At 40.3% G+C, this 60948-nt stretch overlaps 5 protein-coding genes across 6 annotated transcripts; 3 read left to right on the top strand and 2 right to left on the bottom strand.

Moving 5' to 3' along the window:
• Window positions 1-283: 283 nt before the first annotated feature.
• On the top strand, window positions 284-21181 carry LOC111223844 (protein-glutamine gamma-glutamyltransferase K-like). The gene is made up of 14 exons (XM_022748129.1): window positions 284-430; window positions 4842-5134; window positions 5234-5425; window positions 8739-8990; window positions 12171-12289; window positions 13234-13341; window positions 14189-14366; window positions 14979-15117; window positions 15739-15931; window positions 16301-16454; window positions 16712-16996; window positions 19304-19464; window positions 19588-19724; window positions 19849-21181. Exons 2-14 carry the CDS (start codon window positions 4843-4845, stop codon window positions 19991-19993), a joined length of 2355 nt encoding a protein of 784 aa, XP_022603850.1. The 5' UTR covers window positions 284-430; window position 4842; the 3' UTR covers window positions 19994-21181.
• A 1536-nt stretch (window positions 21182-22717) lies between these two features.
• abhd4 (abhydrolase domain containing 4) lies at window positions 22718-28590 on the bottom strand. Its single transcript, XM_022748108.1, has 8 exons — window positions 28392-28590; window positions 26812-26897; window positions 26472-26570; window positions 26066-26354; window positions 24019-24206; window positions 23823-23934; window positions 23529-23715; window positions 22718-23336 (listed from the first exon to the last, which is right to left on the bottom strand). Exons 1-8 carry the CDS (start codon window positions 28439-28441, stop codon window positions 23247-23249), a joined length of 1101 nt encoding a protein of 366 aa, XP_022603829.1. The 5' UTR covers window positions 28442-28590; the 3' UTR covers window positions 22718-23246.
• Window positions 28591-29102: 512 nt separating this feature from the next.
• On the top strand, window positions 29103-31413 carry dad1 (defender against cell death 1). Its single transcript, XM_022748113.1, has 3 exons — window positions 29103-29424; window positions 30439-30610; window positions 31184-31413. Exons 1-2 carry the CDS (start codon window positions 29214-29216, stop codon window positions 30567-30569), a joined length of 342 nt encoding a protein of 113 aa, XP_022603834.1. The 5' UTR covers window positions 29103-29213; the 3' UTR covers window positions 30570-30610; window positions 31184-31413.
• Window positions 31414-35601: 4188 nt separating this feature from the next.
• LOC111223833 (polymeric immunoglobulin receptor-like) lies at window positions 35602-41511 on the top strand. 2 transcript variants are annotated; one of them, XM_022748117.1, is made up of 8 exons: window positions 35602-35726; window positions 36355-36699; window positions 36832-36913; window positions 37128-37354; window positions 38567-38663; window positions 39013-39101; window positions 39271-39320; window positions 39432-41511. In XM_022748117.1, the coding sequence occupies exons 1-8, from the start codon at window positions 35678-35680 to the stop codon at window positions 39537-39539; spliced, it is 1047 nt and encodes a 348-aa protein (XP_022603838.1). In that variant the 5' UTR covers window positions 35602-35677; the 3' UTR covers window positions 39540-41511. The 2 variants fall into 2 exon arrangements, with proteins under 2 accessions (XP_022603838.1, XP_022603839.1); XM_022748118.1 differs by having other exon boundaries at window positions 35603-35726; window positions 38570-38663.
• A 14694-nt stretch (window positions 41512-56205) lies between these two features.
• Window positions 56206-59764, bottom strand: LOC111223842 (leucine-rich repeat-containing protein 24-like). The gene is made up of 4 exons (XM_022748127.1): window positions 59603-59764; window positions 58360-58638; window positions 57854-58022; window positions 56206-57459 (listed from the first exon to the last, which is right to left on the bottom strand). Exons 1-4 carry the CDS (start codon window positions 59762-59764, stop codon window positions 56213-56215), a joined length of 1857 nt encoding a protein of 618 aa, XP_022603848.1. The 3' UTR covers window positions 56206-56212.
• Window positions 59765-60948: the final 1184 nt, after the last annotated feature.

Below are 60948 nucleotides of genomic sequence, written 5' to 3'. Positions count from 1 at the left end.
CCCTCCTCTATGTGTCTGCTTCCACTCCCTCTCTGCGTTGGAAAAGTTGAAGCTGAACATTGCGTAACAAACTTTCTCCCCCCCAGCTCGTAGTCTATGTGTATGTGCTCCTCGTCGTGTCTTACGTGCGCTCTTTTTACGCAGCGCGCTCATTGGAACGGGACATCCTGGTGGGAGTGTGGAACTTGAGCCGTGCAGCGCGGGGTGGGGCAGGGTGGGCTGGGCTGCGGGGAAGAGGGGTGTGTGTCATCTTAAAGTACCGTGAAATACAATCCGGGACGTGCGTATAAGTATTCTGATCCAAGAGCGGAGCGAGTGAAGAAAAAAAAAAAAAGTTTCCAAAAGTTTCCAAACGCTGATTGAGAGTTACTCAGGACGAAGCAGAGGTTTACCGCCGATCCAAAGAAGAACCCACACAGATACAGAGCAAGTAAGTCACTTCTACTCCACGTTGATTATTTCTTTTCTCACGTCTCGTAAAGCCAAGTGTAAACATGAAGCGGTGCGCGCAGGATCTAACGGTCTCTTCTTTTACACAAGAGAAAGTCTCTGGTACAACCGAGGTGTTGCAGTGGCCTCCACAGAGAGGGAGGCTCACAGAGAGACGCACATTAGAACACGTTGGCGAAAGGACAGAACATATCAAAACATCACAATGTAAAGTTTGCCTCACTCCACTCACCAGCTATTGTCTTTATTGAACTTGAGCATCCGTCCTTCATGTCAGAGTCTGGCAGCTCTGAATGAAGTTTAGCCGTGAACCAGCTGAACTTTGTTTTGTTATCAAATGCAACAAAAATCCAATTAATCACTGATCACCTGATTTGTCTCCAGCTGTTAAAAAAGAGGGGGCCTCTTCATCCTCAAACTTCAAAATGTTGCTTTTCTGTTACACTTGCATTTTAAAACATTTTTTCCATGTTCAGTCAAAAAAAAAAAAAAAAAACACACAGTCAATTAGTGAAGGTATTTTCAAGCCTTCAGCCTTGTTGGTCGGTGGCCAACCAGCTGCAGCTGATCCTTTTTCTTTTCTCAGAGACCTTGAAAGATGTGCAGTGCAGAGGATTTAAACCTTTTCAAGTTTCTCTTCTGCATATAAGGACATTCTGGGTATTCAATATGATATTTAATCAATTAATTAATTTAAACATGGGTCCAAAATCACCAAACAAACGAGGCCTGCCACTTTAAAGCTGATATTGTTTGGAAACTGACACGAATTTAAAAGCGCTTATCTCAGGGGCCAGTGGGCATACCAACCATGCCAACACAAAGTGACTGAAGAGAAGTGCAGAGCTGCAGAGGGAGAGGGCACCATGCAGCATTTTGGAAGAAGTGACACATGGGGTAGTGATAGGCAAAGCGAGAAAAAGATGAAGAAGTAACACTTCATTTCAAGCTTGGCTGATGGCTGTATTATAAATCCATTTAGGTCTGTGCAGTAAAGTGTGAGGGAAGAGCAATGCTGCCAAAAAATTAGGCTTGTGGAATGGCTTTTCATGGTTTTAGGGGGTTGAGTGGATGACTAATTGGCCAATTTTAGGCCACCTAAGGTGCAGTAGTGAGATAACTTGGCTTTTTTAAAGCCTGTGAAGACACACACTACCAACAAAACAGCCAGAAAAGCGTTTTGTTCAGTTGTTGTATTTGAAAAGAAGTCATATTTGCTGTATTTTTTGGCCCATTATACTTGTATTTGTGATCTTATCACCTCAAACATTAGTCCAATTATGGTCTGGGAGTGAGTAGAAACAGGCAGAGAAACTTTTTTTTTTTTTTTTTTCTAATAATGAAGTTAAATTAATTTCTCTGTGACCAAAATGTAGGTTCCTTTTTCTAAATCTAGAGGAGCAGTGCGCCGGACAGCGTGACTTTTGGGTGGTGTGTCAGAGAGTGTTATTCTTGGGTGGTGATCAATAGCCAGTACATACAACTGACATTGCTCCATTGTGTTTGTCACCATGGTGATTAATGTTTTTGTAAAAAAATTCAAGGATCTGAGAACACTCATCTGACTGCTAGATGAACTCAGGAAGTCACAGAGCTGAAAAATCAAACGTGAATATGATGTCACACACACACACATGACGCATGCATACAAACCTAACCTAACCTAAAATGTGTGAGGTCCGGCCATAATGTCCTCAGTCTTTAAGGTCTATAACTCAAACTGGTCCTCACAAAGATAGAAGTACCAAGTACACACACACACACACACACACACACACACACACACACACTATACTACACAGGCTCTGATAATGAAAGGCGCCCCACCCTACCACCTCTTTCCTCAGTTATTGCCTTCTTGCTGCTTTTTTACTAAAAGTCAGTGTCCTGTTTGAGACGCTTGCTCCATGCAGATATTTAACCATTAAATCAACAGTAAAGCTGCAGCTCAATCACAGACTCTCACTGCTGCTTGTCCTTATGAAATATGCATTAACACTCCTCAGAAAGAACCTCACGTCACCCGTGCAGCCTTAACTTTTAGTTTTACTTTGGCACAGCAGAAACATAGTGAGACGCACTGAGATATGCAGAGGGCGAAGCAGATGTGCACAGACACTACTGAACATCTGCTGGACTCATATCAATAGCTCAGAATAGCTCTGCCACCAGTATGATTCAGGAAAAAAATAATCAAAAATGCAAACTCTATGCTGGCAGTAATCTGAAGAAGATGTATTTCTACCTTAATATAAATCCTTAGTGAGATCTCATCTTAAACCAGGTCTGACAGAAAGGTCAGATGAGGAGAGGGTTAAGAAAATTACAGTTAGCTTCTTTAGTACAGGAGACACAGACATGAATGACGTGACTGAGCTCCATTAGCTTGTTCACAGAATACGTGAGATCAGAGCTGAGCCTGTCTTTCATGTTGACAGGTATGATTTAAGAGGGAACTCCTTAAAATTATTCCTACTAAAGAGGGAAAAAAAAGTCTTCACACTCATGCTATAAAAACAGGGAGGGAACCTCCAGAGGATGCAAAGGATGTTTTTTTATTATCATAACACTGACTTTAATATTTGTGAAATTATTATTTAAACAAGTTTATTGCGGTATTATTTTGTTGTAGTTGGACAGCCTGGTGTAGAGGTTGTATTCCCTGTACCAGATAATTTTCAATAAATTTCAATAAATAACTGGGAATGGCTGTTTGTGTTAATCTCCTCCAAGGTGAGCTGCAAACATTAGCTTGCCTGGTGCATATGAACTACAAAAATAACTTTAGCACCACTGTCACAGCTAAGGAGCAATTTCATTAGCTAATTATTTGGGGAGTTAGCATTAATAAACTGGCTCGCTACAGCTGATAAATCTATTAGCAACAACAACAGTTGTTATTTAAAGCCAAAAAACTCAATGTTCGTTGGTTAGGAAGGTGAAATTGAAGACCCATTCTTTACACATTTTGAGACTCAAATCTTCCACCCTTATCAAACCATAATGGAAAGTCTGACAAGAGTATAAACAGCAACTGAGGGGGGTGGGGCTTAGCGAAGGATGTTTGTAAAAGGGAGAATAACAGCCCCATAAACCAAACATCTCCTATATGCATTTACTTTACAATGCTGCCTTTTCTCCTGACTGCGTGCATTGCTGCAGCTCATTACAGCTCACGGGTGTTTTACAAGTGCCAACAAAACTCCAATGGCTCTCTAATGTTTGGGGAAAACAGATTTATTTTGCAGTGTTTTATGCAGAGATGGAGACGTAGCAGATGGTGAGAAAAAGGAGGGATGGGACTGCGAGAGGGAAAGGCCTCCTCCCTCTGACACTTGGCGCAGGACGTGTGACCCCCAGTTTAGAAGCTGATGGACAGGAAACACGGGCTTAGGTTTAGTGTTGCACAGGATCTAATTCTGCTGTGATTATTGTTGTACTGTATGACAGTGTGATAAATGTTCGTATGATTTACAGCTCTGTGCTGCACCTACAACCACGCGCACAAAGACATGCACAGAAACTATACTATACCCCTGCAGCTGGGGTGAGGCAGATGGGATCCAGCTGTTTGTACGGAGGCATGTTAGATTGTTGAGGGAGACTAGCTGACAAGGACGAAAGGCTAAATACCCCTGAATGCTTTGGGAAAGCGTAACGACCGAGGAGAGTGCTCGTCTGGAATGCAGTAATTGTGGGGAAAAAAATAAAAGAGAAAGTGTAATGGTGTTTCATGACAGAGAGATGAAAGAACTGGAGAGATGTTTTCTTTGCAGTTATGGATACAAAGTCTCTACAACGACCTCTACGATGTTTTGCCACCATTTGCATCTCTGTCTGACTGCTTACATATAATGAGCTGCTGGGCTTCTCTCACCTAACGTCCAGTTGTTGCAGATGGGTTTGTTTTTATTTGTCCGTCTGAGATTTCTGCTTTCAAACCAATACAGTGGAGATTAATGGAATTTAGTTTGTAGTTTTCCCCCTATAAAAAAAAAAAAATTGTTCAACTGCAACATCCAGCAAGAATCATTGGATATTTCACAGAGCAAGTACTCAGGAATTCTCCAAAGGCCTATGTCTTTGGTATAATGTATGAAAACTGTTCACACCGAGGGCTGGGGATTTATTCAGAGATGAATGTCTTAAATCCTGATCAGATGAAACCCAAACTACCTCAATGGGTAGATACTGCTAAGGCTAGTATTCATTACACTGCTTGCTTATTAATGTTTTGGTTAGCCCTTTGAATTGATAATTTGCAACATATTCTTTTTTGGAATAGCAGGATGATTCAAGTCTTATCTGGGTAATTAAACCAATTTTGATTGGTGTCTACAGTTTTATTCCTGAAACTGAAATAACAATTTTTTTTTCAATATCCCCCTCAGAATGCCAAGTGAGCGGATGACAGTAAGAGGCACGTCGGAGATTGGGCGTTTCCCCGGAGCAGCCCCGCCCACCAGGGTAGAGCTGACCGTTTACAAAGAGGGGGAGAAAAAACATGAAGAGGGAGGCTGTCGCCGATGGCTCAGGAGGATGTGTCCGTGCTGCTGTAAGCGCCAGAACAGCTCCTCCTATGATGTTACAGACAAGGTTGAGATGGTCAAACCCCCCACCCCTAACCTGACCCCGGAGCCTGCCAAGCCAAAGCCCGAGAATGGAGAAGCAAAGGAAATGGAAGGTAAACTTTGCTATGAAGGTTTAATTCAACTCTCAGGACACATCGTGATAATCCTCACAGACAGATGCTTACATTTGTTTGTGAAACTTCCTCTCTCAGAAATGAAGCTGTCTGTGCGTTCGGTCGACCTGCTGAGCTCCAAGACGAGTCAGAACAGACGGGAGCATCACACCAACCTGTACCATGGCGATGAGCTGATCATCCGCAGAGGACAGACCTTCCAGATGGAGCTGGAGCTCAACAGGCCCTTCAGTGCTGAAACCGACAAGCTGCATCTGGACCTGAAAACAGGTATGAGACAAACAGATTGATGGTGTGAGTCATCACGTTTTCCTGCTCGTACTGAGGGTTTAGTGCACTATTTAGGAGAGTAGCTGTTGAAGTAGAGGGCAAAAGATTAATAAAACATACCATAGAATATCATAGTGGATTACATCTAACTGCCTTATGCACAAAAATGCACTTGGGTTGCCCATAAATTCAGAGACAAAGGCAGCATGAAGTGATAAACCGGTGGAGTGTTCGAGTGTAAGAGAAGCACAACAATAAGGCTAAAGTAATATCAAAAAGAAAATATATTGATAAAGTTCAAGTGGGTAAACATCACACTTTCATAAATATGGAGGATTCATAACAGAATAAAGAGACAGAATAAAAAAAGAATAAATAAAACTGAAGCAGCAGAAGCCAAGATATTCCAACTCTTAGTTCCTAGTATGGGTAAAGCTTTATAAACACTGGATCCAGCAGCCCTCATGCAACTCTAGACATCCCTTCTTAGAGAAACTAATTTCAGCCACTATTGCAAACAGTGCAGCAAGTGAAAATGTCATTATCGTTACTGCATTAGGCAGGGCTTGACTTTACTGTACTCCGGTATGACTCTGCCACAAAAAAAGTGATGGTCCACTTAGCACAAGGAGAGTGTAATCATGATGCTCTGTCTCCCTCTCTCTCTTCAAAAAGAGATATTGAGATATTGTATATCCTTTTTTGGGGCGACAGGGAACTACTATCAATATGACTCATAGAAATTCTGGGGGAGGTGGGATATCTGTAACTCATTAGTGTTTAGCCAGAACCACCCTGACCTGGAACTGCCCATTTCTTATCTAACTTAATCCCCATGTTTGCAACACAAATCTTCTGTCAGAAATTTAAAGGCCCAATTCAAGATACTATCATTACTCAGACTTGAGAAATCTCCTCTGGACCAGTGGTTCCTAACCAGGAGTACTTGTACACCACTGAAGGTTTTTCAGCAGTTACCAGGGAGTATGTGGAAAGATTGTAACTCAACTAATCTCTAAAACTAGAAATTAGGTTTAAACAGTTACCATAAAGAAGTAAATAGATGGTAGGAAGAAATAAAATGAATGGACAAATTGTCAATATAGATAGATAAAAGTATTACATAGTTAATGGATAAACAGTTGAAATAGTAAGTAACACAAATAGTAGAAACAGCTAAATGTATTTTACAATACATGAAAAAGTAAAGTAATGAAACAGTTAACTGGATAGAAAGATTGTTAAATCAACATAGGATTGTTTTCATAAAGATTGTTATATGGTTGAAGTCAAAAATTCAACTTTTAAATCAACATTATTTTGTCATAGTCACAGTTTACAACACTAAAATAACATCTAGTCAATATTGTTTAAATAACAATCTATTCAAATGGACACATTGGGAACATGGTGGGTGGTGTCAATGAAGTTCATCTGACAGTGTTTTTTTTTTTTACTGATTAAATAGTCCATGATGCATAAACAGATCTCAATGTGTAAAATTAATGGAGGTGCCCTTTAAACAGTATCAACCACAAACCCATGTGAAACACCAGAGGGGCAAACCACTGACTCAAAACAGAGCCTGGGAAATGTGGTCAGAATACTATGCATAGCTCGCACATTGAAATCTCCCAGCAGTACAGTCATAGCTACACCACAAGTTTCGGATTCCACCTACGAGCCCAGTGTTAACGGTTTCCAGACCTCCGGACACCAGACACCTCCCCTTTGGTATTTACAGGCCTCACACTGCAACGATCCACTGCACACTCGGGAATAAATGGCTATTACATCACCACAGAGAAGTGATTTTCTGTCACCTGCTGCTTAGATAGTGACATGCTAGGAGGGGGGGATGAATCAACACACACAGAGCTACCCACGGTCGACATGCTCTCATTACCGTTGCTTTCACTGTCGCATTTGCAGTGAAAAGGGTTTTTTTTTTTTTTAAAGGGTTGCACTAAAAGCAGGGCTTTGCATCGTTTTCTAAGCGTCTCTTTTGTTCCGCTAAAGGCCAAACAAAGATTCCAGGTCTATTTTCAATAAAGGTGACGCTGGTCAGGAAGAAAAGAGGCAGCGTTTTCTATTGATTTCCGTTGGGACAGGCACCCAGAGGTGAGAGAGGAAGGATGGAGAGCCCGGGCTGCGGTCAGATGGAGAACAATGGTTTCTTGGTGAACTTCATACTCGCTTCAGCAAATGGCAACTAAAGACCAGCAGGATATCACAAAGCAAATAGCTCATAGGAAAGCATCAAATAAGTCTTAATCCAGTTAGTGGGAAAGAATGAACTTCAACACGACCATTTTTTCTTGAGGAGAAAGTTTATACAAAGTTGTTTTTGCTTCTTTGGAAGTTTGTGAGCCCTTAATAAACAAAAGGAACATCTAAGCTAAGATAAATCAGTCACAAATGTGCTCGACTCTCTGCAGGGATGTGTGTATTGTGGAGGTTTTGCACGTCCGGAATTTTGTTTACTCAGAGAAACCATGCACAGCAGGGTGAGAGACTGCAGTGCCCATTTTGGTTTGCACATTGAGAGGATTGTGTCTTCCACTGTGAGAACAGACAAACAAATACTGTGACGCGAATAACAAAGTATACAGTTTACTCTGTGCCCAAATACGTGTTGATCCCTCTTCTTCCATTGCTGCTGTCTAACTTTATTTAATCCATATTTTCAACATCAGCAGGGAATAAGAAATAAGACAGGACTGAATTTTCACTCACACATGTAAAGTGTAATTCAAAGCTTTATTTATTAATGAATCATTTTTCATATAAAATGTTTTAATTGCTATTTTGTTAACTTTACTAGTCCATAGCACATCAGTTGCATGTGAGCTTTAATCTCTTGGGAAATTCACTTAAAGACTGGAAGCCGGGGGGGGGGGTGAAACAGCTAGCCTTACTGTGTCCTTGGATTAAGCGAGCGTTGGCGTTTTAGACATGAGATCAGGCTGTTTCCCCCTGTTTATAGTCATTATGCGAAGCTAACCAAGAGTCTTCTGGCTGTTATTTCATATTCAACTCACAGATATGAGAGTGATATCAACCTTCCCATCTAACTCTCTGTACGAAAGTGAATAAGTGCATTTCCCAAAATGTTGAAATTCATTTAATTAGATAGAAATCTGAATCTGAGACAACATTACCACCTAAAACACACACACACACACACACAAAATGCCGTGCAATACATAAGGCTTTCGTTCATGAAAAACGTTGCTATAGTGATATCCTTTAATTTCTTCTGTATCAATGCACACTGGTACAACATGACTCATATGTAACCTGTCTGCTGCAGGTCCCCTGCCCATGGTGTCCAAAGGCACGCACGTCATCATTCCCCTGGTGAAACACCTGGAGGACGAACGCTGGGAGGCAAAGATCGTAGAGCAGAGCGCCAACAAGATCAAGCTGTCTGTCAACTCGCCAGCCACCGCTGTGATCGGCCTGTACGGGCTCAGCGTGACAACGAACTCTCTAAAGGGCGAGGCCGCAAACACTCACGACTCCAGCAAGAACATCGTCATGCTTTTCAACCCTTGGTGTGAAGGTAAGAGGGTTCACATGAACTGAGGGCAGGAATGTGGAAAGGAGGAAGAAAAAAAATAGTACGCAATACTATGAGTAATAGGTGATAAGAGGAGAAAAATTAAGGAAGAAAAGACAACATTACATAACATATCTGGGATGAATTACATGCTACCTGGGTTAATATTCGGTTTGAAGCAAAATATCTTCAAGTCGATATTTCTCTAGCAGAAAAGCTGTCTGGTACAGCCCAACTGCCAGGAAAACTGTTGGTGCTTTATAACAGCAGCATCATTCTGATAGCAAATACTGGCACAAAATACTTCTGTCTGTTCAGCCTCCTAATCTAGGAGAGGAGCCCTGATATAATGTTACACATGGGTGAGAAAAGCCAGCTCAATCCGTGTTGCTGTCCATCAAACAGCTACAGCGTGTCTATGGGAGTTGTATAAGTCCACTGGCTATGATTTACGAGCAGCTGGCACACTTGGTTATGCTACTTAGGCACATCGTTGAACTGTGTTTGAGACCGAAAAACACTTTGTGTGGAAGATGAAACAGATCTCCAGTGGCCTCATTTATGAAATATTTGTACATACAGATATGATTTTTGAACCTTTACTTATGTGTAAATAAAACACTTTTTGGGGTTTATTAATATTTAATTATTTTCAAAAGGTTCATAGATAAAAGAGCCTACTTAGATTGCTGTAGTTAAAACTGCATTGTCTGATTTTTTGGCCACTTTAGGGCAGCAGAAACAAGCTGTAAACACAACACTGACATATTATCACCCTTTAAGTTGTTATGGGTAATGAATGCGAGTCCAATATTCACTCTCCTTTTAGCTCCTGGACTTCACAAAGATGGACTTACTATGGCTTAGGTCTGATTTAATAACAATAGAACAAACTTCCAGTAGCATAAAATCTCAATGTAATACAGAGCGGCAGAGCCGAAGCGGTGTGGCCTCTTACCGTGGCTCAGGACGTACCTGAACTCAGAAGTCAGACTGAGGGTGATTTCCTTGGGCCAACAAAAACAATTGACAATGCCCTCTTTGCTGCGCTGCCTAAAAACTCATACCCTCCTCTCTGATTGTTCTAAAACATTGTGAGCAAACCGCACAAATTATGAGCCATGTTTTTCTCTTTTTTGTCATTTGGTGGCACTGGTCAGTCTGTTCTTATGGAAAACGTGACTTTTATGCAGCATTCACATCACATCGGAATTACCTTAATTACCTGTTTCCCTCTTGTAAATACTGTTCACCTCAACATCATAATTATCTGGGAAAGTCTGGGAGCTGAGACCTGAATTTTTGGCACTAAAAACTACATGTTGAAATTTAATATAGTGCTAGATTGAACAAGCATGGTATTTTCTAAGCGTCACGTGTCAAACTCTGCAGTTAATAATGCACAGTGGGTTTTTCGAGCTTTTCCACAAAGAAAAAATAGCTACTTACTATGTCTAAAAATAATGCTAATAACAGTTGGAAGACCAAAAACACTAAAGTTGTGGGTCATAAAGCCAAAACAATGAGCTGAAATATATATATATAGAAATATATATAGTAATTTGATCCTATTGTTAATAGAAAAATATGGATTATAGCAGCTTTAAACATTAGGTTTATACGTTTGTAAACAAAACATTGTAGCTCCTTGTCTAAAACTAAACAGACTCTCATTGGGCCTCATTCACAAAGTGTTTTTACACATAGATATAATTTTTTAACTTATGTTAACATGTTAACTTAAAAACTTTAGTATTTTCTTATTTCCAAAATTATTAGTTTGCATGTAAGAAGTAAATAGAGGCCATACATTGTTTTTTTGTGGGTTTTTTTTTTTTTTTTTTTTTTTAAATATGTGTAGTTATTATTCTACTATTTACTTAGAAAAGCATTAGGAAATGAGACCCATTGTGTATTCTCTTGAGTTTCTTTAAGTTTGCTGAGCACTGCAAACTATCCGCACAGGATATTTGACAAAAGAAGCGTTTTTGCAACACAGCAAAATAATAATAAAAAAAAAAAATCTGGACCTGGATTTGATTAAAAGACGGTCTTTCATTATGGGGTTGCTGCTTTTGGCAGCACGCCCAATCTCCTTTTCCCTCGTTCAATCTCTTACTCCCGAGACCAATCTTTCCCTCACGCTCATAAAAGTCAAAATCCTACAATTACTGTATAAAACGCCATGGGGCGAGCTCACAGTAATCCTGCAGCTGGTGACAACCTGTCCTCTCCCTTGCGTTTACTGCTTCCATGTGTATTTCCTGCCTTTATATGCCTCTCCCACCCAGTCTTGCTCCCTCCTTGCTATCTGCTGACCCGACACTCCCTTCATCGCTCCACTGCTCTGTTCCCTTGCCTCCTCCTTCATCCTGTGTTTTGCCATACATTCCAGAAATATTCAGTAAGAAGTGAAAAACACAATTATCACAGCTGCCAGACACTGTTAGCCTCACCTCTTTCTACTTTCTCCTGTGATATCTGATGGCACTCTTGTTACACTCCACATTCTCCCTCCCACCTCTTTTCCCTCCCAAGCATAACTTCCCCTCTTTCTCTCAATCATCCCTCAAGACTAAACCGACCGTCTTCCTGTCAGTTGCTTTTTCTCATGTCCATCATGAGTTCTCTGCTACTTTCACTGCTCTCCCTTTCTTATTCTTGGTCACGTTCCTTTTCCACACCTACCGGTAACCACAGAGGAAACAGCAAGAGATAAAGAGTTGAAGAAAGAAAGTCTCATATTTATGAAGCTCATGTCAGGGGTGAACGCCCAAATCTGTGGCTCTGATGTCACTCAAAACAGACTATTTCCTATAAATGAGTGTGGGCCCCACTGCGAGTTCCATGGAGTCATTGTGTTTCTTAACCATTTCCTGGCCTTGGAGACTCTTTTACATCATTTGTGAAAAGAAATCACATTCCTTTAGGGTTTAGTCATTTAAGAGGAAAACAAAGCATGGAATTTGGGGTCACTTTCACAGACAGGAAGTAAGCTAAAAATTTGAGTTGATTCCTACAGTTCCAGAGAAAAAAAAAAAGTGTGCCCATGTATTTATTTCTTGTGGTTGGTTTAATAGGATCTTACGGATATCTGTATCTGTATCTAAAAGTAAAGAAAACGTCAGTGCATGTATGACGCAGCATGAAAAACTTAGATGTAATTGTGTCACGTCTTTGCAGAGGACACAGTGTTCCTGGATGACGACGAGGAGAGGGACGAGTACGTGCTGAATGACATCGGGAGGATTTACTACGGCACAGAGAAACAAATCGGTGCACGCACATGGAACTTCGGGCAGGTACGGACAATCAAGACACTGCACAGCCATTCGTTCCTGCTGAGGATGTAAAAGGTTCCCAAATATATATAGTTTTTTTAAATGCTTGGTAGTTTTCTAAAACAGCTGGGCAGAATTGAGCTCTACTGTACGGCTCACAGGATAAAATATATTTAGCAACACAGGGAATGTTTGTTGGTAGGAACGAGTCATTGCTGGTTTTGGCCAATCACAGCAGACAATAAACCTCTATTTCACTTCAGTGGTACTGTACGGTCTAGCTGTTTTCAAAATGAAGATCTTTGCAAACAATGCTAAAGCTGTAAACAAGATTTTGTTCCAGAAAAAGCTTCTTGAATTAATCATCAGTGGCACATGCTTTAAGTTATGTTTCAGCAGCCTTGTCATTCTTCCAACATCTACCAATGTCAACTTTACCTCCAGAAGAACAGCACCACCTTCCTGTTTTGTGCCGTAAAGCAATCCACAAATACTACTACTACTACGACTACTGTAAAGCATGAAGGCTGGTTCAAGCTGCAGATCTTATTAGTGATACTTTTGTTTGAGAAATATATATTTTTAAAAGTACAGTAAACAATTGATGTAGTTATTTGTCTATTTTTACATATATTTTTTTTTGGGGGGGGGGGGCATTTTTGCAATTATCTTTTATATTACAGTGAGAGATAGACAGGAAAGTCAGGGAGAGATACTTGAGGGATGACTTGAAGCAAAGGGCTGAGGGTCAGAATCGAAGCCCTGGCCGCTGCGGTTAGGTAGGTTAAGTCCATGTGGTACGCGCTCTACCAGTTGAGCCACCGAGGCTTCCCATGTGATGTAGTTATTGCCTTTAAAATGTTTAACTGTATGTAATGTATTCAATTTCCCCAAAATATGACCAATCCCCATTTTAATGAATTATTTTCTTTATTAATACTTTGTGTTTTTTTTTCCCACTATAGTTTCATGAAGGAATCCTGGATGCATGTCTGTTCGTCCTGGAGAAGAGTGACATGCCTCCATCTGGTCGAGGGGATGCTGTCAACGTGGTCAGAGTCCTATCTGCCATGGTGAGACAATTATGTGAATATACAAATGTTTTAAGCCAAACTATATAAATTAATAAAATTTTGAAATGCTACTATTATTATCTGGGCTATAGTCAAATTTTTAGAAATACTGAGGTCAATAGTCCCTGTAGCACTCATATTATATAATATATACAGTATGAAATTATTGTAAAGCATTGTCAACATCACCAGGAATAAAATTCTGATGAGAATTTACTGAGTTTCTTCAAATTCAAAAGGGAAACGCCACCAATTTTCTCATCAAAGCCTGTTTATAGATCTCAGGAAGTACAAGTGCATGTATGAAAGTCGAACAGGACCGAAAACTGTAAATCTGAAAATAAAGAAAATCTGGGAGTGTGGAGTTAGAAAAACAAGTGAGCTCTCCAGACCTCTGTAGACTGCTCCTGTTCTCTGCTGGAGGCTAGCGGCCCGAGGCTACATTAGCTGTTTCTAGCATAACACAGCCAAATCTCAGAGCAAATAGTCAGTGACTGTGTTGCATTGTTGGTAACGTGGCTCCTAGTCTTGACAATGAAAAAGAATGTGTAGAATAAAAAAGACGATATCTCTGGTTCTGCTGCACCGAGTTTGATATATTTTTTTATTGTTCATTGTGAGTCCTACGATGAATTAATTTGGAACATATTAAATCTAGAACTACTGGAAAAATATCCATCATGTGTTAGTCGTATGAATTGCAGAATGTACCGTACCTCCACCCAGATTACTAAGACCTCCACATTTCCATCAAAAATGCCAAGAATATCTCCTCACGTCTTTAAAAGTAGCTAAAGCCTCGATCATCTGTCAGTTGTGATTGACTGTATCACCATCCTCTTTTCAGATAAACGCTCAGGATGACTTTGGGGTTCTGGTTGGGAACTGGTCTGGAGATTACGCCGATGGAGTCTCTCCTTCTGCGTGGAGCAGCAGTGTGGAGATCCTGAGGAAATACCACTCCTCCGATGGCACGCCCGTGTCATACGGACAGTGCTGGGTCTTTTCTGGGGTCACTACAACAGGTGAGAGAGCATGTGATGGTGTGTTTATGGAGCTTAGTGGGCGGTGGAAAGCTATAAGCATGTGAAGAGACTGTGTGTGTGTGTGTGTGTACATGTATTAGTGTGTGTAGCGTTATGTTTGTATTTGTGTGTGTGTGTGTGTGTGTAGCGCCACAAAAGAGTTTCCCAGTGTTCACATGAATTTGATTAACAGTCTGCTAGTGATCATGATCCAGACTTCCCGTCTATCAGGCCCTTTTCATTAGCTCTCACTGCTCTGAGACAGAACATTTCATTCATTGTGCGCATGTAGGGTCCCTCACATGTTAGCTAACTAACCTTAGCACATAGCTTTGCTCCTGATAGCAAGACATAGCTCACTCTCACCCTAAATACCTTACACTGACATTCCTGCCATACCTCCTACTTTTGTCACACATAGAGCCACATGTGTTGCTTTCATTCATCCAGGTTAATGAAGTTCCATGCAACCATGCACATGCCAGCACGATGGCTGCACATAGAGCAATGTGAAGTCTGCGTGCTCATGTCTTAGCATCTAGCAACATCTATTAAATGACCTTGTAAATTCAGTTTTAATTAATTAATCTATCTGTCTCTCTTTGTTTCCAGTGCTGCGGTGTCTTGGGATACCCGCCCGCAGTGTCACCAACTTCCAGTCTGCTCATGATACTGATGTGTCCCTCACCACAGACGTGTATTTTGATGCCAACATGGAGCCGATTGACTACCTCAATAGTGACTCTGTCTGGTAAGATGCGACAGGACTCCCTGCTAGGAAAATTGCTCGGTGCTAAATCTATACCGTAGGAATGCACCATATATTTAGATCTGCTCGGAAAGCAGTCCCCTCCAACTTGAAACCCTGCAGACATCACGCTCTTTCAATTATCTGCAACTCCTCTCAGACTGCAGAGGCTAATTTGGTATCTATCTGCTCACTGGTATGTCCTTAGAATGTCCTTGGAATGATGGGTGCCATTTCTTGTTCCTTCTTGCTCGGTCTTACACCTCTCCTCGATAACTACGTAGCAAAAGTAAACAGCGCACTTGTTGCTATGTAGCTAAATGAAGCTGATTTAATCTTATCGTCATATGATATAATTGAAGATTATGTAATCTTTAGGGAACAGTTCTAAATTTTGGGAAATATTCTACTTTAATAGACATTTCTTGCCAAGAGTTAAATGAGAAAATTACTAACACTCTTATATTTGTCTGTTAAATATGAAACTAATTATGAGACTGCTAGTTTAGCTAAGTGTAAGAGATTGGAAACAGTCTCTTACACTTAGCTAATGTCAAAAAAATGTCAAGCCGTTCCTCTGCAGGTAAACTCAAATTAAAACGTCTCAATCCCATCTGCCTCAAGGAACTTCCATGTATGGAACGACTGCTGGATGGCCAGACCAGACTTGCCTCCTGGTCATGGAGGCTGGCAGGCTGTTGACTCCACTCCCCAGGAAACAAGCCAGGGCACCTTCCGCTGCGGCCCCGCGTCTGTCAACGCCATCCGCTCCGGCCAAGTCTACCTCAAACATGACACGCCTTTTGTCTTCGCAGAGGTGAGTGCTGAAATTGGTAAAGTGAACGGGGGTCTTTGTTATTTAGTTCCCCTCTAGGTTCATTTTGATGCATTACCAAAATGAGAGGAAGATGGTCAAACTAAATTGATGGAATTAAGGAACTGAAAATGTCTTTGGAGCTGGAATAACTATAACAGGAGTAAATTGTGAATCTTTTAGATTTAATAGATATGATTTATTGCTTCTCAGCAGACACCTTCACTGTTTTCAAATAGGGACTTCTCTCTCAGGTCCCCGATTCTTACCAGACCAAAAAAAAGACAAATAATAAATGACAGTGAGGGATACTTTGGTTCAACTTCATCATCACTATGACTATGAGCTTATAATGTTTTTTTTTCCTGTCAGGTCAACAGTGATAAGATCTACTGGCAGAGGAACCTGGATGGTACTTTCAGCCAGATCTATAGTGAGAAAAAAGCTGTCGGCCACAACATTAGCACCAAGGCAGTGGGCTCTGACGAGCGGGCAGACATCACAAACATGTACAAACACCAGGAAGGTACCAGCAGCCGTATTTTACTTTTCTAACTGCAGCTCTACCTTAGATATATTTTTCAGAACCAGACAGAATTATTTCAACACTTCTTGGAACTGTTACAATATAAGGATTAACCTGCTTTTCACAATATCAAAATACATGTCTCCGTTTGTTTAGTTTGGAAGAACCGCATGCCATATCTCTTATATCTGTCAATAAATCCTGAAACCTCAGACAGAATGAGGCGCACTCACTTTCTCCTCCCACTTCTCTACCAGGTTCAGAAGAGGAACGCATCGCTGTGGAGACTGCTAGTCGCTATGGCAGCAAGCCAGACGTCTACTCCGAACCCATGGCAGAGGACGTTAGCGTGGAGGTGAAGATGGATGGCGAGGGGCCCAGGATGGGTGCTGACGCCAAGCTGAGCATCTTGGTGAAGAACCTGAGTTCACAGCCTCGTCGGACAACGCTGCACAGCCAGGTGGCCGTCATGTACTACACCGGTGTGCTGAAGGGAACCATCAAGAAGGAGGAGATGCCTGTGGAGCTCTTGCCCAATGAAGGTTGGCTTCCAACTAAGTTTAAATGCTGCTATAGTCAATATTTTTATGCTAACAATGGATGAAGTGATTAGTTGCTTAATGCTAATATTGCTTGGTATATGTTTGATGTGTTACCATAGCAACTGTACGAACAATGTGCCCACAAGTGACAATAATGACCTGATGATAAATGCTAAAACTTAGCGTAACAGTAGCGTCATGAGTGTCGAAAAGTCATGAAGTCAGTGAACTGAGTTTGTCACACAGCAATATCTAGATATAGTCAGCTAACACTAGACGCCATAAGCTACTGGTCATACCAGATCAAGTAAGGCTGCAGCAGCAAACCCTGAATTTACTGAATTGAGCAAGGGTGTAGGTGTTTTCATGGACCTAACTGTTTATTTGTAAGAGGAAGATTACGTTATCTTTTCTGGCATACAGTAATCTGGCTTTAATGCAATTTATTGCACTGGAACAGCTGGGGAAACTTTGCTAAGCCAATGAAGGCTAAGCTATAATTTTAGTGTTATGCTCAAATTAAATCTTTCTCTCATGGTCGCATTTGTAAGAGTCCAGGATTTAAAAAATCTGTTAAACAGCGTCATAGACAAGAAGATTGATACCACTCTTTTTCCAGTAAGGTTAAATATGAAACTACACCCAGAAGCGGGTTAGCATAGCCAGGCTAGCTAACAAAAACTGAAACAAGTCCACGTTTCTGCTCAGATTAAACAAACAAGATGTAACATGTTAGTTACTGAGCTGTGGAGGTGCTGAAAGGTGCATTTTGTTACCTTTGGACAAACGCAGGCAGGGCCATGGGAAGATGTTGTAAGCTGGGGGGTGCTGTAGTGGGAGGAGCATTTTGCCCCAACCGCATACAATACAACCCATAAAAATACAACATAGGCCTACAACAACACTACTACAACACAGGCCAAAAAAGCAGCAACAGCACCAACAACAGCAGCCAGGTCTATAAAAAAAAGGCTCAGTGAAATGCTATTGCACAATATAAGCTCACAATAATGCCATAACGTTGCATTACACATGTCCAAAAGCCCATTGCACACAAGAACATATCCAAATATGCAGATTTTTTCTAAAGGTATATCAGGGTGATGTTAAAAGTAATTGACAACTGAATATTAAACTGCTCGTGGGCAGCTTAAACCAAATAACTTACCTTGAGCAGCAGGCGCGGTGCTCCAGTAGTTACAATAATCCAAATGTGGCCTTGCGCTCAGGTGTTGTGGAAATGAAGTCTTTCATAAGGGCACGAATGTCCAGTGAGTTCAAAATGTCAGTGTGGACATGCACCAGGGAGAGGTGAGTCAGTCTCTCCTGGGTCATGGTGTTGTGCAGCCATGTTTTCACGTGATACAAGGTGGAGAACGTCCGCTCGGATGAGGCCACAGAGATGGGCAGGCACAGATTATGAGTTTTTCAGCTTCTGTAAACAGAGCTCTTGACTCGGGAAGGTGAAGGGGCACCAAATCAACCGGTTTCTCTCTGCTGCCTCTTGCACACAAGCAAAACAGACAACGCTGACCGCACTCCGCCACGTAATGGAGCCACTTACATTTAGTAAACCAAGCAGGTGCAGCTAAATACACGGCTGAAAGTTTCTTTCCCAAAACGTCTGGCCGGAAATTTAAGTTGGGTGACTCTAGAGGCTCCTCAAATGCCGCCAACTCAGTCCTAGCCTGACACCTGTTAGCAACAGGCTCCTCTGCGGTAGCGGTGCTGACGCTGATATGGGTGCAGTCGGCGGAAGTCTCCGTCTCCGAGGAAAAATTGCAACCAAACGAAAAAAACGATGTAGAGCTGGTGGAGCTGCTCTCCTGGGAAAGCTTGACTTCATTTGTGCTCTGTTTGCCAAAAAAAAAATCCGCAATGATTTTATCCTTCGACTAGCTATCAATGCTACACCAGCCGGATGTACACTTACGAACCCTACCTTAGAGTTGACAGGCCCCGCCCTACACTGCCTCTGATTGGCTAATGATCGTTGCCTTTGCTGGTTTGATTGGTTAGGTTTAGGCACGAGGGGGTGAGAATGGTTAGGGTCAAGGTAAAGATCTTCTACACAGTATATACTCTATTTCTCTACTGTCTCTGTCAAGGTTAGAAGTCTAAGGGAGAGTAAAACCGGTCATGTCAACACTATAAAAAAAATTATGCTCTCGCCACCACCGCTACTTCCCGAGGCCATGGACGCGGGCGAGCTGTTTCCGTTTTTAATGCTAAGCTAATAAGCTAATGATTTAAAATAAAGTACTTGCATAGTAAAAATGCTAACTATTTCTATATCTGTCCTCACAGAAAAGACCATTGAGTGGGTGCTGCCCTACCAGCAGTACCAAAACCAGCTGGTGGACCAGGCGGCCCTGATGCTGACCCTGTCTGGAAGAGTCAGTGAGACCCAGCAAGTGTTAGCCAACCAGACCACTTTCAGGCTCCGCACACCTGACCTTAGCATCAGGGTAGGTTTTCGATCGGCATTTAATAGGTCATTTTGCACAGTATTTTTATGATGGGGGTTCAAATATAAGATTTATATTTTTGTTCAACCCTTGTGACATTTTTCTGGAATTTGTGTTTTGCAGCCTTTGGGAGAAGCTGTGGTCGGTAAGGAGATGGCAGCAAAGATCACCTTCACCAACCCGCTGCCACGTATGCTTAAGAATGTGGTGTTCAGAGTGGAGGGCCTGGGTCTACAAAAGGGCCATGAAGTGGTTGTAGGGTAAGTACTTGAGATATCACATCACTCTCTCTCTCTGCCTCCTTATCTCTCAGCGCTCACACACACATTTCCCACCTACTTTCCTTCTCCTGACTAACATTTCTCTCCTCCTTGTCCCTCTCAGTGACGTCGGTGGTCACTCCACAGTGACGTTGACGGAGCACTTCATCCCCACCCAGCCTGGATCCCGGAAGCTGGTGGCGTCTCTTGACTGTAAACAGCTCACACAAGTGCACGGAGTGGCGGATATCGTCGTTTTTGAACAGTGAGAGGGTCGCTATGGCAACATTGCTCTTTTCTTATGAAATATAGACTGAAAGCCTCTAATTATATAAAGTCTGCTAAGTTCCTTTATCTTAAACTATCTTGTTTATTTTATACAGCAAAGTTTGAATTTTGATATTTTTAAAACTATGAATATACATTTAACAAATGCAGTATTATCAGTATTACTATTTTTTTAACTTGAAATAATATAATTTCACACATCTGCCTGCTCTAAAATGTTAAACCTATGGTGATGAAGTATGAAGCAGCGTTTAAAAGCATGCAAATGGAGTGCCTTAAATAACAAACATTCAAATGTTGAAGTAATTAAACTGTCATATTACAAATACACTGAACAAATCTTGTGAAGGTGCAGTCAGGTTATCAGTATTTTGTTATAATGATCATACTAATAATGTTCTGTATGTGTGTAATACATATAGCTTGGTGAAAAGAATATATGTTAAAAGTACTTTCAGACAAAATGAACCTCACATGGCTTCAATGATGGAGGGGCAATGTGAAATGTTCTGAAAGGGAATGATGCTGAAATTGATGTTGACATTGTGCAAAGGGCACATTGGAATTTCCCTTTTTCTTCTGTTACATTTGATGTGAAATTTTGTGATCAAAGTTGAAAGATGAAGCCATTTTCCATAATAATTGACAATGTAAATTTGGATAAAAAAATTGAAGTCTGCAAGGACATGGCTACAAGGTTATTTCATTCATCAGATGAGATGCAAATTCATATTGCCTCCTTTGTTTGGAAAACCCCACAAGTTAGTGCTCATGAACGTCTCCTTTTGCAGAACACAGACACTAAATGTTCTTTGTAGTTGAACTTTGCCAGGTGTTGCTCTGAATGTCCTGTGTGTATTTCCTCCATCCTGTGTGTATAATTACACTGACATGAGTTTTTCAGTATTTTGTAATTTACCTTTAAAATTGGACTTGCCTTCGCTGTGAATCGTAGACAACTACATCACAACAGAAGCCAGAGTAGCCTTCATTCACCTTAGTTTTACTAGTTGTAGTCTGTGTAACCTCAGCACTCAAAGTACAATGTGAAGGAACTATTTTGATAACATTATACTATTTATCTACCGTATCTACCTGGACTGTTTTTTTGTATTGTCTGTGTTGCATTGGAAATAAAATTGACACTGAAATGACGTCTGAAGAGTTGTTTTCTACCTCCATACACCTTTAGACAAGCCTGTAATGGTTAGAGGGGAGAGAAGGCAAAACTATGTAATTGAGAGACTAGAGGGGAGGCAAGTGTCGGCCTGTAAGATTCCATTTCTGCATATATTACTCTATTTGATTGAAAAAAAAGAAGAACGTGTTGCACAAGGGATTACTCAACAGTGACTCACGTGGCACACCTTTGCTACAGTTCATCATTTCAGATACTGATGTCAGACGTGTTTATTGGCGCCTCTTGTGCTCAAAACTGTGATTACATTTTATCTTTGACCTACATACTGCACTTTTGCTCTTTTTCTCTTACATGCTTTGGTCAACAAAGCTTGATAGTCAGGACCAAGCTATATAGATTAGCCAGGTTTGTCTCCACCATGTTCTTTTCTTTTTTTTTTGCTTCCCTGCGTTTTATTTGTTGCGTAATGTGCTGGGGTCTGTCTATTGACTGACTGCACATATGCATGACATACAGGGCAGTGGTGGAATGTAACTGGGTGTATTCACTTGTATATATTGTAGTGTAATTTTGAAGTTGTTGTACTTGAGTCTTTCCATTGCATTGTACTTAATACACCACTCCACTAAAAAATAAATAGGGAAATAATGTACTTGTTACTCCACTGCATTAATTTAGCACAGCTATATATAGTGGTTACTTTTCATGTTAAGTTTTTACATATAAAACCTTACATGAGTTCATTAAAAATCATCCAAAATGTCAACTTTTCATGAGCTATGATGAACAGCCCTGCCTCCTACACCGTGTCAGTGCATGAATCAGATAATACAAAAGGATTGAATGATTTAATGGAAGGATTTTTTCAACTGAGGAAAATGTATTCCAGTTATTCAAGTTTATTCAGTCTTAATCCCCATATTTGGAGATACATTGGCTTCACTGGCAATGGGACTTGGTGCTTTGGGTTATATTTGTTGCTCATGCTCATATGTACAGTATAAACGTCTTGCTCTGTATGTGTTTTTTTTTTACATGTAACTTGTAATGGAGTATTTTCACATAGTGGCCTCGCTGCTTTTACATCTTCCACCACTAACCGGGAGACATGAAGTAGGCTATAACAATTGAACATATGATGTAGAGCACAGACAGCAGTGGTGGATATGACTAACTACTTCTGCTCAGGTACTGTGCAGAAGTGCAATTCTGATAGAATTGTGCTTTCCTTGAATATTTTCATTATTAATTTTCTTTAATTATACATTATTGTAAATTAAACTGACCAACAGTATATAGAATGGTTAAATTACATAAAAATGCTGTTTAAACCCTTATGACAGGGGCTACTGTGCAAACATTATGGGTATTTTTACTCCTGAAATATATTCTGCTGATAATATCTATTTACTTTTAAATAGGCAGCGTTTCTTCCACAGCAGACAGGTAGAAACCTTCAGCACTGTAAACCTCATAGAAATGACACTTGTTACTGACCTCTGCTGGTTGGGTCAGAAAGTGCATCACATGTAGATTTCTACAGTAGCAGACCTACAGCCGACAGTTTGACAAATGAGCATTTATTATCTTAAAAGGTATAAAATACAAATAGCTGTTTGACACAGTAGGAGAGGTATAAGTGGAAAAACAGCAGTCAAAGAAAATATGACATACAGTACTTAAATGGTTGATGTCAGGCACATTTAAAAAGTGTGAAGTGGTTGCTCTGTAACACATAAACCCAGTGCAGGATACAGCACTGGATTAAGCATTTCAATCAAGGCTCTGTATGAACACACTTTAAATTCACAAATAAATTCAATCATATGTTATAAATAAATGTAGCATACTACTATTAAATACACTGGCTTACACATATCGACAAAGGATTTTATCACAATGATATTAATAAGTTGGTACAATGAGAATAGAATTCAAGCTCACGTATGTAGAGCTACATCATTTATCAATTTGCCCCAAAGCAAAACCATCCATCATGCCTCACGTGCACTGCTAAAACCACCATGATGAACTGTCTCCATACTTTCAGCCCTTGCACGGGCACGCACACGTACACACACACACACGCACAGTCAGTTAACAGAGTTACATATGTTTTCGACCACTTTGTTGAATTCCTCTGGTTGATCAGCATACACGTGGTGAGACGCTTCATTTATCAGCTGCAGGGTGGAACAGATAAACAGAGATAATGAACACAGTCAGTGATTATGTGGACACAAATTTCTCTACTGAAGACAAAAATAATTATGAACTGAATTAAAAAGTACACTAATTCAAAGCTGAACTACACCATTTATAGATATTAATTGGATAACATCTCCCTCATGTCTGTATTCTGCATTTCCACTCACCAGCACTCTGGTGTGGGCTTGGTCCCTGATCTGGACCACTTTGTACCCAGATGAGTTGTCCACCCAGGACCACTTTCCATACAGCATGGTGAGGGGCATGGAGGGCGGCAGAAGGTGAACCCGCTGCAGCATGGGCCTCTTCGCCCAGCCCAGAGACTCTGACATGGCACGGAAACCCACCTCACCACTGGGAGGAGGAGGAGGAGGAGGGAAAGAGAGAAAATGGGTCAGCTTTTTGCAGGCATTATATTCTGTTGTTAAAAAAGGGATTATGTGATGTGTGTGACGGCGGACCTCGGGGTTTGGGCGTTACAGTGGTAGATGTACTGCGTCATGGTGTCGTCATCAAACAGATCTTCAAATTTCCTTTTGAAATCGGGGCGGAATCTGTTCACCAAGCCCGGGCCTGAATCAGTGTCAGACTGTGAGGTGAGTGGACAGAGTGTTATCTGGCACAGCACACTTTTAGATAAACAGTAACATGTCTTACCCCATGGGCCTGCTGCTCTAATGACAGCCAGTGGGTTGAAGAAGGAAACCACTGTTGCAATAACTTTCACCCAGCGTGGGGGGGACGGCCTCTTCACCACCTCTGTCCCCTGACCACGATTCTCTTCGGTCTGTGTCTGTGGTCGCTCAGGGAAACCCCAGGGGTCTACCAGGATAAGATGAGACACTCTGGAAGAAAAGAGTAGAAGGCCATTATGATATTATATTAACTGGCATTTATTTGTCATCATCCTACACATAACATAAAGGTGGCGTACATTGCTGTCTTTTTGTATATTTTTTTTGTCTAATTTTTGCTTTGTCTCTTTACTAGACAATACAGATGCACTTTTGAAGGGGGTCGTGAAAATTCAAGATCAATATCTGATATTTTTTCAACCATATCAGCAGATTCCTACTGGCATTTTTATACGTTTTAAAACAAAAGCAGCATTAACTGATTTCCTCTGGCCACTGGGGAGCAGTGGAAAAAGCTGTGAACAAACACTAGACAAATTATCAACTTATAAAAGGATTCAAACGTTAGCTCCTCATTTACTTTATATTCACATATTGTTTGTACTGCATGAGCAGCTCTGCAAACATAAATTCTGACAAGCATAAATAAGTCCTCCGACCCCGGATAAGTGGAAGAAAATGGATGGATGGTTGGTTGGATGGATGGATATAAAGTGGTTGTGACAAATGTGTCAGCAAACATTTGCCTATTTACTCATCCACACTGAGCAACATTAGTATTCATTAGGGGTCATTGTAAGTCACCTGGTGCCCACAGGTGAACACTTCTTTAAACTCCTTTTTACTGTAGTCTCAAGCCATAAAACCAAAGCAATAGTCTGTAGAGCTGAGGGGAGATGCTGTTATATCAGTTAGTGCAGCTTTAAGGTTTGTGTAGAGGAGTAGGCTAACATTTTTAAGAGTTTGATGAGAAGATTCATACCTGTGAAGCTACAGCTAGCTGTCTGTTAGCTTAGCTTAGCATAAAGACACAGGGTAACAGGGTAACCAGTTAGTTTGGCTCTGATCATAGGAAACAAAATTTGACCACCAGCACTTCTAAAGCTCAGTATTTGATGTTTAATATTTTGTTTATTTAATCCGTACAAAAACTCAAGGTTAAAAATGACAGGCTGTGGTTTAACAGGTGTGTTTGTGCTTAGCTAATCTGATGGCTGTTGGCAGTAGCTCCACATTTACCATACAACCATGAGAGCGGCATCTAACTCTTAGCAAGAAAGTGAACAAGGGCATTTCCCAAAATGCTAGCACTTTAAGCAACCAGCTCCAATAAAACAAGATCATAAAAATATTTTTAAAACTGTACAGTTGACCAACTAAAAAGTAGTTATCTTAAACTCAGATATATTTCCTGATAAAGCTGTTCTCATTTACATATTTTTCTGTATGAAAGTGACTTAAGCATGTCCCATTAAGACCATGTTAACCAGCAGTCACTTCCAAGCTGATCAACTGAATGAGGGACATAGGCCACGTCCACACTATCTCATTTCATTTACAACGCATCTCTTTATCAGTCACCACTACCAGTGGTGAAGGCAAAATGGATATTGAATTACAAGTGTTACTGACCTTGTTGTCTTTGCTATCAGCTGTTGTGCAGCTAAATTCTGCATTTTAATGCTACAACTGCCTTTGCTGTTCCTTGTTTGTAGTATTTTCTGCAAGAAACCAATTGTAGTAGTGCTTCCCGTTTACACTGGCACACACACATGCCTAGTGTACATGAATGGTGAGGTGTGAAAGTATGGATAGTGTTTGGTTCCAATACAGAGCTAAAATGGTCGTCTGGATGAAGATCGTTTTTATTTTAAATCCCCCCAGTTTTGAAAGAGTAACAGCCAATGGTGTAACTTCAGCACTCAGTCAGTCAGTCATGGACATTCGTGTTTCTAGGGCTGGCCTCGCTGTTGCGGTGCAGCCGAAAACACTAAATTGGTGTTGTAGCCATTCCTGATGTGTTGATGTTTTGCATATGGTTTTAGTTAGTATCTTATCAGCATTACTACCTGGAAGGGTGCTGGATGGCGTATGAGGTCGCCAGATACCCCCCGAGACTGTGCCCCAGCAGGATCATGTTCTCCAGGCCTACAGACTGTCTCCACTCTTCAATGGAGTTGACAAACTGCTCCTCTGCCTTGGCAGAATCTGAGGGGAAGGGAGGCCTGGAGCTCCTGCCAAATCCCAGGAGGTCGAAGGCGTAGACAGGCCGTGATCGGCAAAGCGCGTCCAGGTTCCTGATCCACAGCCCTACCCCTCCTCCAAACCCATGGACCATCACCAGGGGAGTCTTAGCGGCTAGCAGAAAAGTAGGGCAACAGAGGAATTTTGTTACAGGTTTTATAGTGCATAGAGCACTGAGTTACAGCTGCTGCCTCCTGATAAACAAAGACTGAGAGAAGGGTAGTCACCTACCTGCAGGTTTGTGAAACACCTTGTTGGTGAGGGTCAAAGTCCATATTCGATCCTGGTTTGGTAAGGTCACAAACCTGGCCCATAGATCATTCTGAATACCTGTCGTGATGAGGCAAAGAAAAGTAATGATTAGTATATCCTCAATGAAATTCTGTGCTGTAGCCAGTGACACATAAGTCAGTAAATAACTGTCATATTTTACTTACAGCCACTCAAAGTGGAAAAAACAGACATTTTATAAAAGGTTAGCAGCTTTAATATATAATTTAAGTGCCTACTTACATTCATATTAATTCCAAGTGGTTATATAATTAGCCAGTACAAGTGAAAACAATCTTACAGGCGAGAATCTTGGACTCTGTCGTCTTCAAAAGGGACATGGAGGTTGGACGCCAGGAAGGCCACCAGCTCCAGACTGAATGTGGCCTAACAGGAGAGGAACCAACACAAAGTCATGTAAAGACTGACCAGATAGAGGAAATGTTCAGTGCTTGCTGAATGCACAGCACTAATGCACCTGGAGAGAGTCCAAGGTTAAAGCCAGTGCTGTCAGTATTATCGTTTAGTGCTTGTGCTCTGTGCAAATAACACACACCCAGGAGTGTCACGTTTCACGACCATCATGCTGTCAATCAAAGTCAGTGCCAGAGGTGGACAAAATATATAACTTCATTACTTAAGTCAAAGTATAGATACTCCTGGTCAAATATTACTCCAGTACAAGTGAAAGTTGTTCAGTCAGATTTTTAATTTCCAAAACTCCAAACATGCACTTTAGATCAGACCATGGTGCTCTGGTGAACAATCTTCTGGTTCATCTTTATCTAACGTAGCCATCGTTAGGCCACTGCCAAGTTCAAACTGAGCTGTTCAAACATGCTGCAAGCACAACATTTTCAAAATAAAAGGAAATTAATTGCATTGACTAAAAGCTCTACTTCAAAGCAACAAGAACTTCACAGAAATGTAGTGGAGTCAAAGGGACAATATTGATCTTTTAAGTGTATACACCCAAGTACAGTACTCAAGTAAATGTACTTTGTTACTGTCCACCCTTGGTTAGTGCCATGACCCACCGCAGTGATGTAGTGATTAATATGTATCCTGGTTACCTATGACCTCTTATTCATAATCTTTATTTTTTTCTTTCAGGCAGTTTAATTCAACACATTTACAACAAAAGGGTCTTACTCACGTTTTAGTTGCTATTCTGAAATACAAAAAGGTGGGTAAACTGAGTTGAGATGGGTTTATAATTCCTCCCCACCCACCACCGTCCCACCCCTTCCGCTCCGAATGGAGGTGGAAACTGGCCAGTGTCACATTTCTGCCTCCACCATCCATACAGCAGGTACACCTCCACACCTTACACCTGTTCTCCAATCAACCGGCAGTTCAGATTTGCTGAGTCATTTGGATAAGTGGCTCTCCCACTGCTGTTCTCCCTTTTCAATCAGTGACAATTAAAAAGGACAGATCCACACAATCTAATTTAACCACTATAACACACGGTACCCCACTCCTGTTGGATGTGGTTTCTATATGCCTATTAATGGTACACTACTGATTCAGGTAGTTCCAGCAGTAATTCAGCAGTAGACTAGTTTACGTTCAAGTCACAGTTTACAGAGATATCGGCATTTGTGATATAAAGGTAGGAGGCTACATAAAATTGGTTTTATTCTTATAAGTGTAAAGTCACATTGTCACACTAAATAAGTCTGAGAACATCTAACATTATATTTATACATAGCTTCAGGGTGCACTGACACATCACTACAGTAAAATACTGTCTTACACACAGTGTCTTAAAAAGAGAAAGCGACACAATAAACATTTTTGTAAGTTTAGCTAGCAGGTCATGTAAAACAGTGCGCAGAAGGAGGTTTGTACTCGGCTTTTCGGCTGTGAGTTACTCACTCCGTCTCACAGTCGCTCTGTATCGGGGCTGCGGTTGTAGCAGGATCCATTGGTTGACATATTCCGGTGGCTATATTCAGTTAAATCAAGGTTTGCGATGCATTCCTGTGTACCTTCTTTGAAATTACGCGAAGTTACTGCACGTTGTTGTTATTCTACTGTTTTGTAACTCGCAAAGTCCTAAATCAGCTGATCACACACAAAGATCGTCTATTGTGAAGACGCATTGACGGCAAGCAAACGCCTCACTCGTCACTCATCATCCATCTAATACAAAGTTTGAGTAGGCGATCACGGTCATTGAGAAAACCTGCTTTTTTGCGTGTATTTAAAAGCGCTAGCACTTTCCAGTCCCTGTTTGTTGGTGACAAACAGCAAATGAACGTACATTATGTGTATTATTTTGGTGTATTGCTGCTGTGTGTGTTTTGTGGGTTAATAATTGGTGAAATTCAACACTGAAGGAAAAAATTCACCTTCGTGAGATTCTGTGATTAATAGATCAGGCATTTTCGGGTCCCTCTAAAATTTGTGATAATCAATAAGGCGGTTAACGCAGCTGCATCTCGAAATACTGACAGAGTGAGACATCATTTTACTTTTAGCATATCTCTGTTTAAAGGACTCTGTGTGGGCGGCACCAATTATCCTTTATTCAACAACCGTCTTTTTGCTCCTCGATCCGAGTGACTCGGAATATATTTTTTGTAACACCAAGGCCGCTTCCGGTTGATGAGGACACGTCACTCATTCGACTGAGGAAGAGGACCGGTGCAAACCTCGCTTATTGACACATTTTGTGTAAATTACAAGGCAGAAATCATGTCGAACTCAGTCATATCGGTTATCTCTCGGTTTCTAGAGGAGTACACGTCTTCGACGCCCAACAAGCTGAAAGTGGTGGACGCTTATTTGCTGTACATCTTGTTGACGGGAGCTCTACAGTTCCTCTACTGCCTGCTGGTTGGCACCTTCCCCTTCAACAGCTTTTTGTCGGGCTTCATCTCATGTGTGGGCTCGTTCATCCTCGCAGGTAAATATAACTCCAGTTAAATGTTGTTATGTTTTGTCGGTGCAAAATACAACGCGGAAGTTCGAGGGTTTCAGCCGCTGGTCGAGTGGCCTTTTTAGTAATCGTGTGTGCAGACACAGGTTAGCTAGCCAGGCTAATAGCATACTGTGCAGCCAGCTTTTTTTTTTTTTTAATTTATTTTGTTTTTTATCAGACTAAATATTAGAAACAACCTGATTATTTTATAATATGTATACACAGTTTATAATATGTAACGCAATGCACTTCAATAGCACCACAAACTACAGCCCCGAAAATGACCGTAAAGCACAAACGTGTCATTGAACTCTGCACATTAAAGCCTTCATGGCGGCTATAATGCCATCAGTTTTAACTGGGTATAAGCATCAAAATGCATTAGTTTTAACTGGATGTATCTAATAATCCGACTGTATTTTAATAATTTGTTGTATTCTCATAGTGGAGCTGGAGCATGGTGAAAACCCTGTTACTCGGGTTATGTTGACATGACTAAATGACTTGTGAATAAGTCTATAAAACAGTAACCTGGGTGAGATGTTGCAGTTGGGTTGATATGATAATAATGATGTTTATCGCATTTAATCTGTTTCTAAATGTTTTTTTTCAATTAATCTGCCAATTATCTCATCTTTACTGCATGGTGATATAAGTTTTGTCAAACTTAAAATTCAAGTAATACTTAACTATTTCATCATTGGAAGCTTTTAAAATTTGATGAAACTAATGTGAACACAACTAAGCTGTTACTTCACTGAGGGAGAGGATTTTTTAACTACAGTATAGCTCAAGGGAAAATGATCATCATTATTATTATGATGAATTTATGAATTGAAAATATTTGTGGTTATATTTGCTATAAACTGACAATTGAAAACTAACAATTTAAATGATTATGAAAGTGATCTTAAGTTGTAGTCCTAATACATCTGTGTTATTTAGGGGTGTACAGGTGTACAAAACTAACACTAAATCCTCATGTCTTTTTCCTCCCAGTGTGTCTTCGTATCCAGATCAATCCACAGAACAAAGGAGAGTTCCTGTCTATCTCTCCAGAGAGAGCCTTCGCTGACTTCCTATTCGCTCACACTGTCCTCCATCTGGTTGTGATGAACTTCATTGGTTGAAACGGATGTGGACCCAACTTACAGTGCCCCCCTCTCAGAAGGTGTATATTTTACATACATGTTTGTCATTAAAGTCTGATTCTTAAAATGTCAATGTTATTCAGCTCCATTGCTACAGTGTAGATATATTTATGCGCAACTACCATCAGTGTCTTTTTTTGAATATGAGAAAGTCTACAAGAATGTAACCCAAACCTGCGATATCCATCTGTCGCTATAGCACACAGTCACTCAGTGGACAATAAATGGGATATTAAAACAGATATACACTTTACTATATTGCTTTATGTTCATAAAACACGACACATACCCTTGTCCTTTGGGTGCTCTCAGTCACATTAACCATCCATGCCAGGTCCTTACTTATTTCTCAGTGGAGCAGCTCCGTATAGTACATGTGATAAGGCAGACTTCAGTCTCACTTCTCAGGGGAGATCCACATGATACCACATATTGCTTTCCCTTTGCTAGAAAACTGTTATTAAATTTTTAGACCAGCGGACAGGGGGAAAGGCCATACTGTTTTCTTGTTTCTCAGTTGCTTCTTAATAACAACTTCCATAACCTCAATGTCACTAATCCTACCACTTCTTTTTTCTTTTTTTTCCCTAAAGCTCACGAGAAGAGAAATTATCAAACCTCCCCTTCAAGACATGATGCTGCATCTGCTTTTGTGCGATCCCACCTTCAACACTGAATTGGTTGCAACTTGTCACATGTGATGCAGTACAATTTTCTTACTGATAAAATGGTTAATTTCTGTCATTTTTTTTAAATGTAAAGATTTGTTAAGCATTCCCTTTTTGCACTGACACAAGGAAATAAAAAACAACTGAAATGGTCATCTTGTGAATAACGTAGCAGTTCTTATAATGAAGTCTTGTCCATCCAATTTGTTTTTAACCATAAAAGTCAAAATAAATTGCGTTCAGTAATAATAAACTGTTTCAGATAGAGAAAAATAAACATGGTTGTGATTAGACTATTGCATATACTGTGCCTGTCCAAAAACAGTCAAAGGATCTGAATCTCTTAAGCATTAAACTTAACAGATGCTGTTCTAAACAAGCATCGTTTGAAATAAAAAGATAAATTATATCATCTAATATTCTCACATTGGAACATCACAATCTCCCTCTGTTTTCTTTAGTTTTCTTTAAATGAAATTTTAAATCCATCAGATGAGGGAATATTGCTGTACGGGTACGTTATCTCTCTCTAGCCTTCCTTTATTACACTGACCTGTGTTTTCATATTGCAGCTTCATACATACAGCAGGACTTTTTACATCAGTGTTGGTGGAGTTGTGTGTCTGCATTTAGATCTGCTTATTGCAAAGAGAACTGACTGTTTGAAGAGCGACAAAGGAAAAAAAAACAAAATCCATTTGGTTATGAGAAATGGTAGGAGAAGGGCTCCTTACACAGTAATGGAAACTTAAGTTCATTTTCAGAAGAAGTGCATTTAAATTTTATGCTAATCTATCTTTCAGCTCTATTATATTTTGCAGGCAAGGAGTACATTTTACCATATTATATTTATCTGGCAGATTTAGTGACTAATCACTTTGCAGGTTAAAATTTTACACACAAAAATATATTAGAAACAAATAAAACATGATGCATTAAAACCAACAGAATATTAAGTGATCAAAGCTCCACCTTCACTAGCCACAACAGTTATGTGCTGATTACATGTTAATGTATCAATAATAATGATCCAATAATATAATCTCTGAAAGGGTTGATTCTGAATAACTTTGTTTGTTTTTTATACATTAGTAGAAGCACAGTGTAAAAATGCCTTGTTAGTATTAGTATTATCAGAAAACTACACCTACTTTTGCTTAAATAAAGGATCTGACTATTTCCTCCACCACCGTCAAAACAATGTAGAACTAGTTCTGAACCCGCTGACTGCATCATTTCTTAAGCTGAAGGCTACAGTGCTGTGTTTCCTTGAACCAATGAGAGCAAGTGTGCGGGGTGAACTCCTTCCACTTGGGCAGCAGACCCAGTGAACATTACCCCCCAGAGTATGCAGGGTCCGCTTTTCTGATGGAGTCAAACACTTTCCAGCTCAATGGCTTTAAACTGGGGCATTACCAATGCTCACTTACATTTGTCACAGAATGTACTGATTTTAGCTATTAGGTCTGACAGATCTTACCGGATTGAGCTTGATATGAAACTGCCTTGCATACAGCCATGAAAAATAGGCTGAAGTTTACAGGTTTCTCCTGTAAAGGTTAGATCTAAATCTCCTCCTGTGCTGATTTAATAGCAGACAAAGGGGTTGCCAATCTGCCTAGCTCTATAGATGACATTAGCACCATTACTTTTGAAAAGGGGTTAGCAGGAAGCAGTAGGAGTGGTGATTCTGGGGAATGGAGAGTCGAGAAGTTGAACACATGAACTAAAATAATCTAAACGAAGAGTTGTTGATGCCAAGCTTTTCAAGGAGGGTGTTGGGCCCTCTATGAAAAGCTCTATAACATTTTGATTCTTTATTATGCCACTCATTCAATGTCTTGTCCTGGATATATGTAGATAAAGGTAACTGGAAGCTACTTTCTGTCATTGAGGGAAGCAGGATTCAACTGTAAACTCAATTACTAATAAAATTCTTTCATTCAAAAAAACATTAAGTAAAGATGCAAATATTATCAGCAACATTTACTTGAAATTTAAAAGTAGGAAAAATGTTCCAGTTATATTGTTACATGTTAAAATATTGTATAATTATTACAGATGCATTTAGATGTAAACCACATTTTAATGCTGTGCTTGGTCAAGGTACATTCAAGCTATTTCATATACTGTTGCATGGTCAATAGTACAATATTAGAATAGTACAAGTACAATATTTCCTTCTGATATGCAGCAATAAAAAAAGTTGTATTTCTATAGCACCTTTAATAGCACAAAATACTTTACAACAAAGAAATGACATGCACCAAGCGCTTCACATAAACAGACATAAAATGAACATAAAAACATATTAAAAACATGCATGTCAAATGAGATATAATAATGATAAAATAATGACAGAAATAAAAAAAGATGAATATATAAATAATTTAAAAAAAGTTGAAAGTGGATTGCATAGAATGCATAAAATCAAGTAAACTTTTTCTTCAAAAGTCCCATGAAATTAAAATGCTGGAGTAAATTGGATTGTGATTTGTCTTTTTGCTCTCACACTCGAAGGAAAACAATGTCATTAACTAACATCAAGTTTGACTAATGGCCTATTGAGCAAAGTGCTGGTATTACTGTCAAACCACTGAGCAATGAATATTACAATCCCAAATATAAAAACAAACATTAGGAGGCATCATGGCACCATTTTGCTTAAATCATATGTATGCAAGGTTGCAGTATGAAGACGTTTCAGAGACAGAGCTTTGACGAAAAAGTGCGGGGGAAGATGGCAGAGAAACTGATAGAGGATCTTTTCTCCTTGATATTTTAATCAGGTTTACTCTGTTAGACAGAGCAAGAGTTGTGACTATCTAGTTATAATCTTGCTTAGTTTGATGCCACAACTTCATAAAAAGTAACGTCTGTTTCATGTCTCTTATAACAGAGACAAACAGAAATGTAAACCAGTCTCTCACACAGCTAAAAGGAATATTAGAATATCCAGATATGTCATGGAACTTGACTGCCAAGGAATTATTAGTTTTGTGAAAGTTATGTTTCGTTTCTGAGATGTGCCAGGGGAACAAGCTGAGTTTCGATTCTGAGGCCTGCCTACATTTTTCCAGGAAATGGATGACCATATAAGGCCTAAAAAGGCAAAGACAAAAACAAGGGACTTTTGGAACATCCTTGACACCCTTCACAGAGCAAAATGAGAGGCTTGGAATAATTGTTTGTTAATTCAGTGGCTGAGGGGCGTGTGTGTAGAAGCTTAATCCAACAAATGAAGACTGGACCAAATCCAATGTGTTCAGGCATCAAAATCAAATAATTTCATTGTAGCCTGCCAACCGAATTATCTGCATCCATGGGGGGTGAGGGCACTCAGCGTTTGGTTGCTCAGAAGAATAAGCTATGAAAAAGAGCACTAAAATAATAAAAAACAGGAGATGTATGAGTAAGAATGATGTGTTTTACCTTAAAGGAATAGTTTTTGGAACATTTTTGGGAAATACACTTATTTGCTTTCTTGCAGAGAGTTAGATGAGAAGATTGATACCACTCTCACATCTGTACGCCAAATACAGAGCTACAGCCAGAGGGCAATTAGCTTAGCATAGCATAGCATGCAGGCACCCTATATCTTGTTTGTTTAATGTATAGATAAACCTAGGGCATAAAAATGGGGTGACATGTGCCCCATAAACATGTGAGTTAGTGAGCTTTAATGATGCCAGTGGGTTAACTTTGGATGAAGCCAAGCTAGCTGTTCTCCCTTGACTCCAGTCTTTATGCTAACATAAGCTAACCACCTGCTAGCTGCTAATTTTGGAGGTTTACTCCACACAGGGAGTGTCTGAGAATGTGAATAAATCCCCCTGGGATATTGGCGATTCACGTTAGCAAATGGCTTACAAAAATTCTTTTAATAATATTTTATTTTTATAGAACTTCTCACATATTTTGCATTTGGTAATGGTGAATTCAGTGAAGGTGTTCCCAACCTTGTAAAGTTAACCATTAGCTAATAAAAAAAATACTGGAAATGCACTTTTTAGGTCATATGTGTTCTCAAAGTGGAGCCGGTTGAGAGGTTTTCCCTGGGTTCTCAGCAAAAAGAGGAATAATTTATTTTCATTATAATTTCATCCATAAGTAACACAATGACATAATGTATGACTATTTTGGTCATGGGTTTCAAACACTTCCTTAAATAAAACATCTAAAATCACAAATCTTACCAGACGGGGGTCCGTGGTCTAATTTGTGTCAGTTTAGGGTTCCTTTCTCCAAAAGTATCTCCCACTATTAAAATCTAACTGGTGCCTACATGGTTAACATCTGGAACATCTGGATCCAACTCACAGTCACATGACCAATGGGAAGTGGGCCTTGCGGAACCTGGAGTCTGTGTTTACACAAGGGAGAGGACTTACTTGGTAAACCTCAAACTGACACTGAAACATGCCGCAGCTCGTCATACTCACTCTCAGCCTGTTACCATGGATCCCAGGTAATTACTATGACTACTAAGGTCATATTCTTACAAAGAGGTCTTTGCAGCTGCTTTCTTTCTGCAGCTAATTCTTTGGATGATTAATGTCTATTCTCAAACCCCCTCACTTCATTACTGTGCTTTTGGCCAATACTGGTGCTACAATGTAAGATGATTCTCATGCTCTTTACTATTTTATGAGTTTTCTGTATTTATCATTTGTTGAAGACAGACTAGAAGGGCTGTTAAAGTTGCCATTTTCTGCGGGAACCAGAGAAAGCTTTTGTGTTTGTTTTGTTTTTTTTGTTTTTTTTCTTCCGTACTGTGTGCCCCTTGGCAAGAATATGTTTGATGTTTATTTTGTCAAGTCTTCAAAAGCCTGTTATATTTGTCCCCCCAAATCTGTATTATAGAGGGATAATCCAATTTTGGAATAAGAAGTATGGAGAGGGAACTTAAAGTAGGAAAAGTGTTTTGTACAGAGGAAACTGGAACCATAAATATGATACTAAGTGTTGCTCAAGGCCACTTCCCCCATTACTCAATCACAGATAAGAAATGTCCACTGTGAGAAACCGTTCTGCTTTGACTGCAGCATGACTGAAAGTTTAAGTTCAAGCATTCAACCATCTCTGCTTTCCATCAGCCTTCCTCTGTGGGGTAACTACCATGGAAGAGTTTTCAGTCCTGGAGGGTCGATCCCTCACAGTCCCGTGTCATTATGAGCCACAGTATGCCAGCTATGTGAAATACTGGTGTCGTGGGAGGATGAGGGAGTTCTGCACCAGCTTAGCCCGAACAGATGACCCCCGTTCAGTCGATCCAGCTGTGGACAAAGTGAGCATTTTAGATGACCCGGTCCACCAGGTGTTCACCGTGACCATGAATGACCTGAAGGTGGATGACTCTGGGTGGTACATGTGTGGCATGGAGATAGGTGGTGTGTGGAGTGCTGATGTTGTCGAATACACTAACATCAAGGTCAATCATGGTGAGTAATGGATTGATTTGAACTCATGAAGCATTATTTATCCTTGAGGAAAAAAGATAAAAATTTTCATGCATTTAAAACGCTCAGGTTAGAAATGCAAGCTCTTATTCTAAGTTGATTTCTTTCCTGCAGGTATGTTAGTGGTGAACAACCGACTGAGTGGGGAAGAAGGGAGCAGTGTCACAGCTGAATGTGAATACAGTGTGAGATTCAGGTATTTGATTCTCCCATTCACCGTGTTACAATTCTGTCAGTTTTCTGGGTATTTTACCAATCAGACCAGGCAGAACCCTCACTTTTAAAACAATGCTCTTAAAGCATAAATAAACTCCAGAAATAATGGTTATTTGTTTGAAATCTTCAATCCAAGTCAAACGCTGACGGACAGTCAGCCTTGACTGACTCCCCCTGTGATTGCTTGCCAACAGAGAGAGTGAGAAGAAGTGGTGTCGGAGTGGAGACTGGAGCTCCTGTCTGGCGACAGGTTCTGACGGGAGCTACGAAGACACTTCAGTGGCCATCAGTGATGACAGAACTGGGGCTTTCACTGTAACCTTAAAGAAGCTGCAGATGAGAGATGCTGGCTGGTACTGGTGTTCTGCAGGACAGCAGCAGATATCTGTGCAGGTGCTGGTCACACCGCGACCCACGACTAGTAGGTCTAAAAATTTAAAGTGTTTCATATTAAAATCTAACCCTAACCCCTTTTGTATGCTACTTTGTTGAAGCTGCACTAGACAAGATTTTTATCTACAGCAGTATTGATTCAATTTTTTTTAGCATGTGGCAGCAGAGGAACAAGCAAACACAACCTTGGCATACTGTCACCTTACAAAGTTGAAATGCCACATGATTATCATTCTACTGAAATTGCATTTCTGACCTCCTGGTGAATACAAATCCAATATTAACTCTACTTTTAGCTTTTTTTTAAATTATTATTATTTCCACCAACCCCTGAGAAAAATACTGTATCCAACTCATTAGCTGCTAAATGTGCCACCAGTTAGCTAACTTTGTCTATCTGCTGCTGTTTGGTGGTGGCAGATATTTTACAGTATGTTTTATCAGAGCATTTTTGCTAGAAAAAAAATAAAAAATCTGACTGCCATGGCTGAAAACAAGGTTCATGAGACCAGTGAGAGAAACAAAGTGGTAATGCTGCAGGCATGACAACCAAAACAATGAGTTTAATGAGCTCTATTGAGCACTAAAATGCTCAATACAGCTGGGGGAAGCTGCAGTGTTGGTTGATAACTCTGTCTGAGTTTGTCACTGTGAGCAACCACTTTCACGTTGCGTGTCATTTGAGTCTTTGTTACTGTAAAAATGTTTATTAGTGCTGCTTTAAAAATAGTTTTAAAAAAAAAAAAGAAAAAAAAAAGAGAACTAATCCTACGAGTCTCACGGAGCCAATCCAAATCTCACAAGCTCAGATTTCACTGTGAGATTTCAATCTGGGAAGAATCTATAGAAAATCTGTTAAGCCTTGTGGGTGGAAACCAGGCAAATCAGAGCAGTAGATGGTGATCTGAGTTGCCACTTGAAACTCTGAAATGTCACTGACAACTATTTGAACCAGGCCTTGTAGATATTAAAGGAGCCACAGTTCCCTGAGTGCGTGTGTCCCCCTCCCCCCCGATCAGTTTGCAGCTGCTAAACTGAGAAATAGCCAAGTGCAGCATTACAGATCAATATGTGTTTGTGACATATGGCAGACACTCTTAGGTCTCCAGCAGTACAAGGTATTGATTATAAAGTCACTTATCAAGAATATTGATGATAGAACTCTGTGGATACTGCTACACTCTTATTCTTATAATAACACATAATTTTTCAGCTCTTTGTGTAATATTTTTATCCTCAGCAGCAGTGTCTGTGACATCTCTACTGACCCCAAGTCAGTCTGTTGCACACCTGCCTCCACCCAAACCCATCTCTAAGGAGTCCTGGAGCAGTCACAGGTAAGAGTGAAGCATTTCTTTATGATTGTCCTTTCCCACATTACATTTATTTACTTTTTCCACACATAAAATCCACATAAAATTTCTACGTCCTTTACAACGCCTTTGATGTTTGATGTGTTGCTGTTCACACTGTTACCCATTATGGATGCTTATCTATACCGTTGTGATGGAGTTCACCCAAGTTCAGCTCAGCCGAGCACAGATAATGATCATACCATTCTTGCCAAGGAAAATCTATCAGTCATCATCTTGGCTGTCATGTGACTGTGTAAGAACAGATGCAGCATAAGTCTGAGCTGCTTTTTCCTGGACTATCTGTTCAGACCGTTGCATGTTTGTGTTTTAGTCACATCCTGGAGTCTTTGCTGGTGTGCTCTTCTCTAATGCTCCTTGTGGGTCTGGCCATATTGGCAAGAAAGATGTGGAAACTACACAGTAAGGCACCCTCTCGTTTGTTTGCATTTTTTAATATTAAATCAGAGCAGAATCATGCCACTAACCGCCTCAGTGGGTCTATGAAATATTGTAAATGCATTGAATATACCTGAGTAAGATCTTCGCATTATATATATGTGGCTTAAAGATCCTCTCTTTGCATTTGTAGAGCAGGATCCTGTGCTGAGACAAGTTAAGGAGATGAAGGCAAGGCTCAGTGTAAGCCCCCATTTAAATATCTGTCCTTATTTTATTACACACTTTAAAAACACCATTAACAAGCTTATGCTTAAGTGTTATAGTACTCATTTTTCTTTTTGTCTCCCACAGGGGTATTCAGGAGATGTAGGTGACCTGCCGGATGCTACTGTTGTTTTCCTCAACAGGGATTCCCAGGACGTACATACTAAATGTAATGAATTTGTCAGTATTCAGTAGTCAGTGCAGCATTCACTGTTATTCCCTGTAACTGAATGTAATTTTTGTTAGCTCAATCTAATTCTACTGTCTTTTGTATATTGCATATGACACCACATTTAAAGACATTTATGGTGTTTTCTGCTTGCTATTCTCCATATGCTTTCCTTATTGTAAGACACATAATCATGTGGTCCGTTATTTAATTTGGTCAAAAACAGGGCCATAACTACCACTAAGGACACTGATACATTCTCCACCTATTTAGCTGTACATGTACATTATATTGTTATCTGATCCCAGTATTTTTAGATACTTAAAGTTGATTTCTTTTGTCCAAAAATATAAAAACATACAGGATTATAATTATTTCCCCACTTCAGTTTTATGATGTGGTGAAATTAAATAGTAACACTTCACTTTACGTGTCTGTAATTTCCTGATGAGAGTATCAGTATTATTAAATTTCATTGAAAGAACTTAATAATGTGTTATTAAGTAAAGAGGAAACAAAGTTAAACTTCTGTCGGCAGCAGAAACAAGCAAACACAACTATGACATAATTATCACCTTTTCAATTTATATGTTGAACTTGTTAGCCTATCACACATCCAACAGATGCGGAACAACATTAATATATTTATATCTATAATATATATAAAATATATCTACTTTGGTGTTTTGGTCTCCACCAACTCCTGAGGGAAATATCCAGCTCTTTAGCTAGCTTAAATGCTTGATTGTTTGCTAGCTAGTTGAAAACTTTGATATAGAGCTTGGGGGAGCATAAAGGGCCAGGATAGAGTTTGATAAGTAATTGTTTTCCAGAGGAACTTGCTCAGAACAATTGTTCAATTTTAATTAAATATCCTGAAAATATAATTCAAGGTCTTCCCAATACTTTCTTTTTTGTCTCTCTGGGATGCTGTCTCATTCTCGCTCTGTCAGGAGTCCAGATATGTAATGAAATCTGTTTTAATTATATCAGCACTTAACACCAATCATGCTGATCAAAAAACAATGTAACCTTCAAGTCTAATGACTGCAGTAGTCATGCACGCTGACTCTTACTGGTTTATTGGGCTCTGTAAAAGATGGACTGAGACAAGATGGTGTTGGAATTGTTGCCAGCTCCAAATGGCCATTTGTTGGAAAGAATCTGTCCCAAAGAAATAAGTCCAATGTGAATTAATAATATTAAGACGGTAAAGATCCCAAGGGACTGACACAGGCACATTTTCAGTTTTTGTTGCTACAGAGTTTATCGCAATAATGAAATGGCTAATTAACATTTCTGCTTGCATACAGTCTGTTTGACAGAGAATTTGTGGTAGCAAATGCTGATGATATGAACATAGTTATGAGATCTTATAAGATTATCTTTTAAGACAGAAATAAGCAAATCAAAACAGGATATATTAGAAGGAGAAAGAAAAAAAACAGCTCTACATTTCATGCTTGTGCTGACTGTTCTCATACTGAACCGCAAACGATGTGTTAGAATTATAAATTCAACAGGCTAATGAGGCGACCACAGCAGCTGTGTAACCAGCTAGAGCTGGGAACAGCGAGTCATAACTGGATCTCACCTTCATATGTGCAAAGTCCATGTTTTTGAATTGTGATACAGAAAATCACAATTTGTAAAAAGTTAAATTTCAAAGGTTCAGTGTTTGTGGGATCCTGTAGGCTCAGATTCCTCCATGTTCACCCCTAGCACTGAGTTGCATGGTGTAATTCTGGTCTCTGGTTAGCATATTTAAAGCTTTTACTGTAGTATTCCTCTCTATAATGTCCAATTTACATGAAATTTAAGAAAAAAAATTATCTTACTGTGCAGTAGGTTAATCTCTCCACAGAGATTAACCTACTGAAGAGCTAACAACAAGAGCATACAACTGCAATTCTGTAAGCAATGCCAACCGCTCAGGGACAAAAGGTTCTGGCTTTTCACTTATACCTTTTTATATATTTAAAAATCATTAAAAAATCATTGGTTTTAGTGTTTTGGTGTTGGGTTTGAATCACAAAAACCTGTTCTATTTTTACTATTCTGCATTGAGTTGCTTTTCCGTCAATGGAGTCGACTGAGTCATCTGTATAAATGTATTTATATCTCCATTCTGGGCAAACCTCCATCATTTCATCATATCATTTTGCAATCAGTGTCTCAGATCATAAGATGAATTTCTGCTGTCTGTTCTTAACATATGGATGGAAATGGGAATGAAAGACTTCGTGTTTTCTGCTCTATGCAGCCACTGCAAAAGAAATTCAAGTTGAGAGATCTGATATCAGAATTCAAGACTATTTTAAATGCCATGGTAAATGACTCCTTGTATCTTTTCTTAGCTTACTTTGTCCTTATCTTAGCACTCTTATCTGTTTTGAAGATTGTTTAATCCGTGACCTGATTTTGTCTGCAACTTTTTATGCAGCAGTTTTGATCTCACTTGCAAAAGAGGCTTCCACCTTCAGCAGGACTTACCTAGTTTAATAAATGTGAAGTTAAATGTTAAATTAGAGCAGCGGGGTAGAAACAAATGTCATTCCATTATAATGAAACTTTTCTTTGTGTGTAGGCTAATAGTTTTAGTTTTCTTTACCAGCTTTATAATGGAGAGTGCTCAATAACGTCATGGTTTGGTGGTGCTATTATGTTACTGCAGTATCACCAAGGTTTTTGAATTGTTTTGTTTTATTTTCAAAGAATACTTTATGAATTCTATTCTGTTTTATTCTCTATAGCCAACTCTGGTCTGGTTTGAGTTTCACCATTGTCTGAATGTTACAGGGACTCAGTCATTAATCTTAATGCCTTTCAAGCGGAATCAGTTCAGCCACTAGATGGAGGTCAACCCTGTATGAAATATGCTCTTTCCATAATGTATTGCTGGCGTGTGTGCTTGGGTTTGTGTGTCTACTCATGCACAGAAGAAATGTTCCTTCTTTCCTGATCAGACATTCTGTTGAGAAAGTGACGAAAAGCAGGAGGTTGTTGCTAGTCACCGCAGGGCTCTACAGAAAAAACACAACATTTAAACATCTTAGCATTCATTCAATACGAAAACATTCCACTTCTTGCGTCTGGATGCGTACACCCCCTGAGTGTTCCCATTTATGGGCACTGACAATCAATACATTTGTACTCACCTTGTGCGCAGCAGCTGCAGATAATAAGGCGTCAGTGGAAACATGGACAGCTAGGCTGAAGGATAAGCAACTCTTCTATGCTCTGTGACAATTGTTTATGAAGGCCAAGCTTTGCACAAGAGTATACGCACCCCATTAAATACTGCACTATTCTAGTTCACCCAGGACCCAAGTGGACCGGAGCATTAGGATGCTGCTTAATGAGGATAAAAATAACAATTTCCCTGACTATAAAAAACTTGAAAGGCTGAGATATGCGGCTATCCTCTGGACGATGGAGACTATCCATACACTGATATAAAGCCTTTAAATACTCCATCACAGGTCCACCATAAGCTTCACTGTAGGAATATTTATTAAACACTTACCATTTCCTTCTCACTTCTATTAACAATGAGAACATTAATCATATTAAGAGTGGAAAGTAACTAAATGAATGGGTGTGTATGAAAATTTCAGTTTCAACCAGTTGTGAGTCATTGAGGACAAACATGTATACCGTTTTGTTTACTTGATTTACAAGGACCCACCGTACAGACCTTCATATTTAAAAAAAGGTGTAATATTCAATGTTTGTTTTTTTAAAACCCTGAGCAAGTAGTGTAGTACCTTGAGACAGAGATGAGTGGCGTCATAAGGGACAATAAAACCGAAGGCACCGGCAGCGTGGAGGAGTATTCGCTGTATCTTTACTATTTAACAAAGAAAATATTTGTCTTCAATATGATTCAGAAGTACAAAAAAAATAAAACTTATGTTAGAATGGAACCTCGAACACAAAGAAGCTATTGCTGAAGTTTTTGCCTTTCCTATTTGTCTAGTTTTATTCCTACATGAATAGATAAAATTGATTTTTTATTTATTAATTTTTGTCCAAAAAGTCCTCCAAAATAAACGCTGAAGTACTTTGTTGATCCAGGCAGTCTAGAACGACACATAGACGCATTTCCTTCTATCAGCAGGATGACATATTTTCTTAGTGTCACTCAAAACTGATGGACAACACTAAGGTGTTGTTTGGTTAGGTTTAGAGAAAGATCAGGGTTGTTTTGGTTTAGATATGTACTTAGTTAAACATTGTGACTTGGGTTAGAATTAAACTTTGTTAAGGAGAGGAGATCTTCAGTGTCATGTTAGGGTTTGGGAACAGTATGATTAGAAAAACAGCAGTCTCTTGTGTTGAGGGCTAATGTTTGTTGCCCCATCCAACCATCACCTTTCTTCCGCCTTTTTTCTGTTTTGGGGCACTCGCTGGAATTATGGGTGATGTTGTTCTTCTTGGGGCGACTGTCTCATTCTATCCTTCTTTGCACCAACTGCCTGTCTCCTTACATTGTTATTGTTAAAAGGATAGAGCTGTGGATTCCAGTGTGATTCTTTATACTTTTGTTTAGGTTTTAAATGACCAAATAATGAGCATAGCTCACATTGTTGAAACTCTTTTGTCTCACTAAATCTAGAGAGAGCGTGGCAGTCAAAGAGGGCCAAAGATTGATCCCTGGTGCACAGTACAATGCACCTTGCAAATGCAAACATATTGACAGATTATAAGAGAAACTAAATGATAATTTATGATCTTTTGCCAGGATGTCAATAACAGTTTGTAAGCAGCTCATGAGATGCCATGAAGATACCATTTCATATTAAAGGTCACATATAAGTTGTGTTTTTAAGCACCAAAAACCATCTCAGTGTAGTTTTACATCTCCTCTCTCAGGCTTCTCTCTCGAGCTCTAGTAACAACAGGTCGGTGAGCCAATCAGGAGAGAGGAGGCTCTGAGCCTCTCTTCTGATTGGCTGACTGTTTTCTGAGTGGTCAAAGAACCTAGACCTGCTTTATAGTCAAAAAAGACATGGACATCTCACTTTATATAATATGGGACCTTTAAACGCAATATATCCTGCATTTACAAACAAGAACATTTTGATGTCACTTTAATTTAAGACATTTCATTGTTGTGTTACCAGAAACAAACAGATCATGTGTATATTTTGAGTAAAGGTTCACACTTTCTATGAAGCCTTAAATAAATAATTCAAAATAAGCATGATTATAGAGTCCATGTTATGTTACTAATGTTATGATATGACATGATGGTCATTATACCTATTGAACATCAAATTTTAATCTTGCCCTTGGAAACAGTAGTTGGACAAAAAAAATCTTGATGGCCAGTGGATGGAGTTAGTTAATTGGGCAGATTCCATCCACTGATGAAGACTGTGAGATGCTGTAAGGATAATACACTTAAAACGTGTTCAGCCTTTTATAACAGCATGAGAATTTATTTAGAAGTGTGACAGACATCTGATTATTAGAATAGAGTAAACATAAAGCTATTACTGCATAATGCACTATGAATGCAATTATAATGTGTTACAGACATTCATTTTAGGTTCTTCTGACATTTAATTGAGGCTGAGTTGAATTTTTTCAATAGCAGCAGAATAGCTGCTTCTTCCTGAAATAGTCATGGAAAATGCCAGAGGAAAAACTGTCTGTTTTGACCATTTACTGACGGGGCTACGTCAGGGTTCAGCTCCCTCAACAATGAGGATTGTGATTTTAAATGTCATTGCCAGCATGGAGCGGCATTCCTGCAATGTGGTCCAACTGGGTCAAGAAGCATTGTGTTCTTATTGTCTGCAGAAAATACATGGCGATAACAATGGGCAGAGCATGGAAAGAGGCCTATCATGCATACAGCAATGACTATCTCTACTTTCCCAGAAAAAGAGGACAAAATGTAGAACCGAGTTTCTCAAAAGTTTGGGCCTATTTCCTTATTTTAGCAGGCATACACTGCACAAATTGGAAGGTAACTGATTTAAATATCAACTTTTCAAATGAGTTGCTGCCTCTTACAATGTTTTTGGAAGGGGTGGAAGTTTTAACACTAGTACACAACTGTTTTCCATTTTCAGGAACAGTAAAACAGCAAAAGTACAACTGTGTATCGTTAAAAAACACCCTCAAATGATATTAATCAATTATCTGCAGGGTGTTTTATTGAACTTTAGAAATATTAAAGATTACTGATATTTCTCTCAGCCTTAGAGTCTGACTTTGACTATTTGATGTAAGTCCTATCAGTGCGCTCACTGATAATATTGGATTTCAGAATTCTATCAAATATGAATCCTTGATATTTGCATTTAAAAACCTTTCTGCTTCAGAAAGAAGATTCACTTTCTGAAGACTGTGCACTGCTGACACATGCCTTATTTACAAAGTGCTATCAAACTCCTAAAACATTCGAGTGGAATAAATGATTAGTTAAAGAACAAAAAACATATAATATGACAAGTTTTAAATGCAAATGTTAAATTTCGTTATTTATCATTTAATGTGAACGTTTACTTTACTTCTACCATAAACTGCATTTGTCATAAAATCAAAGAAAATAAAAGTGGAGTCTTGTGGGATAATTACCCTAGGCTGCGTTTTATGCCTAACCTCGCCAGCCCTTGCTAGAGAGATGTTGAAGAAAATAAGAAGCACTCACAAGGATCAATATCTATTTCATGCTTCTATAGTACCATTGGCACTGTATAATTTATCGCTGCAACAACTTAGTTTTGACCTGCTCTGAGTGCATAAGGGGATATAAAGGTGAGTTTGATCATTTGGAGGCAGATGATGCCCATGGGTTATATGTTACAATCTAAGAAATAACACAGAGTAATTTTCAGTGCAGACTTATCATGAGTGCATCCTCAGCACAGCGGGGGTCAAATGTTTTCTGGGACACTGCACCGTCTCATTGCAGAGCTACAGTGAAGCACCGCACACTTTTACATCATTATAGAACAGTGAATTGCATTACATTGTGTCTGTTTATGATGATGCTTTTAATACTCATTTATACCTCCGAAATCACTCACAATATACCACCCGCTATTTTGGGAAGCTAGGAATACTTTTGTAAGCTTGTTCTAACTGTGAGGCTGTACTTAGGCACAGCGGTGCTTTAAAGTGAATGCAAATGTCAGCGTGCTAATCTGTTCACAATATAAAGACTAACATGCTGATTTTTAGTGGGTATATTAGCATGCGTCCAACTGGCAGTATTGGAAAAATTCTAGTACATTCTGAGGGGGGCAGGAATATCTTAACCAAATTTAATGGCAATCCATCCACTACCTGTTGAGACCAGGTGGCACTTAAGGAAGAGTCAAGGGATCAGCGAAATCAGTAGGGTTCAGCTTCTGTGAACCAAGATTGTCTGTAGAAATCTTACTTTGATAATTAAATACTTTAACTTGCTGGTGGCATTAGATAGAAAGACTGGAGCTCACCAAAGTCATGAGTAGTCATCATCCAGGGTCCACGAATGTCTGTACCAATCCAATCCACAATCCATCCATCAGTTGTTGAGATATTTCAGTCTGGAACAGTGGACCAACTGACCGACATCGTCATATTGAAATATGAAAAGGTTTCCTGTAGTCATTTTAAACCAAATTGCCTTTTGTAAAAATAAGCCAGGTTGTTGTCTCTGTCATTTTAATGCTTTGTACAGTGAGGTGAGATAAAACATACTATTACAGTGAAGTTACGGACCATAAAACCAAAACAATGAGCTGAAAGGTAATAAAACAATCCATAGAGCTGAGGTGAAGGTGAAAATCTCTGTGGGTTTGTCATATATAAATATATTATACATATATATATATGTATATATATATATATATACATATACTATATATATATGGTGTCCTTCTACCTTCAAAGCAGTCTGGCATTCCAACAGTGTTATAAATCCTCAAAGAATTTAGTTCCAAATTCATTGCAAGAGTTAGTCGGGGTTAAGGTTTGGAGTTAACAAATGAGTCCATTTGTTTTAAATTAAGTGGATAAACCCAACAAGTGTACTGAGTGTAAGAGTGTTAAATATTTAGAGACACTATGACATTTTCCATTTATATGCAAGGGTTGTTGCTGCTGTCTTGTCAAAACTTGATTTTAATGCTAATGTCTCTATTGACGAATTACATGGTGCTCTACAAAATGAGACAGTTCTCCTCTTTGTCTCATGAAATCTTTTCTAATTCCAGTAGAATTGAATTAACTCAAAAATGTCCATCAAAAAGGCCATTTTTCTTTTTTAAGATGTTCTGTCTTCCAATAACAGTATACTTATATACCTGAGTAAATGTACCCACCTTTCAACGACAAAGCAATTGACATTCCTGTTAACTTCTCTTAGCATATGGCTTATGTTTGTTTCTATGGCCCATTTGTATTGGTGGTCAGCATGACAGCGACTGAAGCAAAGGAAAGCAGCATCACTGTTCAGTCTTCAGAGGCACGATACTTAGCGGTTATCAGAAGCTCTGCAGAGCTCCACAATCCAGTACAGCCATTCACATTTCACTATGTGACATTCATCAGCTGAGGGATGATGGGGAAGGAGGCAGCCACCGTGACGGTGAGGGATGAAGGACGCGTGCTGGTGCTGGAGTATCATTTACATCAGTGTCATAACAACTACGGGTTTCACATATACATTATTTACAGTCTACTGAAAATAATGCAGCGGGGCAGAAAACAATTTAACTGCAACCAGTTTTACGCTTTACCACCACATGCAATACTGTAAAATGGTTCCCATCTTTCTCTGCCTGACGTACCACCACAGCTCTGACAGAGGAACATCATCGTCTCCACCTGTGGATTGATACTTATTTAACACTATTAATTAAGTTTTGTCAAGTTTGCTTGTGTGCTATTACCACTGGACATTTCAACCATGTGTCCCTTACTTTTAGCTATTGTTTTATCTGTTTGTGTTTGAATGTAAAAACATCTAAAATGTTTAAAAACTCCTTTCATTGTTTTTTTTTAAACATATTAAGACCTATCCCTGTGATAAGCCAATGACAGGATGATTTTATGTTGTTGTCGGCTGGACCATTTTAATGCTGGACCACATTGTATACTTGTTTGCTGCGCTTAAAAATTACATCCAAAAACTGGAGAAACCAAATGGATAGCTGGTAAGCAACTGGAGGAATTACAAGGAAAGAGAATCAGGAGACAGATGGTGAATCAGTGATCTCATCGCTTTTTGAGATTTACAAGTGGGCCATCAGTTAGAAAAGGAACCACTGGTCTAGTATGTTTAGCTGCAACCATTTTCCATGTCTCTTAGCTTATCAACTACTTATCCATTACTTTTGGCTCAGTATTTGATGTGTTAATCCATCAGTTTGATCTATAATGCATTTTATTTTAGTGAACTGTTTGAGCTTCGCTGCTTGCTTATTTACCACCTGGTCTCAAATGCAACAGGTAGAGTTCAGGTGTTACTGGTTAATCAATATGTTGATTTTTTTTTTTTTTTTGTGATCAAAACATAATTTAAAAACAACAACCAAGCATTCTCCTCTACATATCACCTGGCAACTTCTGAAGTACCCGCTTAGGGTGCAAATATCCCTGGTTGGGAATCACTGCTGCATTATACCAAGATTAGTGAAGCTACAACTACTATACAAGAAGAAACCATGAGACATTGAACCTGCCGAGGCAATTAACACACCAAACAGACCTTTTATGATTGCATGCACATTGCATCGTGAAAAAGTCATTAAAAGATGTTTTTGCACTTAACTTACAAACACTGTTTTCCACAGGTGACCAATTACTGTGATGTTTGTGTTGTGCACTGCTCGGCTCCATTAGCAGAGAAAGCACAATTGAAGAAGATGAAATTGCTCTGCAGATATCTAGCAAGACACTCAAGTTCAGCATGATTCATTGACGTTTCTTTTTTTCTCTCCACAGGACTCTGCCAGCCCTGTAGGCTTTTCTGTGAGGAGAAAAAGACAGAGGTGTTCTTTGGATTTTGATGTTGGTTTTCTGTTTGACAGACTTACAGTTGGCTTAAAAAATATAGTTTTGACCTGAAGTGATTTTTCGGTTTTCAATCGTGTAAGTCTTGGTGAGAAATCACACACTGATGATTCATGCCAAGAGTAAAAAACCATGCACCATGCATAAAAGACTACATTCAAGCTAAATTATAATTTCTATCAGGAATTATAATCACACAGTACCTTGAAAAACATATTATTACCATAGGACTTGGATCAACACACAAAGGGGCTGATTGCTGTTTGTACACTTTCTCTGCAGGTGCACACAGGTGTTCCATCTATTAAATGCCTGCTCTGAATTTTATAACAATAAAATACTCCCACACATATTACAAACCAACAAGGGGAAGTAGTATTAATTAGTGTTGATAATAATATTAAATAATAGAAGTAACAACAATAGAATATAACTGTTAATTCAAAAATAATGCAGTGCATGCCAATTAAAGTGTTACCAGACATATTCTGACATATAACAAACTTTTTTTTTTTTCTAATTTCAGCACTGACATCACCTCTTGGATCCACTGAGGAAGCAAAGATGGCTTTTTTTTTGTTGCCGGGCCAGCAAGGAGGCAAACAGAGTTGGAGAGGCCCTCCCCCTTTGAGACTATCCAAAGAATAGCAGTAGGGGGGGGGGGGGGGGGGTTGGGTGTTGGGTTTTTAGCACATCCAGAAATTGAGGACCAAAATCCAGTCAGAAATTGGCAAGACCAGAACATATGACCCAGGGAGATTGGGATATGATGACAACTAGGACACTCTGGAAAAACAGATGGGTACATTTTTGCCAATTTATCACTGGAACTGAAGAATAAAATATAAAAATGTATTAAATATGATAGAATATCATTTGAACTGTATCAGACTGCGTCTCACACAGAGAGATGAAAAATGGGTTGGCGGTCATCCGCGATATCCAATTCCCAAGCTGTCCAGGTGTTGTTTCAAGGTGAGGAACATGTATTCTGTATGATATTGTAGACACAGAAATGAATCCTTTGGTATATGGATTGACTATAAGAATGGCATGTGTGGTGGGTGGTGGGGAGTTTAAAGGTATTTTGAGGCAAACCGGCCTGGAAATAACAGAAGTTGTGACACTGATCATTACGATGAATTTTGTACAAACCAGTCTTCTGTGAAAACCCCATTGTCGAGGTGGAAATGCATCAATAATTCAGCCCCAGATATTTCATATTTGACCTCATACAAAAATTAATACCCTTGTGTTGAGCCAACTTTGAAGAGAGATGAGAAGAAAGATACTCAACAGAAGGGAGATCGGTAAATAAAGAACCGCATCAGTATGAGAAACATGAGCTCTCACTCTTCTCTGCTGCATCCTCTCATGTTGATTGATGGGATCACAGGCAACCTTCGGGTATGAAAAGGAAAACCAAAATCTGATTGCTAAAAACACCAAGCAATGGAGATTGCACAGTGCTGCTGACTTTGTGTTACATTTCTTTGCTTCCCTTTGCTTCAAATTTTAATGTTGACAACTGTCCTTGACTGTCCTTGAATGGTTTTAATGCCCCAAACTAAAACTAATCTCACCTATAAGCATATAAAACATATTCAGAGCTCAAAAAAATGTGCCTCCTAGAATATTAAATATTAGATCTGTAGCCAAATACCTCTTTCTGTGTTGCATAATGAGCTTAACAGAGCCCATATACAATGACCTATGTGGCATTTTGAAAGCACTTGTGCATTTTGGAAAAGGTAAAACGTGGCCTGCTTCTTTGTGGGGTGCTCTTAGCAGCAGCAGTGCATTAAAAGCTTGATTTCCACATTACTGTTATCATTAGTATTATTTTTGCATAATTTTCTGGCTGTTAAATCAATTATGGAGATCTCTAATCACCCGCTCACGCCTGCAGGTACACTGGTGGGGATCTCTGAAAAATAATTTGTAGTGATTAGAGGAGGTGCACGCACTGTATAAACAGTAAACAACGGTTTTGTACGCTTGGCGCGTATTCGGTGATAAAAGAATTTGATGAAACAACAAAAACATGTTGAAAAATGACAGTCTTTAGTCTTAGTCTCAACTGAACGTGTGGTGTATTTCCACATTTGGATTTACTGTCAGGATTATTACACTGTCTTGTACATGTTTCTCTTGTTTACCTACCTGCTGGGAGAGAAAGTAAGACTCAGCCAGTGTCAGCAACATAAGTGCACTGTACCAAATCCAATGTGCCCATGACAACCATTGTAAGCAGGGCTGTGCTGGACATGTAATGACACAGCCTGAGAATTGTATCACAGTAGGCACAAAGGAAATCCATTTGCTTCATAGGACAACTGGAATAAGAGTATTTTCTCATTTCATTGTGTGAGATAGGATGCCTAATACATATTCAGCAGTGATAAGCGGGATACGGAGGTGTTGTGATGGGCTTCGGTCAGGGCTGTGTTTTTTTTTTTTGTTTTGTTTTTTTGTTTTTTTTTTGTAATTATTTCAATTTATTTATTTTCACTGTTTGGGAAATGTTCTATTTTTGTCCCTGGTATTAGCACAGCCGTCTGCGGTGTGGCTGCTGTTGTTGTTGAATCCATACAGACAATGTCATCTGGAATCCGCTGCAGAGATTTCATAGACATGTCAGTCAAACACATCTCTCTGATCACTCTATCAAGCTAAACCCTGGAAGGCGCTACAGGATGCCTCTGGCCACAAAGAACACACTATATAAGAAATTGTTTATTCCACAGGCATCCGGCTTGCTCGGTTCTTATGACTTGGAGTATTCATACTGCCTCTGCATGCTGTTGCTATGAATTGTTTTATATATTTTAATATTTAAATAAAATGTGGACAATGAATTTGAATTGTATTATATTCAAATCTATTCAGATTTACTAGTACTACCATATTGATATTCAAAGCAGTGCTTTGACATTTTAGAAAGTATGCTGAGTCGCTTTCTTCTGAGAGTTAGATAAGAAGTTTGATACCACTTTCTTGTCTGTGCATTAAAGGAGCTCTTTTATGTTTTTTCTGCCGCCAAACGTGACTTCTTCCCTGGAGCAGCTGGTGGTGATTGTCACTTGACAAAAACTATAGCCATTATTGCGTTGACAAGAGGTTATGCGTCCTCAGGGCAGACTGGAGGCTACAATGAGCCGCTATTGGAAAGTGACGAAACAGGCCGGGGCTAGCTGGTTAGCATGCTAACTTCAGTAAAGGAAAAAGAGGTGATAGAAAAAGACTTAACATTGGTGTTGCTTTCCACCACTGGAGACAGCGCCTGGTGAGTAGAGGAATGAAGTTTGATGCTGAACTCGCAACGTTTCTTCAAGACTGGAAAGTAAACAGCTGCTAATGCTAATGTTAGCTATGTAGCAATGGCAAAACTTAGAGAAATAGCTCCTTTCAGCACAATTAGCCAGGAGGTGATTAGGCTAGCTTAGCAAAAAGACTGTAATCAGAAGGGCACAGCTAGCTAGCTTGGCTCTCAAAAATATACCAGCTCTCCAAACATTAATAATTAGCAAGGTCTATTTTGTTTGTGAAACAGAAATAATTACAGCACATGAATAATCAATTATTTTTTTTACAGCTTATTAAAAAATACAATAATTATGATACAGTGTTTAAAATGGGCCTTGGTATGTGTATTCTTTAAGAGTTAGTCTTCAATCCTGTCACGTACAACTTACACTCACCGAGCACTTTATTGGGAACACCTTATTAATTCTGGGTAGGACGTCCCTTTACCTCAGTTCTTAGTGGGATGGATTCCACAACATGTTAGATTCTGCTCCATATTGACATGATTGCATCACATTATTTCTGCTGATTTGTCAGTTGCACATTCACGCTGCCAATCTCCCGTTCAAATGCATCCCAAACGTTTCTGCTGGATTCAGATCTGACTCGATTAATTCTTGGGAAACTTGGTTCATTATCATGCTGGGACTAGCCATTAGAAGATGGTAAACTGACCACAAAGGGATGCACGTGGTCAGCAGCAATACTCAGATAGGCTTTAGCATTCAACCCGTGATTGATTGGTATTAAGTGTGCCAAGAAAATAATCCCCACACCGTTACACCACCGCCAGCCTGGACAATTGACACAAGACAGGTAGGGTGCATGGATTCATGCTGTTGATGATTCAGCTGTCCAGTTTTAATGAGCCTGTGCCCACTGCAGCCTCAGATTTCTCTTCTTGGCTGGCAGGAGTGGAACCTGACGTGTTCTTCTGCTGTTGTAGCCCATCCACCTCAAGGTCGTTCGTTCTGAAGAAGCTTTTCAACGAGGCATTTCCGTCCGCAGAGCTGCTGCTCACTGAATGTTTTTCTTTTTGTTTTTCACACCATTCAGAGTAAAACTCAAGAGACTGTCGTGAGTGAAAATCTCCAGAGATCAGCAGTTTTAAAAACACTCAAAGCAGCCCTTCTGACGCCGACAATCATGCCACAGCTGCAGTCACTGAGTCACATTTTTCCCCCCAATCTTATGTTTGATGTGACCAATAACTGAACTTCCTGACCTGTAGATGCATGATTCTTTCCATTGCAATGCTGGTACTACATGCTGACCGGATAATTGCATGAATAAGCAGGTGTTCTTCATAAAGTGCTCGTTAAGTGTATGTATACACTATCAGTTTGAGAGTAACACAAATATTTCCCCAAAACTTGAACTAATCTTATTTTCAAAACAGGTTGAGTTGTGTGTGTGTGTGTGTGTGTGTGTGTGTGTGTGTGTCAGCTGGGCGTGGCTCCCTGGTTCCTGCTCCCTCCAAGTCTCCATACTCACCTGCTTCTCATCATGCAATCAACTCCACAACCTGCTGCAGTACAAAGGACAGGTGCAGCTCACCATCCTTCGCCAGATTGTTCTTTCACACCACGTCGAGTGGTATAAACGCTACGGCCAAAGAGTGATGCCAACTTGTCGCTCTGTGTCTGTTTTCTTGGACTTTTTTTTAGGGGGGGGAATCCAGTTTGATCCTTACATCTACAACCCTGCCGCCTGCCACGCTCAGCCCAGCCCTGTCTCACCTGCTTGGATTTCTGTCTGTTTGCCCAACTCAAGGGGATTCCTATCTGTTTGCCCAACCTCCGCCATCATCTGCCATACTTTCCACAGTCTCTCGCCAGCATTGCCATCACCAGCCCAATTCCCCACAATCTAAATAAATTATAACAAAAGACTTGCTTCACCACCATTCTGTGTTCTGTTCTGTGGGTTCAGCTCCATACTAAAATGATGGGATATTATGAATAAAATGCCAGTTTGTGACGGGAAAATGTCCTTCAGTTGTGTTCCTAATCGAGTTCCCATGGAATAACCGTGGCATTTAATACGGTTGTTAGGATACAAAACATACAAACTGTAATAGCAAGACTTTTTAATAGAATATTGACATGCTTTTGAATGATCAATACAGTTCTTGGTCTTGGTATAAAGCACAGATTATATGGCGTTTCAAAACACTTTTTCAATAGCTCTCTCCTGTCTTAGTCCACAAGTAGCTCTGAAAGCACACCTGATACTACAGTGCTTACCAGCAGAGAGGTAGAATAAAGAGTTTATGAACCATGGACCTCTCACAGACTGACCGGCTACACACTGACTGAAAGCCACAGTCTATCTTTAAGAACACGCCTTTCACATCCAGCTGCTGCACGTCATGTGCTGAAGGGAAGAAAAAGGAGACGGAGACGAACAATAAGCTCTTACACAGCAACCCCGTTAACCTCCTGTAAGAAATGAAACACTGAGTCTTTTAAAATACGTTTTATTACGTAGAAACCAAAGACAAATTGTGCGATATTCACATTAGAATGGTTGTCACAAACTTATGTTAATGGCATTAATTTCACCAAAGAGTCGAGTTCAGACAATGAAAATGTCATTTCTTTGTTCCAGTGTTTCAGCAAACAGGTAGAAAAAAAACCAAAAAGAAAACATAGCATGTTAACATCAAGTAATACAGTGCTATGGTACAAATGTTGTATAAAAGACTCGCTGCTGCATTCAAAATGAACCTCTTTAAACAAATCCGCCCACCCTACGCCCACTCACACATATGGATAATGATAATGCAGTTTCAGTTAGAGGACTGGTTTAGGTCTAAATCTAATCTGCAACAGGGTCCACAATAACAACAACTGTACTTCACAGTGTAAATTAGCTTCATTATATTTACACAAAACACAGACAAGACACACGAAGCCTAAAGAAAGAAAGAAAAAAAAAAAAGACTTAAAGTACAAAATATGAGCCACTGTTTTAATGAATATTAGTTAGTTGCCACTATGTGCTGCACAGTTTGAGCCTCTTTTGTGAGGATTTAGATTTACTGTCACTTAAGGTTAGCCATGTATAATTATCTTTAAAGGGTTGATTTGGAAACAGACAGGTATGGTTCAGTTTGTTATTTTCCCTTCAATGATCACGGTTCATCCCTCTGACCCATCTTAATGCCACACAATCAATCAGACGAGGTTCTCTGAGAAGCTGGTTGTGATCCAGATTTCCCATAGCAACCGCAAACTGACACTCTCCCCCTTCTTCTGAAGAACACATGATGATCTGATGCTTCAAATCAGTGCACCGAGGTGATTTTCCTTTTAATGTCTTTAATTAAGTCCATCAGCATGTTGTTTTATGTCAGAAAACAATTAAAGCCCCTTTAGCAGTGGATCTCGTAGGCAACCTGTGATCCGAAGAGGAGGCTCTGACTGAGGAAGAGCTCCTCCGGGTCCGTCGTTAGGGGTCCCTCTCCTCCGTCTGCTGGGTTTCTGCGAAGCCCCATTCCCCCCGATCGGGTCAGTGTCTGCACCATTTCATGGTCCAGGAGAGCCTCCTTCATTCCCTTCTGCTGGACAAACCCGCTCATCATGGGACACCTGGAAGAAGAGGACCCCAGAACGGGTTTGGCCCGGTTGAGGACGTACATCTCGTGGCCGTGGTCATCGCGGTACTCCTCCAGCTGAGCAAAGGTGGTGGGTCCATCAGAGTAGTCATTCACGTAAAGGATGCTCTCTTCCTTGCTGGTACAGTAGGATCCCCCTTCCTCTTTGCGGTACTGCTGGTGACGAGTGTAGATCATAATCAGGAGGAGAACGGCAGTCAGCGCTAGCAAGGAGATGCCCACTGCAATGGCGGTTTGTGTGGCGGGGCCCAGAGCACTGAAATCCATGCTGTCCTGCTCATACAACGGCTCCTGGCTCACGTCCAGAACCTCTGGTTGGTAGAAGGAGTTAGACGAAGAGGAAACAAAGGAGTGCGTGTTGGAACGAGGCCAGAACTGGGATGAATACGAGGAAGAAGACATGTTGACGGCCAGGTGAAAAGTGACTTTGGCTACACCACCAGGGTTCCAGGCCTCACACTCGTAGCGTCCAGCGTGCGCTACGGTCACATTGCTTAGAAACAACATGCCGCTGCCCATGTCCGGGTCAAAGCTGTCCCTCTCGCCCCCTTCCTCAGCTCCACGCACAAGCCCGTGGATCCCGCCAACACCTCCCACCTTCATCCCTCCACTGCTGGGCAGGGCTGTCACCACTCCTCCGGCCCCAGGCCTGAAGAGCTCACCGTTAGGCCCCAGTTCTTGAACCAGGCCTCGAGGTGATAACTGGGCCTTGCCGTGGGAGGCTTTCTTCCAGGTCACCTGAGGCTGAGGGTATCCTGAGGCCTGGCAGGAGACTCTGAGGCTCTCCCCTAGTCGCACGGTCAGGTGACTGGGCTCCAGCTGAACCACGGGGGGAATGCAGACCAGGCTGTTTGGGGCCACCTCCACCAGGCTGAGGTGGGAGAGGCGAGGCGGTTCTGAGCACATCAGCTGACGCTGCTCAGCAGAGCTCAACAGACGCTGGCCGTCTTTGCTGATCCAGGTTCTTAGCCAGCCAAGAGCGCAATCACAGCGCCATGGGTTCTCTGGAAGAGAGGAATGGAGTCAAACAAGGGAAACTTGGGTTAAACCAAGTTTATTTTGTTTATGTTCCGTTTTGACAACCACTCCACGACTAATTGTCCCTCTCTTTTTTAAATCATGTTTTTGAGGGATTTTTTTTTCTCATTGAAGGTCTACTGTTGGCTGAAACTCTTTAATATGTAAAATATGTATAAGGGCACTTCACTTCACTCCACATCAGTCCGTTGGTTGTGGCTAGTTTAAAACGACAGTGGTAGTGTGTGAATTTCAGTGCTCTGACAGTGCTTTCTCAGCAGCGTCGGTTCTTCAGAATTGTGTTACGGAAGCATTAAATTCAATCTTGGAGGATTATGTCACATTACTGTAAGACATAATGTCTTCTCTCTCTTTGCCTACCTGTGACACGTAGCACCTGCAGGCTGACAAGTGGTTTGAGGGACGAGGCTCCCAGGGTGCGGAGGTGATTTCTGCTGAGGTCCAGCAGGGCCAGAGATGACAAGCCAGACAGGGCTTGCTCTGCCAGCAGCTCTATGCTGTTTTCCTGCAGGTGGAGTTCCTGCAGACGCTGCAGACAGCGAAGAAAGACGCACAGCGGAGGATGGGAAATGTGAACGAGTTAGTTAAAGAGGGAGGAATGGAAATGTCAAATGTGAAGAGGATGACTCAATTCCACTAGACTCAGTCTGTGCGGTATTACTGTATGATAGAGATTAGTAAGACATGCTGTCGTGAATTGGATTTACAGTCACAGATGTCATCTTATATAATCCATAAAGAGGAATCCCATATTGAAATTGCTTTGGCTTTGCTGGCAAAAACTAAGGTTTTAGGAACGCTTTACCCAGTCTGTGCATTAACCATTGCCAACCAGTCATCCAGTCCTTTATCTCACATGCACTGACCTGCAGTCCCCTGAAGGTGTGGTCCTGGACTCGAGTGATCTGGTTGCCGGCGAGGTAGAGGATCCGGAGGTGCTCCAGACCCCGAAACATGTCAGGGGTGACCAGATGGATGAGGTTGCCATTGAGAGCAAGTTCCAGCAGCTGCCCCTGGCTGAGGAACGCCCCGGGCTCCAGGGCCGAGATGCTGTTGTTCTGGAGGTAAAGGTAATGGAGGCTGCCCAGGCGAGTCAAGTCCTGAAGACGGATCTGCACTATAGCGTTATCCTGGAGAAAGATGGTCTTTAGGGGGAGAAAAAGGGAATGAAATTAGCAGAACGATCACAGATTGATTGCATTAGGGGAACAGAGGAAGGGATGTGATGTTTGAGTCGGTGTTTGTTTTGTACTAGAAAGTGAGCGTGGCCTGTTCCTGTGCCGTGCTCAGTGGGTAGAAAAATGCATTAACCATGAGGAGAGATTACATTAGCAACAGGGCCACTTTTAAACCTATGCTCTCGCAGGGCTGTGCAAAGCTTTGGATATATGTTAATGCAGGCAATACAAACAATGTGCGATGAGCTCGTCCGGGATCGTGATAATAATGACAGTGACAATGTGGCTTGTGCAGCGTTTTTTTTTTTTTTTTTTTTTCCTGTTTTGTGCTTCAGTTCTCTTGCCAAACGCTGCAGAAGCCCTTGTCGGAAACATCTTCAAACAAAAAAAAAATGATTGGAGCTATATGAGAAGTGCACAAATACACAGCTGTCTGCTTGATTGGTCATGTGCATTCACTGATGACGTTTTCCCAGAAAGCAAACACGGGCCATGAGGTAAAGTATGATTGAGGAGATAGACCTGCTGAATGAGGTTAATGGAACAATTTATGCAGGACATGCTTTCCATTAATATTCATAAGCTGCAGTAATGTTGGGGGGCCTGAACCCGAGAGGAAAAGACGGTGTGATGTTAAACATCTTCTCAACAGATGATCAGAGGGCGTGCGAGAGTCACTTTCTGTGCAAGAATGAATAATTACACAGCCAACAGCACAGCCCCTCCCTTAGGCTTACATCAAAGAGGGTCACGGCGAATTGATTAACCACAATCATTTCAGGGTAATAAGAATGGATCAGAGAGGAAGTCAACTGATACAAAACCACTGGGGCAGGAGGAGGAAGGTGGCGGTGGGATGGGGTGGGGTGGGGTCAGCTGCTATGCACTACAGCATCTAGTGCCTTAACTTATTGTCAATCAGCCAACTGACCTCAGTGACAGAAGGGACACCCTGAGGGATTTCTTTGATCCCAAGAGATCCACACTCCACCGTGAGGCTGTAGCAGCGACAGCCGGAGGGGCATCCCAGGGACGGCTGAGGGATGAGGGCTATTACGAGCAGGGTGAGTCTGGAGAACCACGAGAGGACCATAGTGGTTTTACAGTCGGCCTTCACAGACAAAACCTGAGGGGAGAAGGCAGAGAAGTAAACATTAATCACTCACCACGGTTACAACCACTACAACCTTTTTTTTTTTTTCACGGTAATGTATTTCATCCTCAAAGGTGAGACTGACAGGAGCTGCAGATATGTTGTGTATGCAGATGACTGTGGAATGGCAAGGGAGGATTGATAAAAAAGCAAGGCAACATAAGAGTATCTCCTCATCCCTGCCTGTTTTCCATTCAGCTGTGTCTAGTCAGTGGAATTGCAGCAGCTTCTATTATGGGCTTCAATTAATTAAAGATGTGATAAAAGATGCGCAGGTTGCCTCAAGGACCTCTCTCTTGTCTTTTTAATGCATGCACAAACACACTCACACACTCCACCTCTATTTCTGTCTTTGTCTTTGTCTTACAAAGGCTCTCTCACACACACACGTGCAAATGTGCTGCACAGAGACAGAGGTTTGTGTTTTGACCCCCCCACCCCCCCGTAATCTCAGAAACCACATTTACCTCCTCAAAGCAAATCTCAAGTGGTAACCAGCTCTAATCCGCTGATCAAAAACATCAGCACTGGCTGCTTGCTACACCTTACAGCAATATCTTCCTTTGATATAAACCCATCACTGAGCAACTCATCCATGCACTTTTTTATTTTTTATTTTTTATTTCTACACAGCCTGGAAGGGATTTATTGTTCCGCTTGACTGTTCACATCAAAACGGCCTCAGACTCGCCGTCCAATACCGTGTAGCGCTGCAGTGTTCACAATAGTTCATCGGCAGCAGATCACGTGAAGATACCGCAGGGCTGGAGACATGATACATGTTGAAATGTCACACTGAGCCCCGTCATTCTGCTCCAGCGACAGCAGGTAGATTTATTGCGCTTTGCTGAGCCTGCCCGCCTCGTTCTAGAGAATCTTCATCCAGTGGAGAAGCAGGCATCACATTGATCCAATCTAAAGTCTCACATTGTTATAAAACATTCATGCGCAACCCCGGCCGTGTCTCTGTATCCCATTAAGCTTGTTTGACTTGTGAAATTTCTAGTTTGCTTAAGATTGCAGAATCACCCAGACAGTTAATTGATAGCATTTAGATCTTGCTCCGAATGATTTTGGAGATCATCTCGTTTATTAATTATTAGAATGCACACAGATCTCATTCC

This window comes from Seriola dumerili, unplaced genomic scaffold, assembly GCF_002260705.1.
Source record: "Seriola dumerili isolate Sdu_G_001 unplaced genomic scaffold, Sdu_1.0 BDQW01000116.1, whole genome shotgun sequence".
NCBI lineage: Eukaryota > Metazoa > Chordata > Actinopteri > Carangiformes > Carangidae > Seriola > Seriola dumerili.
Note: the sequence above shows the minus strand (reverse complement) of the source record. Positions and strands in the feature narration are given on the sequence as shown.

What these genes read in the sequence shown, in the direction of transcription:
- LOC111223833 (XM_022748117.1), top strand. Translation starts at nt 35,678, where the DNA reads ATGCCGCAGCTCGTCATACTCACTCTCAGCCTGTTACCATGGATCCCA. An exon ending in CCTGTTACCATGGATCCCAG is followed by an intron (nt 35,727 to 36,354) that starts GTAATTACTATG and finishes GCTTTCCATCAG; the next exon opens with CCTTCCTCTGTGGGGTAACT. An exon ending in CACACCGCGACCCACGACTA is followed by an intron (nt 37,355 to 38,566) that starts GTAGGTCTAAAA and finishes TTTTATCCTCAG; the next exon opens with CAGCAGTGTCTGTGACATCT.
- LOC111223844 (XM_022748129.1), top strand. Translation starts at nt 4,843, where the DNA reads ATGCCAAGTGAGCGGATGACAGTAAGAGGCACGTCGGAGATTGGGCGT. An exon ending in AGAAGCAAAGGAAATGGAAG is followed by an intron (nt 5,135 to 5,233) that starts GTAAACTTTGCT and finishes TTCCTCTCTCAG; the next exon opens with AAATGAAGCTGTCTGTGCGT. An exon ending in CATGTACAAACACCAGGAAG is followed by an intron (nt 16,455 to 16,711) that starts GTACCAGCAGCC and finishes CTTCTCTACCAG; the next exon opens with GTTCAGAAGAGGAACGCATC.
- abhd4 (XM_022748108.1), bottom strand. Translation starts at nt 28,441, where the DNA reads ATGGATCCTGCTACAACCGCAGCCCCGATACAGAGCGACTGTGAGACG. An exon ending in CAGAGCGACTGTGAGACGGA is followed by an intron (nt 26,898 to 28,391) that starts GTGAGTAACTCA and finishes CTCTCCTGTTAG; the next exon opens with GCCACATTCAGTCTGGAGCT. An exon ending in TAGAGCAGCAGGCCCATGGG is followed by an intron (nt 23,935 to 24,018) that starts GTAAGACATGTT and finishes ACACTGATTCAG; the next exon opens with GCCCGGGCTTGGTGAACAGA.
- dad1 (XM_022748113.1), top strand. Translation starts at nt 29,214, where the DNA reads ATGTCGAACTCAGTCATATCGGTTATCTCTCGGTTTCTAGAGGAGTAC. An exon ending in GGGCTCGTTCATCCTCGCAG is followed by an intron (nt 29,425 to 30,438) that starts GTAAATATAACT and finishes TTTTCCTCCCAG; the next exon opens with TGTGTCTTCGTATCCAGATC.
- LOC111223842 (XM_022748127.1), bottom strand. Translation starts at nt 59,764, where the DNA reads ATGGTCCTCTCGTGGTTCTCCAGACTCACCCTGCTCGTAATAGCCCTC. An exon ending in ACACCTTCAGGGGACTGCAG is followed by an intron (nt 58,023 to 58,359) that starts GTCAGTGCATGT and finishes CGCTGTCTGCAG; the next exon opens with CGTCTGCAGGAACTCCACCT. An exon ending in GCAGGTGCTACGTGTCACAG is followed by an intron (nt 57,460 to 57,853) that starts GTAGGCAAAGAG and finishes CCTCTCTTCCAG; the next exon opens with AGAACCCATGGCGCTGTGAT.